The sequence below is a fragment of the Vipera ursinii genome (genome assembly GCF_947247035.1).
Source record: "Vipera ursinii genome assembly, chromosome: 3".
NCBI lineage: Eukaryota > Metazoa > Chordata > Lepidosauria > Squamata > Viperidae > Vipera > Vipera ursinii.
Window position 1 is genome coordinate 175,784,007 of NC_139516.1, and position 72,089 is coordinate 175,856,095.

The 72,089-nt window shown below is 38.6% G+C and overlaps 1 protein-coding gene across 1 annotated transcript; it reads right to left on the reverse strand.

The window, feature by feature from the left end:
- Positions 1-8,027: 8,027 nt before the first annotated feature.
- On the reverse strand, positions 8,028-49,499 carry CA8 (carbonic anhydrase 8). Its single transcript, XM_083361232.1, has 9 exons — positions 49,267-49,499; positions 46,881-47,072; positions 43,801-43,925; positions 26,561-26,656; positions 18,528-18,590; positions 16,925-16,973; positions 13,809-13,921; positions 10,532-10,714; positions 8,028-8,579 (listed from the first exon to the last, which is right to left on the reverse strand). The coding sequence occupies exons 1-8, from the start codon at positions 49,325-49,327 to the stop codon at positions 10,580-10,582; spliced, it is 834 nt and encodes a 277-aa protein (XP_083217358.1). The 5' UTR covers positions 49,328-49,499; the 3' UTR covers positions 8,028-8,579; positions 10,532-10,579.
- Positions 49,500-72,089: the final 22,590 nt, after the last annotated feature.

Genomic DNA, 72,089 nt, shown 5'->3' on the forward strand with positions numbered 1-72,089 from the left:
TTCCTGACTTTTGTAGCAGAACCTTTTCATTTGGGAATTTTTGCAGAATTTCTTCTTTGGCTAGTGATTTTTATTCCAGACCATCTTTCCAAATGCAATCTCAAGCCTCCATTTTGAAAAGAAACAGAAAAATGAAACAACTACATTTTGAATGGAATACAGAGCTGTTATAGATATGTCCATATCACTGAAATAGTTTATATAAAATTGAAAAATTAGTTCTGTTGTGCAAGATTTCCACTGGGGATTATTAATTTAGTTTGTGTCATCAGGTCCCCATATTACTCAGACATTCATCTTTAATATATCATCACCCAGATTCCTTCTGCCACTTTCCAGCTCAACTTTATGATTCATAGATTACATCAATCTGTTAACAACAATTATTTTTCCTTGTACTGTCTTTGCTCAAGGGGACTGTATATGGAATAAGAAATTCTGTATACATACAACATGAAAACATCCAGACTACTTTATATACATATTCATATTTAAGTAAACATTCATAGGAATGCAGTGCAGGGGTTGTTCTGTAGATTGGCCGTCATAATTTTAATATCATTAAGCCACTTGTGGAAATGAAAGTTGAATGTGATTCTAATATTCTATTTTCTTGTATTTAATTTTGCCCAATGATTCTCACTTTTTCCTTTGAATACCTGATTTTTAATCATAACACAAACTACTGATCAATTTAATTTCAGCCCTCAAAATATTCTGCAGCCTGTTATTACTGGGGAGAATCAGTTGGGCTTAATTCTAAATTGCCAGTTGCCATCAATGGTAGCCCCATGAAGTCACAGCCCAGGAGCACAATGTGGTTCAAAGAATGGTTGTCCCTCACTTCCAATTCTGTGACTGACTCTGAACAACAAACTGATTTCTATGGCTGAGGACAGAGAGGAAAGTTAAGTGCAGAGAACATGGGATAAGGATGAAGAAGAATGAAACAACACATGCAGAAAGAAGTAGAGGATGAGGAAAAGGTGAGGATGGAGAACAATAATGAAGGAAAATTAAATGAAGAGAAACACTAGCAGCAAGATGACAGAGAAGCAGAGAAACTCTACACATATCTAAGAAGAGTTACTCAGATAAAGAAGATTCATATGAACTGGATGAGAAGATCAACAGAGGTGATAGCAAGATGGTAAATAGGATGAGCGTGATAAGAAAATCTACAAAAAGCACCAACTTACTTTCCTCTCTGACACATACTCACATGGAGTCAGGTTGCCATTAGGCTAAAGAGCAAAATTTTCAGACTCTTCCAAAATGGACACACATACACCCTTTGGTAGTAACTCTTCAGGACAGCGATTTTCAAAAAAAGTTTTTAAATTAAAGCTTGGACTCTTAGGAAGTGGGGTAAACAATTTCTGCAAAAGACTAAAGTCTTACAGATGCCTTTCTCTCTACCATGAAAGATTTTGTTTCTTGATCAAATTACTAGTTTTTCAGTCTCATCAGTTTTCCATTTGGTGAAATGTAGTCCAGTGAAGCAAAACACTACACACATTTTATTAAGACTTTATAAAGACTTCATTGTCGTTAGACAACACACTTTTTTTCATTTTCTGTTTGACCATGCCTGTAATTGGATGGAATGATATTTGTCCTTTGTATCTTCTACACATGACTTTCTATAATAATTCCTATTCTGGAAATTCCTGATCACTTAAATTATTGTGCTTTTTAAATCATCATTTTTTGGGATTCTTTGACACATTATTTGACTATTGGCACATTATTTGACCTTTAATGCCAGAGAGCATTGAACAAACGTCTGAGAAAATATTAAGTAAGTACTAAGTACTTACAAAAAAACAGAAATATATCACTTAATTTGGAACATGGCTTAGGATGCAAGTTCAGTGTCAAGAAATAAAAAGTTAAGCTGCAACACTGCAATTATAATAGCTTTTGCTGAAATCTCTTAGGACAAGCATATACTTTCTCGGCCTCAATTAGCACTAAACTAATTAACACAGCTCTCTTATATACTTGTGTACAATAGCTCCATTATTTCTTGCTAGTCTCTAGTGTGTGATGTAAGAGTGATTGAGTAGTTAATTAGTCCATAATTGTATTTAAACATTATATACTTGTTCAAACTGAGCACTCCTTCTAAAATAAAACTAAATGAAACTGAGCTGGAATGATATAAGAGATATACTCCCAGTATTAAAGAAATGAAACATATCTGTTGTAAACTATTGATAAAAATGAATTTTATTAAAAGCAGTATATATATATATATAGAATATGAAGTAACACAAATTACTTGGCCTGATTTAAAATTTGTATCAATGTATGTTCCTTTAAGGTAAAGGTAAAGGTTCCCCTGCACACGCGTGCTAGTCGTTTCCAACTCTAGGGGCCTGTGCTCATCTCCGTTTCAAAGCCGAAGAGCCAGCGCTTGTCCGAGGACGTCTCCGTGGTCATGTGGCCTGCATGACTAGACGCCAAAGGTGCACGGAATGCTGTTACCTTCCCACCGCAGTGGTCCCTATTTTTCTACTTGCATTTTTACGTGCTTTCGAACTGCTAGGTTGGCAGAAGCTGGGACGAGTAACAGGCGCTCACTCTGTTACGCGGCACTCGGGATTCAACCCACCAAACTGCCGACCTTCTGATCAACAAGCTCAGCATCCTAACCCACTGAGCCACTGCGTCCCTCTTATGTTCCTTTAGTCTTCCTTAAAATTTATTCTTTTTAAGAGTTATATAATTGAATTTTCCTAACAATATATTGCTTTTACATTTGAAATCATATTGTTTTTTTCCTATGTTCTTATTATTCTAGTAAACCTGATTTAATTCATATCTGGCAATTTTTATATTATACACTTTTGCATTTGATGAGGTTTAGAATGATATATGATTAATGCGCTACATTAGAATTGGACGATATATTCTTGATACTCACCATATTCAAGAAAAATACCAGGAATCATTTGGAATTCCTGAACCTCATCAACAGGGAACTAGAACAGGGCTTTTCAACCAGTGGTATGGGTACCACCTGTGGTACATTGGCACCTAGCAGGTGGTATGCAACCATCCTAGAAAAGTAGTGGGGGAGGGGAATGAGCTCCAGCTGGAGCTCGGCACTTACCCTGGCACTTCTGCTGAGCCCAGAAGAAGCACCAATCAGCTGGAATGTTGCAGCATTTCCAGGGTCTTGTGATTTACATTCAGATGCCTGGCAACTGATTCATATTTATGACGGTCACATGTCCCAGGGTCATGTGAAGTGACCAAAACCTGCTGCAACCACCCAGCAGAGGGGCAGGGAATAAAAACCAAACACCCACCCTACCCCACTCCCACTGCCAATCCTCAACAGAAATGCTCACAACAATGAAAACCTCAGACAGGAGGAAGAGCGCTGCCGGGTGGACAGGCAGGTGTATTGCTCGGCTGTGGCTTGGGGGGCACTTTTTTCAGTGCTATTGTAACTTTGAACAGTCACTAAGCAAACTACCTGTACTTCATCACTTTTTTCCTTTTGTTTGTCATCAAGTTTTTGACACCTTGCTAGGTGACTGGTGGTACTCAGCTGTTGCCATATCCTAAAAGTGGTACAATGGGTGAAAAAGTTGAAAAGCCCTGAACTAGAAGAAAACCAGAAAGAAATCAAAGAAGTTGTTAATAATGAATATGAAAAGAGACTGCCAAAGACCAAGAATAAATGATGGAAATTGCCAGGAAGAGAAATCCAAGGCCAAGAAAGACAAAGGTTTAGGGAAGGAATTTAACAAAGAATTTCAGAGAGCTGTTAAAAATTACAATGACATCTGCAAAGGCATCAAAAATTAAAACAGACAGGAAAAAAACAAGAAAAGCCTTCCAAAGATCTCTGAACTCAGAAAGAGTCTCCAATCTTGAACTGGTATGTAAAGAACAACAGTAGGTAGATAATAATTTATTCAAACAGTATCTAAGAAAGATAGTAGGTGTATGGTAAAATTCTACATGACAGAAGTATTAATATCTAAGATACCTTAAAAGATGTTCTCTTTTTACAAGAATATCTGGTACTAAAATATAAAGCTAGATCAGCACTCCAGTTAGTACTAAGTCAGAAAGCTACAGGAATAGATAGAATTTCTGCAGAAATGTGATAAGCAACAGAAGAATAATCTGTAAAGGGTTCAACTAAAATATATCAGCAAATCTGAGGAATAATATAATTGTCAGCTGGTTGGAAAAAGTCAATTACACACCAGTACCAAATAAAGGAGATTTGACAAAGCAAACTAATGTATAAGTTCACCTAAAGTGCTTTTTCCAAAAGGCAACTGGATTTTTTTTTATTGAAAAGTTTTACAATACATTTTAGGCATAAACTCCTTCCCTCCCCCTGCCCCCAACTTCCCCTCCCCCCTCCCCCCCCCGACTTCCCAGAGCTGAATACAGGGTATTGTCTCTAACAAACTTAAGCTAAAATATGCTAACCAACTATAAATACACTTTAAATCCTATCACACTTTAACTCCACTTAAACATAACTAAATAGTAATACATCTTATAATTCTAATACTCATTCATATATTAAATGAAATTTTTTAGTCCCTTATAAATTCTGAATATAATCGGTCCATCTTCTCCATTCCAAAATATATCTCTCAAGCCTCATCCGGAGAGCAGGAAAATCAAGCAGCCAAGACGAGTGCTGAGTTCTCAGGAACAGTTTATTGAGCAGAAGCAAACAAACTCCAAAAGGAATAAAGCCAGCGTTGGCTGCTACCCGCACCCAACGCTGTTAAATACATGTTGCACGTACATGCCCACGGCCCATCCGACCGCAACCACATCTGCCCATCCCTTACTTAATACCTATTCCTCCCAAGCACCTCCCTTTGTGACATGTCCCGACACCCGGCACCCTCCACCCCCCAGGTGAGTTCCCTCGCGGACGTCCACCCCGTCGCCACCAGACGCCACCCCCACACCCGTCCCCAGAACTGGCACCTCCCTCCCCAACGCTCCTAGTGCTGCTCCGCCCTACCGCTCGCCCCCCCTTCGCAGAACTGGTGAGCCCCTGGCCGTACTGCCCCGGACACGGGCTCCGCTCCCCTGTTCCAGCAGCTCCCGGGGCCCAGTCCGGTGCGGCAAGTCTGCCAGTGCGGCAAGAGTCGAGTCCACAGCTGTTTCGGGCCCAAGGCCCCGCGAGGCCACCGTAGCCGGCAGGACGAGGTCGGGCTGCAGAGCACACGCGCGCACCGCCGAGGCTCCAGCCGGCCCGGCGCGCACGTGTGCAGGCGCACAGCTTCCAGCAGGCCGCCGTCGCTGCCACTGCCGTCGCTGCCGGTGAGATGCAGACGCGGCTCGGGCCCCGCTGAAGGACGTCGGAGCAGGAGGTGAGTGTCGGGCCAGGTGCCGGTGAGTGTCAAGCCCGCGGTGCCGGCGAGCGTCGAGCCCGCGGGGCACGACAATATCTCTGTTGCGATTGTTCTTTCAAATATGCTAAAATTGTTACCATTTCTGCCAAGTTTGAAACTTTTAAAGTCCAGTATTGCAAAACCAAAAGTCTTGCTGCCATTATTAAATTCAACATCAATTTAGATTCGATAACAGTACAATCTGTAATAATACCCAACAAGCCCACCATATATGATAGTACGTTGCATCCTCGCAACCACATCTCCAACATTTAGACTGATAATTTAAATACATACATACTAATTTTTAAGATCTAAATACCATCTATAAAACATTTTATAAAAATTCTCTCGTAAATTTTATGCCTAAATAAATTTAACATTTCTGACCCAAATTTTTTCCAGATATCCATCGTTATTAACTCCTGAGTATTCTGGGCCCATTTTATCATACAGTCATTAACAAATTCCGTTTCTACATCTATTTCTATCTAAAACCTTGAAATAATATGAAAGTTGATTTTGTAGAGGTAATTCAGTTGAAACTCCTTCAAATTAAATCAACCTGCAATTCTAATAGGCTGATATAATATAGCATTCAAATATGTCATTAACTTTACCTTTACCTTTAAACTTTACCTTTAAAGATTAAAGTCTAAAGCAGTGTTTTTCAAACTTCACAACTTTAAGAGATCTGGATTTCAATTCCATACTGTCTAGGAAATTCTGGGAGTTGAAGTCCACAACTATGCATGATGAAAATCCTGGCAAAATTGAGCTCCCCAATCCTCTTTTGTACATATGATATTGATATCTATCAAGAAAACAGTATAGTTCTAACTTGCTAATCTGTCCCATTATTCTGTCCCATAGAATCAATAAAAATGTTACTTGCAAGAGAAGACCAGAAATTTTTCAGAAATTGCCTCAAAAATCCTCCCCAAATGGCAAATAAAATATAATAGGGGTATATCCATCCAGTTACACCAACTTCACTGCAGAAGTTTCAATTTCTTTCCATTTAATGATTCTGATCTCAATGCACTGTTCTCTACAGTGACTTTTTTGATGCTTCAATTATCAACCACTCATTAAGCAACCACTCAAAGTTATGATGGTTCTAAACAAGTGGTACTTATGACTGGTCTTCAAAGTTCTCCATTATGCGATCACAATTTAGGCTGCTGGCAACTGGTTCACACAACAGTTGCAGTGTCCTGTGGTCATCTGATCTTCATTTGTAACCTTCCTTGTTGGCTTTCTACAAGCAAAGTCAATGGCCATAAGTCACCCCTGTAAGTCACTACCACTCTCACTGCTTTTTCTCCTGAGAAGCCTGGCTATAAAGTATTAGCCAGATGTGCACACTTCTGTGTCAGGCAACAGCCCTCCCCACCCCTTCTGTTGTGCCATGGCAATCACCTGGGTGCCTTTCCACACTTGGCAGCAGCCACCCCCCACATGACCATGCTCACATTGCACCGCACCAGCCACTTAGCCAACTTCTGGCCAGCTTGTGAGTTACTCAGTCTTGTCACTTCACCACCCATGATCTTCATTTAACGACAGCAATAGGGACTATCAGAATTGTCATCACTAAGCAATGCAGTCATATGATTATGAATGCATTGCTTAGCAATGGAAATTCTAAACCCTATTACTTCTGTTAAATCAGAACTAACTGCAAGTTTATTTCTAGGTTCTGGAAAATTTTCTCCCCATCCTGCTTTCTTGTATCTTTAGTACTATTTTCCAGTTTTGTTTCTTTATTGCACAAAATTTTCAGTTCCTCTAACAATCTTTGGATTAATCCAAAACCCTAGATTAATCTCTATTCTTCTTTATTGAAGAAGTGTCTAAGTTCAACTTTTTATCTTTTCCTTAAGAGTAAATCCCTCGGCTAAATTACTGTTCTTTCTTTTCAGGGCAGTCCTTAAAGAAGAAGGAACTATTTTAAATCCAGAAAAACTCAAAATAATTGAATAGCTCATTCTTTCTCATAAATTCTTCATGGGTATGCTTTCTTTCATAAGTTATATCAAATACACCTGTGTAACTGCATGTTCAGTAACTGCAATCTGCAAAATCCTCTCTGTGTTATTGTGTTATTACTGTGAATAATTTATATGGGATCAGAATGATATAAGCAAGAAATACATACATATTTAAAAGAAGGTACTCTGTAAATTTAAGTCCTTTGAAGTATCCCTTTTCATCTTTTTTCCATATCACAGCATAAATATGAACGTCCCACATATCTTATTTTGTTTTGGGTGGAAGGTAGAAAAGGAATTAAGCATTAAAACATTTTGAAGTGTTTTAAGAATGAGTAATTTAACACAACAGATTCTACAATCATCAATTACTAACAAACTAACAAAATAAGTTTCTCACATCACACCTTTATGTGACAATTTATGACAATATGACAAACACGAGCTTCCTGGCACTTCCAGGACGAAGTCATTACTCTGCTGTTTCTCACTGAACACATCAAATTATCTTGAATTCTACAGCTATGTGCTTTGCTTCTAAGATAGAACATAAAAGGACTCATAACAGAAATAGGTTCAATCATTTCTCCTTTATAGAAAACCATTAAATTCAGTTTTCATATAACAACATTAATGTGCACATATACTACACTCAGTCACAAGCAGTTCTACACCAAGTGAATATACATTCAATTAATGCAGAGTATTGGAAATGACTTGAAACATTTGGAAAACTATAGATGCCAACAAGCAAGTAGTAGAATGAGAATCAAGGTTAAAAAAAAAGTGAGATCCTTAGAGGTCCTTAGGCAATATCACAGATCTTTATTCCAATAAAAACCCAAAATTATGTAAGCTCTTAAATTATAATGCAGTCTCAAAATTATTGTTGGCCTTCAGATAAAGCTGAAAGGCTTCAAGATTATATCCTTGTGCTGTGTAATTGATGAATGGTTCCACATTACATCTTCAGCCTTCTCTACTGAAGCTAATCACATCAACTCAATATTTCAGTTCAAAGGGGAGTTCATACTCCTTGCTAGGAAAATTCAGTTCAGTATCTTCAGTAAAGTATCCAGCAATGTGATCCATTATTCAGAAAGATTTCTAGGGTGACTCTTTTTAATCCCTTTTAGGCAGGTCCAAAGACTATAAAATCTTCAGACAAGATCAACTGGCTCAAATCAGAATCAAAGGTCTGGGAGATGAAAAAGAACATAGTATATCATGGTTAATATATTTTTCACTGTATTCTCTGTGTAATTAAAATTCCTATTTGAGCAAGCCAAAGTTGAAAGTTAAAGTTCATGGTTTGTTCAATGCAGTTCCATTCATGAAAGTAAGCAAAGAGCCTGATTTTAATGTCATGCACCAGATTTACTGCCTTGTTATGGCTTAGTGTGATGTCCAAATGAATTCTTAGACTAATTAGCAACCAGAGATTTGCAACCAAATACTGCAGAAACCCCATTACCCTGTAATTTTGTCTAGCATTTTTATGATGTGCATCTAAAATACAAAATAATGCAAAATCACTAAATATAATTTGGTATGAGGTTAAATGTTTGAATCAGCTTGGGATAAAATAATATGAAAACCTGACATTCACATTCTACAATTCTAATTTAATATCCCCTTCCATGAATATTAATATATTCCATGTTCAATTCTATTTTTAGCTTCCAAAATTGCAAGTTACTTTAAAAATTGCAGCCTTCATTTCTTCTGAGAAAAAAACAAGCTAAATGATATGTTGGAGATCCAAAATCAGCTTCATCATTTATTTCAAAATCAACTGTTGAACAGCCTATATTGAACTGACTCTTTGGCCAAAATAAAAAATTTAAAATTTTTCCTTCAAACTTTCCTATGTGGCAGTTTTCCCAATTTTCAGCACTATTTCCCTCATTAGGGGAAAAACTGAGAAACATTTGTTCCCTAATAAAACAATCAGCAACAACTGAGAGGATTTATTTTAAAAATGGTGCAGTGGGCAAAACATTATTTCCCATCTTTCTCAGTATTATGCTCCCGATCCATTTCAGGAATCTGAAGCTGCTCTCCACACAATTAAAAAAAAAGATCCAACAATGGAGCTCCACCATCTCATCTTGTTGCACCCAGAATTACTGAAGAAACAAGATTAAGGAAAGGGATTTTGTAGAATTTAATAGTTCAGCTACCCCTGTTATTTTGTCCATTATAAGAGTAAAAACTGTATGAATTATGATACCATTTATAAGACCAGCATTTTGTAATTACTGTCATTCCAATTTGAGATCTCTGCTGCTTGGCCCATCATAAAATTAGGCACAGGGAAATCATTTAGCTGAAGGCCCTGCCCCTATAAAATAATTGTCTTAACCTCTTAGGTTTCAACTAAGCATGTTATAAGGGCTGTTTTATTTCTCCCAACCTTAAAACTCTGAGATAGTTAAAATGTTATGTGATCTTGTTAAACAATAAAATTCATTACTTTTAGATTTAGTCCTCAATTTATGACCACAATTGGGAGTAAATTTCTTGTCGTAAGTCATTACGGTCATAAGTCAAGGCACCAATGTGACCAGAGTTGATTTTACTTTTTTTGTGATCATTGTTAGCATATGTCGCCATGGCTGTTAAGTGAATTGTGGAACATTCCTCAAATGTCTAAAAGAGCATCCAACAAAGGTTAAGTTTTATTTTCTGCCATTCCAGAACAAAGAATAATGGATTTAAATTAAAGGAAAATATTAAGAAATATTTTCCTAATATTGGGAAAAATATTAGTAAATATGAATATTAGGAAAAAATATAATAATAAAAACAATTTGACAAAATGGAAACAATTAGTCAAAGAGGAGGTGAGCTACTTTTCAGCGGTAGTATTAAAACAAAGGGACTGAATTGCTATTTGCCAGGGAATCCTATATTAAGACTTTTGCACAGTGCAAGATTGGATTTAAAAACATAAATGTCCTCTTTCAACCCTGTGATTCTTTGAGTCTAAAAATGACTTCATATATTAAAAATACGGTCAAAACACAATGTACAGATATTATACATTTCTGCTTCTCCAAAAGAAATGAATAGGTACTTAATGCATTATGCTGAAATTAGCACAGAAATCATATTTTACATAAGTCAGTATTTTGATTTTTCACTTACCTATATTTTGACTATATTTCTTTTTCTTTTTTGAATCATTTGTCTCTGCTACTGGAAAGCAGCCCTTATGACTCTGTCATTAAGTGGCTGTGTTGGTCTAAAATTATCTCCTAAGTTTCCATCGCAACCTTCTAGGAGCTCTGCTCCTTTAATATGAGTCCTCAGTCCTCGAAACTCTTCTATCTAATAAAACAAGGAAATGGACATTTGACTCCCTCAATTAGTATTTACACTGTAAAAGGTGTGTGTGTGTATGTGTGTGTGTGTGTGTGTATACATACATATATACATACATACATACATACATATGTGTGTGTGTTATTTTTTCTCTCTTTATTTAATATAAATCCCACCACTCAACTGTTATGGCATACAAAGCTTTTAAAAAAATATCTAACCAAGAATACATTTAAACTGAATTAAAATTAACTTAAATAAATTTAAGGAAGTGTATTGGATACTCCCATGCATTAATTCATTTCCCCTCTTCTCACATTAAAATTTACAATTTCTTATCATCTTTTGGAACATTCTGAAGAAGGCTTTTTAGGTATTATAGACTTTACTATATCAAAGTAATGATCATTACAAACAGAAATTGGATTAAAATAGAAGTGAAAAATTCCAGTATGTTCTTGGGAATGTGCCAACATTTCAACACATTTCCATTCCTGTTTTATTATGACATGATTACAAGGCTGAAATGAACCAACAACATCAAAGCCACCTGGCTATTCTAACTGTTGTTGATTCATTTCTTTACTATAAAGCTTTGATAACCTATTCTTTCTTAATTGTAACATAAGCCTTGTATTTCACAAGGAGACAACCCAATTGTTGGAAAACCAGGACAAAATTGACCTTTTAAAAACAGAAAAATAATGAAAGGGTTTATGAGAGAGTAGGCAAAACTAACAATTCCAGAGAATACGCTTTTAAAATGAATCACTGGGACAATGTAAGCAAATGATTACAGGGATCATAGAAAGTGTCATAAACATAGGAGAGAGAAACAATATTTAGCCAAGCAGGAATTGTCCCACTTCTCACCAAGAAGAAATTATAATCAACTGATCTATAAGCAAAAAAACCAAGAAGGAAAGATCTGCTCTTATTGTTAATATCGGTAAACAGTCTATGTACTATTGTTAGAAATGATCTTATGTAAAACAGAGAGATTTCTTTCTGAAAAAAGCAGAATACTGTAAAGTTAATAGTATTGGTGGTGATAGTTGTAGTAGTGGTAGCAGCAGCAGAATGAATGAGTGAAGACGAGAAACACGAATGAATAAATATATATTGAACATTCTCTTCTGGTGACTGCATGGACAAATGCTTGTTATCACAACTATCTTCAGCAATATTTTGTAGGTCTTCCAAGACAGACCTGTAATATCTTTGATCCCATCTATTCATCTTACCTGTTCCCTTTACTATCCTCAATCCTGTCCCATCCTTGTAATTTTTTTTTCTAGTGTATTACCTATGTACATCACATGTTCCAAATATTGTGCAAAATGAACAAGATCTTCTTGCATCTATGGTACACTTAATAGTTACCTATATATTCATAATTCTCAGCAATATTATTCTTTCATCTTCTTTTTTAATGTCCATACATCACTACTGTGAAATCTATTGCTTTAACTATTCTGGTCTTTCTGATCACAGCAATATTTTTATCTTTTAGGATATTTTCCCTAGGATTAATCCCACTTTTACCTATTCTTTAGGCCAAGAAAACTGAATCATCTTTGCCAAGCTTGTTGAGATCACTTTTGTCTTCCTAATCTGTAACATTAGTCTAGATTTTTCACTTTTATTTTATGTTCCTAATGAGATCTTCTAAATCTTCTTTATTTTAAGTGACGAAAGTGGCTGTGCATATCCTAATTGTTTTAGCATGTATAAAGCTCTATAGTATAAAATATATATTCATCAGCATTTTCTGTTTTGTTGCAAGTCTGGAATGTCTGAACACATAATTTAATGCTTTAAAACTTGGCTTCTTTAAATAGGACATATTTTATGAAAAAGCATTGAGGTTAGTGATTGAGTATGCATGGTAATGAATTATTTTCCTACAATCTATTGGATATTTATTTTGCATAGAAACTATTAGTGTCTCTAGTGTGGAGTATGATGGGGCATTTATGATAAATAATACTAAAGCCAAACAAGTACATAAACGTTGATACTGGGGAACTCTTTGCTTTAAAATATGCTTATCAGATGCATCAGTTCACTTTGGCATGTACATGTAGTAGGCACACTGTAGTAGAATTTCAACTGCAGCCACTTAGAAATAATGTCCTGTAGTTCACATTTCATGAAAAGTATAGTATCTGTCTTTATCTGAGTGGGAATATCTGTGAAGCTGATGGATTTCCATTCCATATAGCTAGAGTCTACCACTGTAGCAATTTTGAGAGATTAGTCAACACAAGAATCCTCTGAGAGTTAAAAAAACTAATAAAATAAAAATGCGAATTAGTTTGACACACAGTTGCTTGCCACCAATAAAAATGAAATAAGTCAGGGGTTTTGAGGGGGAAAAATACTATTAACCCAATCTGCTTCAGTAGCCTGTACACTTCTATTTAAAAGAAAAAGAGCAGATGATCTGCATGTGCCCTTAACTCTCTGTTACCTGCTGGCCTTACTTCCGATACTGTAATCATGTCCTTTTGTCAAACATGGATAGTAGCAAGAAGGAAGCATATATCATTCGAAAAAAGTCCTTTGAGAGAGGCAGAAAGCAAAGTTTCCCATGAAGAGAGAATTGCACATTATCTATAATTGTCCCCTATACTCATGTGAGTTCTGTGTCAGCTATGGAACATGCTGCCACTGGTTGAAATGGCTCTGGAAAGTAAAACTAGCTAGCAACTGCTGGATAGCTTTGCATTAGGTCCTCGAGCACACAAACAAGGCTATTTCGCACATCTGTTCAAACATCTGCTATTGCTCGTTTTAAGCTTTTTTAAAGAAAACTGCTGGGCATTTATTTATTTCTCTTTTCCCCTCTACTTTTCTTTCTTTTTTTCACGGTAAGTTTTTATTTTTATAATATACGAGAAAAATAGTAACAACTGTTCTTCATTTCTGACCTTTCCATTTTAATAACACAAATGATTTAACCTTTATTTTAAAAGCCATAAACGGGTCAATTTAATGAGATTTCCAGGAAAGAACAAGTATAAAGCCTTGCAATATGTTTGCATGTTGTGAACTTTCACTGAGAATTTCAGGCTGTGGTCATAAGCACAACCATTACCTGAACTTGGGATACAGTTAGAGGATATCTAAATAAGATCCACGTAACACCTTCACTGCAGGGTGGGACCGTGAGAGAGCCTTCATACACCCAATAGTCTCTTAGCAGTGGATCTGAAATTGAACAGATACCTTGGTTTGAAAGCAATAATGTAAACATAGTTGAAGAAGTGAAATCATCAAACTTTTTCTGTATGCAACCTAAAGCTGTCAAACAGAGTCCCTAGAAAGTATCTCATAAAAGGCAACTTGCAGAATTTTATCCCTAGATCGTTTTACAGCAGAGAGGTTTGTGTAGACTAATTTTCTAGCAGAATGCAATAGAAAACATGATGATATGCTTCCCAGGATAGTCTTATAAAAGCAATCCTTTCCATTAGAAACAATTCAAATTGAAAGCATGGCAACCACAATGGTGGTTGCTACTGTAGAAATTAGAAAATTTAAAAAAGTGTAAAGTCGATGAAAACTGGGGTTGGAATTTGTCAGCCAATTTTACCATCTATCCTGTAGCTTTAAGTAATAAATATGTTATTTAAGTCCAAAGAAACATCTAATAGTCAGACATTAGGTATTGTTCAATATTATTATTATTTAAGATTTAATCTTAAATTCGATTTCAGTCTGGGACTGGTAAAAACTTAACAGTTCAAAACAGTGGTAGAATTCAAATACGTGAACAACCAGCTCTCTGTGTGGATGCCACTTCTGAAAGTCCATTCTGGGCCTGGGCAACAAAAAATTAGCTACCGGTTCTGCCGAAGTGGTGCGAACCGACTGAATACCACCACTGGTTCAAATCCTAAGCAAGGACCTAAGAGATGTTAAGGTAACTTTTGAGTACCGGTATATAGGCATTTTTTGCAGTCAGAATATTCAGGTCTAATAAGTTTAAAATTTCCATGTATCTTGGTAGCCCTTTGGGTATTGCTCCAAGGGCTCCTATTATATCAGTACAACCAATGATTTCTTCTTCCACAATCGCTCAATTTCAATTTGCAAATCAGAATAGTTCATTATTTTTTCTAGCTGTTTATCTTCAATTCATGCATCACCTGGTATTGCAAAAGAAATAAGTTTTATTTCTTTTCCACAATAGTGATGCCAGGAGTGTTGTGGGCCAGAGGTTTGTTTGGATCCAAACGTTCCACAGGATCTTGACCTATTCATTTTCAAGAACTTTGTCAACTTGGTATTCCCAGTGATTTTTACTGCATTCAAACCAAACTTCTGGCAAAGTTTCCAATGTATGTTTTTGGCAACTCAATCATGATGTTGTAGATAATCAGTCTATGAAATTTTGTTGCAGGCACTGATAAGATGATCCACTATTTCATCTTTCTCATTGCATAAGCAACATTTGCTCTTGTTACTTACGTGTTGGATTTTTGCTTTCATGGAATTAGTCTGCAAGTCTTGTTCTTTAGCACCCAAAATGAACCCTTCAATTTCTTTCTTCAGTACTTCTAATCTCAACCAGCTCCACTTTCTATCTGCCTTTCCTTCAATGTCCTTCAGGTATTGACTGTGCATGGGCTTCTTTTTCCAGTTAGAAACTCAATGCTTAATTGTTTCCTTTCAATATTCTATTTTCAATCTCATTATTTTCAAGAAGCTTCCCTTGTTCGCCTCTCTTAGTGCTATTACTGTTGTTATTGCTGAAAACTTGTAAAACAGCCGAAGTTCATGAAATGTTTGCATTCTTTTCTAAAATGCTATGAAATGCCTAGAAATAATATCAAAATCTAACAGTATTTTATTATCTCTCAATATTTCATCACACATGCACGTATATCAGTTAGTTAAAAGTCCAAAACAACCAAATTGGATCCAGAGTTATCTAGAGGTTGATGGAATATATTGACTTTATCAAATTTAATTCCTTTGTGACCTTTATTTTATCCCAGTTGAATTTGCTTGGAATTCTATCCATTCTATACATAATTGCATCCATTATAGTCACAAATTTCTCAAACCAAGTAAATAGACATTTAATGAATGGCAACTGGCAAAATATCAAAAATGTATTTTGTCCTTGGAAATGAAGAAAGGAATCACTTAAGAATACTACCTGTCTATGTATTAGATGACTAAAAAGGAACTTTTTGTTTCAATTATGTGCCTCTTTTATGTCCTTTTCTCTTAATTTTAATAATGGTAAACAATGTTTATGGGTATTATGATGTTTTATAATTTTTCCAAACAGCAAACCTTTCTATCACAACATATTTACCTATATTATTTGAGATGTTTTTTTAAATTAATGAAACCTTGTATTCTCAACTATTTATTGTGTTAAGAAATATATATTTATTTAAATATCAACAATAATTAAGCAAGAAGACTCCCAAGATCTCACAATGTTCTGCGAGTCAGGTTAGTTCTCTGTAAGCATGTATTTCTCACTTACAATGCATGGAAAATATAAGTGTAAAACTGAGAACCTGTATTACATTCTAATAGCTCAGAAGTCCTAGGCAAAAGGAGAAAAAACTCATAGATTCCATTCATAATAACTTCCTATATCTATAGAAATAGTAACTTACTGTATTTCCAATCTAAAAAATAAGTTACAGAATATGAAATATTCTTCAGAATAAAAGAACTGTGTAAATATTATCTATTAAGATATAATTGCCAATTGAGATATTACCTGTCTGAATTCTATTGGTATTATATTTTAATGTAATACAAGGGCAAATATTTTGAAAACTATGATTCAGTACTGTAAAAAATAGAAATGCTACCTGGTGAGTATTCCACACATAGTATTTTGCTCAAGACTTTTGTTATAATGGGCTATACCAGTATTCTCATCCTGATGATCTCTTAATGAAAATGAATTTACAATTCTGAGAATGTCTAGCTGAAGCTGTAGCCTCAATGGAGCTAGAGTATAACTAGGTTACAGAACACTGGAACCTACTGTGTTCAGAGCTATGTTTGTTAGCAATTCAATTAAATTAAAACTGTTAGTTGAAGTTGATAACTTGACAGCAATGATTTTTTAAAATTTAATTCATATCCCTTTTGTATGCATAGACTCTGTTAACAACTAAAAAGCAAATGTTTAGTGTGCACAAAAATTTGTGGCACAAAAATAAGTACCGTACTCACCTGGTAATAATGTGTTAGGATTGAAGCAAGGTATTATCTTGGAGTTGCCCTGAAAAGTTAACAAAATCCAGATTGTTTTTAGTTCTTAAGCAAAAAATATATATGTGGATTTAGGAAAAAGTGGACTGCAATTTGTGCAGTACTTCAAAAGGAAAGTAAGGAAAATGATGTAATTATAATGGTCTCCCAGAAATCAATCTTAGTTTACCTCTCATAATCTATTGTGTAGGCTTGTAGCAGATAAGTTTGACTTACATTGGCATTGATAAATGATGATGCAAGCACCCATGCCAAGTCAACTCTATACAAAAGTGATCTATACATGGGATGAATGGGTGAATGACACCCAGATATATGAATATTTTTAAAAAAGAAATGTTCAAAATGTCACATCATTTTTCAGGACAGACTTGGTTGCCCTTAAGAGTTGTATCAATCTCTGAAAATATCAAAGTGATTGGAATTTGTCATACTCTTAATTGAAAATAATGACTTAATCTAGAGAGGACTATTTGAATATTAGAAATGTGGAACCTTCAACATATACAATTAAATGTTTCACATAATCCCAATTCCAGCAACATGGAAACCAATATAGGTTACAAAGCACCTGGAAAAGCTGCCCCACTGTAAATGTTTAGTGCAGGTTCAGTAACTGAAAGTCCTACACAAGGCTATAGTGAATGGTATCCTTCTGGACTGTCTGGAGGGATTGGTCTTTAGAGTCACTATTTTGCAAGAGTTCTCTTCCTTTCTCTCAAGCCAAGCTCCAAAGGTATGTTGATACTGAGATATGGTGAGCCATATGATTTCATTTTGCCTTCCTTCTGTTCAATATTTTTTGGGGGGAGATGGAGGGTCATTCAGGTTTTTGGACTGGGTGTCATCAGTAAGCCTATAGAATATTAGAATCCAAATCCAATAATGCTAGTACCATTTATAATTGCCTAAATTCAATAATAACTAGAGGACACAGAACAAATTAAAGTTAAATCCAGATAAGATAGAAGTGTTCTTAGTAAACTGGACTAGAGAATTGTGGGCCATCTTATTTTTGGACGAGGTTTTCCTGCACCTGTAAAAGCAGATCTCTAATTTGGAGTGCTTATAAATTTTTAGCTGTTTTATTTGTTTGTTTGATTTCTATAGCTGCCCGCCTCAGCAAGCAACTCTGGGCAGCTCACAGTTCAGAAACATATATTACAATTAAAATCTTAAAAACAGTTTAAAATATTAAAAACTGTGAAAACCATTAAAACACTAAAAAACATCAAAACATCTAAAGCTGTTCATGGCTTCTGAACTAGAAGCATATTTGCGAATCAAGCATAGGTTCACATTAGCTGTCAAATTAAAGTTTACCTTTTGGCTACATTTTGTTTCGATTATAAAGATGGTTCTCTTTTTTGCTAATGAATGTCAATGTCAAATGTGATTTGTAATATAGAATTGCAATTGATATTTCAATATTTTGGATATTTAGTTGAGAAGAAAAGAGGAGTGTAAGTACCGTATATTAAATAAATTCTGTATATTCCATTTCTCCAGAAATTCAGATCATATTAAGTACCTGATCCCCAATTATATAGTAAAGATATTTTACCTTATACTGAATGTCTTGCAGAATCTCAGTCACAGCCTTTAAGCCTGAATGTTCCTTTCCTATCTGAAATAAAACCAACAATAAATAAATATTGAAATACAATGCAGGTTACTCTTTTTCTGAAATAGGTTTAACAACATTTTATTCTCTGACACTTTGTTATATCAAACTAAAAAAAAGTAATGTTACTCGTTATGTATATATGTTATTCCTATGTGAAATTCATGACATTTATGTTGTTTTTTCTTACATTAAAAACCATCCTCCTTCTAAAGCAGACATGTCAAACACAAGGCCCGGGGGCCGGATCCGGCCCGCAAAGTGGTTTCATGTGGCCCGAGAAGCCATCCTGGAAACAGTGAGGGAACGGCCCCCACTGCCTTGGCCCTGGCCTAGAGACCCTCCTTCTGCCAGAGACCCTCAGATCTGTCCCACTCCTGCCCAGGACCCCATAGGCACCCTTCAGGCGAACGATGTAGAGCTGGCCATGCCCACCCAGTAGGCCACACCCACTCTAGCCATGCCCACCCAGTAGGCCACGCCCACCCAGGCCATACCCACCCGGCCCCCTGAGGCCAACCGCAATGCTGATGCGGCCCTCAATGAAATTGAGTTTGACACCCCTGTTCTAAAGAGTTCAAGAGAACCTACCTTTGTTATAATCTCACAAGAATGCTATGTGACTGGTTGCAAGAAAGTAACTAGCTAGACTTATCCAGAGTACTTTACAGTGCACTTGGATTTAAACTTGGATCTTCAAGGTCCTAGTCTGCACTATTCTTGCTACACTGAGTCTCATTTCCTTTCTTCTCTGTTTTGTTCTTTCCTAACTTAACTTACATATGTTATGAAAGGACAAAACAGAGAAAAAAGGAAATAAAACTCAGTGGGTCTAGAAGGCTAAGAAAGAGTAATTTAATTATCCAAGAACACCTTGCATAATTCTATACTGAGTAATGAATGAACTGCCATGGGCTTCTTATCTATAATGCAATACAGGCTATAAAGTAATTGCATAATTAGCAGTTGAAGGCCAGATTCCAAACAGAATCCCACCTTTTTACATAAATGTATATAAAATGTATGTCATGTGTATATTTATGTTATTCTACAATATATTAATTGCAAGAATGTACATGTGTGTGAATTAAGAAAAAACTATTCCACACCGAGTTTGAACAGATAAAAAAATCAGCTGGTTTAATTAATCCTTCTATTACTCAAGACCTATGGTCCTTTGTTAGTGTGCCAGACTTGACAAACTTTGAATGAATTGAATGAAATTGAATGAACAAATAAATGTTGGCAGGGACATGAAGAATATAAGGTTCCAAGAATCAAGAATGAGTTAAAGGGCATGCTAATAAGTCACATTCAACTTCGCTAATGTGAGACACCAAGAAGGGAAAAAGAACAAATAAAAGCTTTAACATGAATATTTAAAGAAGCAAAAATGAAGATTAATAAATAAATATATGCTATTAAGACCCACAATGCTTGTGGCATGCTTGTCTTCCTGCCTGAAAATAATATTTGCAGCAAAAGCAAGTTCATAGCAGTCCTTGAAGAAAAAGCAATGGTTTAGGATAGCAAATGGCCATACTTTGAATGATAGAGATAGATAGATAGATAGATAGATAGATAGATAGATAGATAGATAGATAGATAGATAGATAGACAGACAGACAGACAGACAGACAGACAGACAGACAGACAGACAGACAGACAGACAGACAGACAACCTTTATTGTCATTTTTTACTGTGGGCAAAATGGCACACATTAAAAATGAAATTTAATTGCTTGCTCTCTAAGTGTACACATACACAACACACATTTAAACGTACTATATACAACATATGTATAGACCTACACTCTTACATATAAGTAATATATAAATATTAATCACTGTCCATCTTGAATACATAACGGAAGGAGGAAGCTTTAGAGTTCACAAGGTTAGTACTCTATGGAACAAAATTGTGACTGAATCTGGATGTTCTGCTTTGGATACCACGATGCCTCCTTCCAGAAGGTAACAAAGAAAACAGGTCATGAAGAGGATGTGTAGTGTCCTAGACAATCTTGTGAACCCTGCTCAAGCAACACTTATATTCTATGTCCTGGATGGAAGGGAAGGAACTGCCAATAATCTTTTCAGCCATCCTCATCACTCTCTGCACTGCCTTCCTGTCTGAAGCAGTGATGATTCCAGACTGTGATGCTGTATGACAGGATGCTCTCGATCGTCCCTCTGTAGAAAGTGGTCAGGACAGGGGAAGGAAGATGTGCTTTTGTCATGCGACACAGAAAATGCAAGCACTGCTGGGCCCGCTTCACCAGCGTCTCGCCGTTGAGTGACCAAGCCAGCCTACTTGTTAACTGCACACCCAGGAATTTGATGCTGGTAACCATGTCCACAGGTGAATTATTAATGCACAGAGGAGTGTGGCTGTGCCTGCCTTTTCTGAATGAAAAGATGTATCAATTCAAGAAAATGAATCCCTCCACAGAAACATATATTAGGAGAAACTCTCAATAAAGGGGAGAAGAAAAAAAGGGACAGTGGATTAGAGTAACAATCAATAGCAAGACAGAAAAGGCATTCTATACTGCCGTAACAAAAAAAAAAACAGGTTTTAGATCCTTGAAGATCAAGCAGACTATTCAAAGAAAAAAACACCAGATACTGCAGAATCAGAGACAGCATCAGATACAACTTTGCTCTATAAAAGACAAAGAGAAACTGATAATTCACTGTTGTAAAGAACTTAAATGCTGATGAATTGTGGTGTATGCCAGGAATAAGGATCAGGTACATAACAAAACAGCTTCTAAGAGTTATCAGAAAAATGTGAAGATAAAGGGGACTGAAAGTATACTTCTTCTGGATTTGTGCAGATATATGATGCTCTATAGAAATGTATAATAGTAATAAAGCACACATGAGAATAACTGGAATGCTTGGTGAATAGTGGAATCCTTAGTGTTGAGCTTGGATTTATATATATTATACTTAATTAATAAAAATATTTTTTTAAAAAAAACAGGTGGTGCATGTAGAGTAGCAGATTGCAATGACAGAAGAGCACAATCCAACTGAAAATAAAACCTCTATAATACAAAAGACAGTTTGCCTATGGAACCAATTACACACAATAGTGATTGCTTCCCTTTGGTTGGATGTGTTCAGAAATTAAGTTTCTATTTTTTTCAGGTTAAAGGGTGAAGTCTCTGGGAAGGGAAATGAGAGAACATTCAAAACTCCATTAGATTATTGCACAAAATTAAGATTATTCTAAAAATGTAATTTTGGATTTCAAAAAAATGAAAATATGGCATATGAGAGTTGTGTTGGGAGTCTCCCGATACTCCCATGTTACACCTCTGCTCCGTGAGCTGCATTGGTTACCAGTTGTCTTCCGGGTGAGATTCAAGGTACTGGTAATGGTGTTTAAGGCCCTACATGGCATGGATCCAGAGTACCTTAGGGAGCACCTGCTGCCGGCATCAACTTCCCTCCGCCCTGTGCGCTCCCAAAGAGAGGGCCTCCTCAGGGTGCCACCGATCAGAGAATGTCGATTGGTGGCCCCCAGGGGGAGGTCCTTCTCTGTGGGCGCCCCGGAGCTATGGAATCGGTTGCTGGTTGAGCTCTGGATGGCGCCCGACCTTCGCTCTTTCCGTCGCGATCTGAAGACATTCTTATTTGAACAAGCCGGCCTGGCCTGAAGGGGGATGGGTTGGGTTTTATGTCATTTTTAATATCTGTATTTACTGTTTTTAGCTGGGCATATGTTTAATTTTTTTTAACTTTTGTATTTTTGTATTTTTATATATCTGCCCTGTTCACCGCCCTGAGTCCTTCGGGAGAAGGGCGGTATATAAATAAAATTATTATTATTATTATTATTATTATTATTATTATTATTATTATTATTATTATTATTATTATTATTATTATTATACTTTGAAAGTTGATTTAAAGTGTAATAACTGGGTAGGAAACATTTCCATGTTAAACAACCTTCATCAACATCTTACATATTTGCTACACTGTTTAATTGGATTTTGTTTGTTTTGGCCATAAGAATAAAATACTAGAAGCAGGTAATTAATTGAGCTACATAATCACTCAAGTGATTATGGAGCAGAAGCAACTCTAAAATGTGGACAGCAATTCATTCATAAGAAAGAAACTTGCATTCTGAGTCTAAGTCACAATATGAAAATGATAGATACTGGAGAGGCCAATAAATAGAAACCATTGATCAATATTGTTTTTATTAATCAGCATAAAATCTAATTGGGCTGCTTTGACTCAAACCTTGGAAAAAGGCTATTCTAATATCTACAACTCTTAAATATCCCACCGACATTGACAACTCCAAATGCTCATGCAGAACTCTGGCAGCTATGACTGTGAATTATTTGCTTGAAGGGCTATGAAGGTCCTGATTAAAATATACAGCACCATAAGAGGAGAAAGGAGGGGTCTTGAAGTTGCTTGTTAATAATTGGCACCTGGGCAGCAGACTGCATAGGCATATCATTTAGTTGATTGAAGATTTCTTTAAAAGTCCACTTATTGAAGAGTACTTAAAATTTCCTCAACTCCATTAAAAAACTGTTCCATCTGAATAAATTTTAATAATGTGGAGGAGGCCATGGGAAAATGGGAATTAATCGTTTTGTTCTACCAACAGAGAGCATCCCTGCTGATGCAAACACAGTTCTGCTGCATCAATTCATATAAATAAAATGAGATACAAAATCACTGTGCTCTTTTATCTGTTGTTGCTGTCGATGGAGGTGATAGTACATTTCCTCTATTTTGGAGTTGTGCAAGTGGTCTTTATGGGAACTACTGACTTAACATATTGACAGAAGTGGAAATATGTACCTCATCCTAGATAGTCAGTTGTTATTTGTACTTAGTTGCTTGTAATTATATAACATGTACTTTATAAGTGCGTGTGTTTCCCATGAAATGAATTTGGCACCCACCCAAATGGTTCTTAATCATAGGACATACAGCACTTAAGGATCCGGTAAAGAGATAATTTCAAAATACCTACTTTCCTGCCAAAAAAAGAGTACATTGAACCGAGAATGAGATGGACTAATAAGTTAAAGAGATTTATTTAACAATTTAACTTTCTGATTAATTCCAGGATTAGATCTGAAGAAACTGGATAACAGCTTCCAAAGCAGTTATAAAGTCCTTTAGGAGACCAAGTTTTCATTATTTTTAGCAGACCTCTCTGCACTAGAGCCATACATCTTTCCAATCAAACACCAAAGTCTGCAAGGAATTTAAGAGGAGAGATAGAAGTCTGCAAAAAAGCATTCAAATATGGTTCATAAATACTTCTATTTGCCATTCACTATTCTACTGTAGGTAGTCCTTGACTTACAACCACTTATAACCAGCAAGGGATGGAAACCAACCAAAGAGAGAAGCAACCTAGAACTAAGGAGAAATTTCCTGACAGAACAATGAATCAGTGGAACAACCTGCCTCCAGAAGCTGTGAATGCTCCAACACTGGAAGTTTTTAAAAAGAGACTGGAGGTTGGACTAGATGACTTCCAAGGTCCCTTCCAACATTTTATTATTATTATTATTATTATTATTATTATTATTATTATTATTATTATTATTATTATTATTATTGACTGGAATTTTCCTCATAAGTAAGTTGTAAGTTGAGTCAGACCCATTTTTAAAACAATTTTTCAGTGGGCATTAAGCAAATTACCAGGTCATTAAGCAAATCCAACTTCCCCATGGGTTTCTTTGCCAGAAATTGGAAAAAAAAATGTTGCAAATCATGACCACATGACCACAGAGCTCTACAAACCATCATAAATATAAGCCATTTGCCAAGCACCTGAATTATGTTCACATGACCTTGGGGGCGATGCAATGGTTGAAAGTGCAAATATAGATCATGAGTTACTTTTTCCAAGGCCATCATAGCTTTGAACCATAATTAAATGAATGTCCTGAAGTCAAGGACTACCTGTATCCTATTACTTGGCAGATCACAGCAGTTCCAGACATGACATGGTCCTTGATCCTTTCAGTCTTCTAAACTTCTTTTACTATATTTCTCTTCTAAGTTGGGGAGCAACACAGAACCCAAAAAACTACTTTAAGAAACCCTTTTGGGGTCCCAGAGAGCCTCCATAATGAAACTGCTGCTGAAAAATGTTAGTTTAATTTTTTTGGCAGAAGAAGAAACAAAACAGATAATTTGAAAACATAATAAACCTTTCTTGAATAAAGATCCCAAACTATCCTAACCTCAGAACTCCATCCTGGTTCATCTGCATTACATCAAAAGTTATTTATTATCCCACCTTTATTATTTTTTATAAATAACTCAAAATGGCAAACATATCTAATACTCTTTTTTCCTCCTATTTTCCCTACAACATCCTTGTGAGGCTGAGAGAGAATGAATAGCTCAAATTCACCCAAAGCAGGCTTACATGCCTAAGATGGGACTACATGTCATGGTCGTCCAGTTTTTAGCCTGGTGCCTTAACTAGTCTATCCTCAATCATCAAAGCTCAAACCTGTTAGTCTCTCTCAGCCCAACTTACCTCACAAGGTTGTTGAGGAAAAATGGGAGTAAGTTATACTATTTCTTAATTTTATTTATGCATGTAAACAACTCTGCACTTTTGGACAAAACACAGGATATAAATCTAACACAGAAATGAATGCAATATAGACTATCTAGAGCAGAGGTCCCCAACCTTTTGGGTACCAGGAACCGGTTACATGACAAGAGGTTTTTCCGCAGACCAGAGAGGGTGTGGGGTTTTTTTGTGCTGCCTGCATCCCGCGGATGGGGCTTTGCTTGTTTGTGTGACCTGGTTGCTGGCATGCTGTGGCCCGGTCCATGGACTGGAGGTTGGGGATCCCTGATCTAGAGTGGGGAAGGGGTGCATTATGGCAACTGTGCACGGGCTACACAAATCAAGATTACCACAAGATGGCACCAAAGAGATACAGAAAAGTCTAACTTTTTGCTTCCACCTAATGTTTGTGTGAGGGAAAATAAACATTATGATTATTTCCAAAGGCCACAGTACAAGTTCCAAAATCTACTACAAAAGTAAAATCATAATCTTTTAAAAAAAGAATATAGTCCTTTCTACTCTACCGGGAAGACTGTGAAAACTGCCACCTTGCTCACTTCTTAGACCACTGCCAGGATTGGCTATATCTTGATTGATGCATGGTAAAAATAAAATTGAAGGTAAAAGTAAAGTTTCCCCCGCACATGCGTGCTAGTCGTTTCCAACTCTAGGGGCTGGTGCTCATCTCCGTTTCAAAGCCGAAGAGCCAGCACTTGTCCGAGGACATCTCCATGGTCCCTATTTTTACAATAGTGGTCCCTATTTTTCTACTTGCATTTTTATGTGCTTTCGAACTGCTAGGTTGGCAGAAGCTGGGACGAGTAACAGGCGCTCACTCTGTTACGCGGCACTCGGGATTCAACCCGCCAAACTGCCGACCTTCTGATCGACAAGCTCAGCATCCTAACCCACTGAGCCACCACGTACCTTATAAAAATTGAAGACCAGGCTTAAAACACAACTGTAGGCATGCAGGCTCCCTCCACAGAGATATTGACCAAGAATCTAGACCTCATGTGGTATTCAATATTTTTGAAACAAAAGTATTATTAGTGAGACTCAGAAGCCCTTCATATATTTGTTCCAGAAGCTTGAAGAGGAATTATGAGTTCAATTCAACACAATTCAACTTTTATAAGTTCAGTTTATTCACTTGGTAAACACAAACTTAAATGGCATCTCCAGCTTGAATGAAAGGGGCTTGTATTGCCAAAAGATATAAAATATGACTTTCTTCTGAACAGACACGACAGTCTGCTTCTGTTTCTGTAATAGTTGTGGAACAGAGGCACTGCCGTCCATAGTTTCACCCATCATGGCAGTATTGCAATGAAACTGCAATTAAGAGACAATAAATGATCATGGCAAAGAGAAGAAAAATTACCTGCACAAATAAGGCAATGATGGCTATACCATTCTTCTTTCCGACTGCCTCATCAATACTGTGATACATGGTAGTGTTCCAGTGGATCAGATGGAGCTGGAGAGAGAGAGAGAGAGAGAAAGAGAGAGAGAGAGAGACAGACAGAAAGGAGGGGGGGAAGAGAGACAGAGATCACTTGTAGCAAAAAGACATTCATGGATAAGAAATTTCTTAGCAGTCATAGATTAGAAATCCTTGCAAAGACTGTTTTTACATAGTCACATCATAGGGGACATGGGCGGCATAAAAATGTAAAGAATAAATAAAAAATAAACTGTTTTTTGAAATGTTTCTATTCTGTCTTTCCACACAATGACCTAAGATCATTTAACATTTTAATGAAAACAATTAAACAAAAATTGTAAAGCATTGCCAAACATCCTAAAAACAAGTGTACTACAATTAAAACAACAACCTAGTAGCTGTAGCACACTTAGCATAGTAAAGGCATTTATTAATGTCTTCACAGAGCAGTTGAGGGAAACCTGTGGAATACCAGGTAGATTTCCCAGAGGAACACATTCCAGTTTGATGGGACATCAACAGAAATGGTCTTTTCCAGGAGCTACTACCTGATTCTTCCAATAAAATCAATATTTAGATAGGTTCATATAGATATATGCTGTTCTTCGGAGTTTAAAATGACTACTTAAAATTAGACATTAAGACATTTATTCAATGTTGATGCAGCGTGACCCCAACTGACTATGGGAAGCTCATAAAAATGAAAAGCAACAAAAAACAATTAAGTGGAAATTACAAAATAAATTACAAAATAAGAAATTACAAAAATAAGCAAACCTACACAATTATTACAAAAGCATCACACTCAGGAAAGTCCCATCTGTCCTACTCCAGGGCCTGAGAGAACATCATTCTGCTAGTCATTGCTAACTATAGAGAGTGGTGCATATCTCCATTTCAAGGCCATTGAGCCAGCATTGTGAGAAGATGTTTATGCAGATTTGTGGCCAGCATGACATCACAGAGCACTGTTACCTTCCCACCGAAGTAGTGCCTATTTATCTACTTGCATTTGCATGCTTTCAAACTGCTAGGTTGGTCAGATCTGGGACAAGAACGGGAGCTCACCCCATCACGTGGTGGTTGGGTCTCAAACCTGGGCTATCAGGTTTCCAACTGACAAGCCTATCCTCTTAACCGCTAAGCCAACACACTGCCCCATCTGCTAACAGATGCATATAAAAACCTCCTTCGATAATTTACAAGTTAAGTTAGCATAGATAATAAAGTAATAATAAAAGAATTTTAATCAAACTCATATTATAAAAGCAAAAATGAACTGCAAAATTCAGCCTTTCACAATGGGATGTTTATTTCAAAAACCTTCACTATATCTAGCTGGATATTTGACAATGAACATTATTAGGTCATATTCGTTGTACCCCCTTCATGGATTACTGCCTTGACGTGGTGAAGGGGCTTGCGTAATTCAATGAAGCTATGAGTTATGCCGTGCAGGGCCACCCAAGATGGAAAGGTCATAGCAGAGAGTTCTGACAAAATGTGATCCACTGGAGAAGGAAATGGCAACCCACTCCAGTATCTTTGCCATGAAAACCCCATGGACAGTACCCAAAGGCAAAACGATATGATGCTGGAAGATGAGCCCCTTAAGTCGGAAGGTGTCCAATATGCTACTAGGGAAGAGCAGAGGGCTAGTACTAGTAGCGCCAGAAAGAACGAAGCAACTGGGACAAAGCCGAAAGGACGCTCAGCTGTGGATGCATTTGGTGGTGAAAGGAAAGTCCGATGCTGGAAAGATTTTTTATCCATAAGAACCTGGAACGTAAGATCCATGAATCAAGGCAAGCTGGACGTGGTCAAACAAGAGATGACAAGACTGAACATTGACATCTTAGGAATCAGTGAACTAAAATGGCCCATGAGCTATACTACTGTGGGCAAGAATCCCTCAGAAGAAATGGAGTAGCCTTCATAGTCAATAAAAGAGTAGGAAAAACAATACTGGGATACAATCCTCAAAATGACAAAATGATCTCAGTGTGAATCCAAGGCAAACCATTCAATATCACAGTAGTCCAAGTCTATGCCCCAACCATTAGTGCTGAAGAGGATGAAATTGACCGGTTCTATGAAGCCCTACAGCACCTTATAGAATTAACACCAAAAAATGATGTCCTTATCATCATGGGGGATTGGAATGCTAAAGTAGGAAGCCAAAAGATAACCAGAATAACAGGCAAGTTTGGCCTCGGACTACAAAATGAAGCAGGGCAAAAGCTGATATAATTTTGTCAAGAGAATATGATGGTCATAGCAAACATTCTGTTCCAACAACCCAAGAGACGGCTCTACACATGGACATCACCAGATGGCCAACACAGAAATGAGATTGACTATGTGCTCTGTAGCCAAAGATGGAGAAGCTCTATACCATCTGTAAAAACAAGACCAGGAGCTGACTGTGGCTCAGATCATGAGCTTCTTGTTGCAAAGTTTAGGCTTAAACTGAAGAAAGTAGGGAAAAGCACTAGGCCACTCAGGTATGAATTAAATCATATCCCTGTTGAATATACAGTAGAGGTGACAAATAGATTTAAGGAATTAGATTTGATAGACAGAGTGCCTGATGAATTATGGATGGAGGTTCACAACATTGTACAAGAGGTAGCAACTAAAACCATCCCAAAGAAAAAGAAATGCAAGAAAGCAAAATGGCTGTCTGAGGAAGCTTTGCCAATAGCTGAGGAAAGGAGGGAAGCGAAAGGCAAGTGAGAAAGAGAAAGATACACCCAACTGAATGCAGAATTCCAGAGAATAGTTAGAAGAGATAAGAATGCCTTCTTAAATGAACAATGCAAAGAAACAGAAGAAAACAATAGAATAAGGGAGGACCAGAGATCTCTTCAAGAAAATTGGAGAGATGAAGGGAACGTTTCATGCAAAGATGGGCATGATAAAGGACCAAAATGGCAGGGACATAACAGAGGCAGAAGAGATTAAGAAAAGGTGGCAAAACTACAAAGAACTACACAACAACGAGATTAATGTCCCAGATAACCACAATTGGGTGGTCACTGACCCCGAGCCAGACATCCTAGAATGTGAAGTGAAATGGGCCTTAGGAAATCTGAGCAACAACAAAGCTAGTGGAGGTGACAATATTTCAGCTGAGCTATTCAAAATCTTAAAAGACGATGCAGTAAAAGTGCTACACTCAATTTGCCAGCAAATTTGGAAAACTCAACAGTGGCCACAGGATTGGAAAAGATCAGTTTACATTTAAATTCCAAAGGCAATGCCAAAGAAAGTTCAAACTATCACACCATTGCTCTCATTTCACATGCTAGTAAAGTCATGCTTAAAATCTTACAAGCTAGACTCCAGCAGTATGTGGATCGAGAACTACCAGAAATACAGGCAGGATTTCAAAGAGGCAGAGGAACTAGAGATCAAATTGCCAACATACGCTGGATCATAGAGAAATAGATGGGGAAGAAATGGAGGTAGTGACAGATTTTATTTTCCTGGGCTCCAAGATCACCGCAGATGGGGACTGCAGCCAATAAATTAAAAGACGCTTGCTCCTGGGGAGGAAAGGTATGGCAAATCTAGACAGCATACTAAAAAGCAGACATCACCCTGCCAACAAAAGTGCGTATAGTCAAGGTCATAGTTTTTCCAGTTGCAATGTATGGCTGTGAAAGTTGGACCATAAGAAAGGCTGAGCGTCAAAGAATTGAGGCCTTTGAACTATGGTGCTGGAGAAGACTCCTGAGAGTCCCTTGGACTGCAAGGCGATCAAACCGGTCAGTCCTAGAGGAGATCAACCCTGACTGCTCTTTAGAAGGCCAGATCCTGAATTTGAAACTCAAATACTTTGGCCACTTAATGAGAAGTAAGGACTCACTGGAGAAGAGCCTAATGCTGGGAAAGATTGAGGGCAAGAGAAGAAGGGGACGACAGAGAATGAGCTGGCTGGATGGAGTCACTGAAGCAGTAGGCGTGAGCTTAAATGGACTCCAGAAGATGGTAGAGGACAGGAAGGCCGGGAGGAACATTCTCCATGGGTTCATGATGGGTCGGACACGACTTCGCAACTAACAACAACAACAACAACATTCATTGTACAGTTTCTTATAGCATCAATATATTTTTAGAAATAAAAGAGAAATATTTATCTTACACGATATAAAATGTGACAGAAGGTGCTCATCACTCAGCTTGGCATTCAGAATGTGTTAATGTGTTTGGTGAATTTAAAGAATCAAAATATATTGTTTGACTTTGTTCTTAATAATTTGTCCATTTTAAAACTATGAATATTTTTCCTTCTCTGAATCCTAAATGATTCATTTAAAAACCAAATCATGTGTTGACATTTCAGTCTCCATTTCTTTTTAGTATTATGCTATTTTAAAAAACCCATAATAATCATGTCTTAAGCATACTTTTTTATTAGATTAGCATTTCTCATTATCCTCACTAGAGGGCACTCGTGCTCTCTGATGACTATCACATTAAATAAAAAAGGAAAACAAAAAAAGAAAAAGTGATTTCTTTCTTTCGATTACAGACTGATTTACAGAAAGAAAATCCTTGCATTAAAGAGTTAAGTGTCTATATACAAATACTATGAAAACAATGCTCTCTATGTGACTCCAACTGTTATCTTTTAAATGTCAACATATACTTTACTGCAAAGAAAGTTGTAACAATGCTATGAAAGACAATAGTCAAGTTTACACGGGCGATTTTATACATGTCAGTGGATAAAGCCATGGAGAGAGTTATTATCAAATTCACAGAGGTAAATTGCTGCAAAGGAACTTTTTCTCTCTCAAATAGAAAAATACTGCTTGTAAAGAATTTTAAAGGATTTAAAGGAAAAGTAAAGTAAAAACCTCATTTTTAATAGGGAAGTGTCATGTATTTATTTTAAAAAGAGCTATTTATGTCAAATTGAGACAAGAATTACAATGTATTTTTAAAACAAAATGCATAATAATGTTTTCAGATTCAGTTTGTGACTGATGGTACCCGATCACCCCAAATATATTTACTAGATTCATTGTCTTAAAAAAACATGATGAATGTATGTTTTTCCAGTAAATTTTTGGAAACTTACTCCTCAAAACATGAAACTTCCAGGGGAAAAAATAAGTACCTTCTGACTGCAGCCCATGTTCTGAGTCATGGACTACAGTAGATTTATACTGATCAGGAGAAAAGAAAAAAAAAGGCCACTCTGATTACTTCTTAAAGAAAAAAACACAACCTGGTGAGCTTACCTGCTGAACTTATAAAAACATTTCCACCCTTACTCTATTCAACCTTTTGACTTTTCTATTTTAAATCAGAAACATTTTGAGGCAATGGCTTGGTTCACATATCACAGAAAGCCATAATGGGGCCTGTTTTGATTGGTTATCTATGAACTCAGCCGCTTTCACTTAATGTAGTATGAACCCAGGCATAAGAAAAGTCATTTGGTGTTTTTAAAATGTTCTATTTCTATAGAAGTCAAAGATTCCATACTCACATAATGAAAAGTGCTGTATGATGACTAGATCAGTAGCCCAAGGGCTGCAGAACTGAACCTTTCAGACATTTATATAGTTTTTAATCCCAATCAGGAATGAAGCTGTGCTTTCTTCTCGATCAAGAATTACCTCTGGATATGTGATGAGTCCAGGAATCAACATAGTCTTGTATATTTTCAACAGCTGTTGGTGCCAAGTTACATCCTGGGAAGGATTTGCAATACCTGGCCAAGATTCAAGAAGTTGCTTCCCTAATTCTGGCAAATGCTTCCTGCTGCGTGTGGCATTTGAGCACTTGATATAGTTCTGGATAGGTGAGCCAGCATCCTCTTTTCTCCTCCATCACAGCAGTCTACTTATTTTTTATTTATTTACTTATTTTGTTGTCCCTCCATGTTTTACTGCCACTTAAAGGAGCATTATGCAATGCCACATTCTTTAGGGATAGAGCTCACTGTCAAAAGATTCATGGCTTTCTCATGTTATTCTTTCCTCTAAGTATTCTTGTAAACCACAGAACATAACGAGGACCATTACTAAACTAGCAATGGTTGCATTGTCAATTGTGATGATTGTCAGATGGTTTGTAAGTTAGACTTTGACCTGGGACATCTAAGTTCAAATACCCACTTATATATAAAACCCATTAGGTCAGGGGTCCCCAACCCCCGGTCCGTGGACCAGTACCGGGCCACCGCATGCCAGCAACCGGTCTGCACAAACAAGCAAAGCGTCATCTGCAGCATGCAGGCAGCACACAAAACTATGCACATTCCGGGCCACGGAAAAACCTCTCTCCACAGAACTGGTCCCTGCCCAAAAGGTTGGTGACCTCTGCAGTAGGTAACCTTGGATTAGAATTCAGTCAAGCCTAACTATAGGGTTTCTATGAAGTTATAAAGTATCTTGAGCAACTCTGGAAAAATGGTTTAATATGTTCAAGATGTCCTTGAGTATGTCTCCCCTAAACCCCACACTGTGCTAAAATACTGTGGCTTTGCTTCCAGAAAAAGTTCCCAATTGCCCAAGTGATTCTTGTATCCTATAGGACTATTCCAGTTCACATCTCTGTTTTAAATCCAACTTAGTTCCGTTTGAACTCTTACATAAGGAATCAACAGATGAACATCTATCTGAATTGCATGACCAGTGGGCCCTGGATGAAATGGATTATTGAAACCCCTTTCAGTCGGAACTGAGACCTGGGCACGGGATGGAAACAGAATTGGTCACTTTGAGATGATTTCTGGTTGGTAGCTTATCTATCTTTGCTCTCCTTCAGCCTTCAGCGACCTCTGATAGCATCAAGCATGATATCCTTCTGGATCAGTTCAGTGGGATGGGAGTCAGTAGCACAGTATTGGGCTGGTTAGGTCCCACCTGCAATTCCTATTATGTGGGATGCTGCAAGGTTCAGTAGTCTCTCTGCTCCTATTTTATCATCTACATGAAGTTAATGAGTAACGTCATTTCTTGCCAGAGGATGAGTTATCACACTGATAATACCCAGTTATACATTTCCATCCCTGGTGAACTAAGCAATGATATTAATGTCTTGTTCAAGTGCCTGAAGGTTGCAGGGGTCTGAATGGGAAACAGAAGGCTTTAACTGAACCTTGACAACACTGAGTGGCTTTGGCTTTGGGAGCTTTTTTACCTGAGATTTTACCACCTTTGGCATGGATGGGGTTGCATTACTTCAGACAGACCCCACGTGCAATCTAGGGGCCTTTCTAAATTCAGCTTTTGCAAGAGGAGCAAGTGACAGTCGTGGTTAGGAGGGCCTTTGCACAGCTTTGTGTTGCATGCCAGTTGCACCCCTTCCTGGACTGCAATGCTCTGCTCATAGTCATTCATGCCCTGCTCACCTTCCGACTGGATTACTATAATGTGCTCTACATGGAGCTGCCCTTGAAAAGCATCTGGAAGCATCAACTGGTACAGTGTGTGGCTGCATGGACAATTACGTGCACACTAGGATGACATACTAATACCTTTGTTCCACAAGCTGCACTGGCTGCTGGTTTGTTTCTGAATACAATTCAAGGTGCTGTTTTTGATCTTTAAGTCCACGTTATCTAAGGGGCCACTTCTTCCCAATGACATCTTCCCATTGCATCAGGTTGAGCAGGAGAGGTATGCTGTGGGTCTCATCTACCAAGGAGTTCTACATGGCAGGACCCAGATGGCATGCCTTTTCTGCTGTGGCTCCTACTCTTTGTAACATCATACACCCCAAGGTGAGATTAGCCTTTCAGAAAGTTTTTAGAACATGGTTTATCCAGAAACTTTGGGGATCCTGTGAGCAGCCTATGAGTAGGTTGTATTGTGCCCAAATAGTTTTTCTCCTGTAATCATGCTTTTTATTTATTTTTATGTTTATTGTTGTAAGTGTTTTAATGGTTGTGACCTTGTTTAAAGTGTCAGTTGTACACTGCTCAAAATCACATCTAGTGAAATGGGAGGCCATATAAATTTGCTAAATATTTACATATCCAATTTACAGATATTTCAAGTAATTATTTTGAGATAAACCAACATTATCTTCTTAATGCTTCTTATTAGAGATTAATACTGTTTCATAATTTATGTAACATAACTCATGAATTATTTACAGTCATATTTAACTTTGTTCTGTATTTTTAGTATTCCTTAATAGAGAAAAAGATGGAATTATCAGTCATTTAGTCATTTCATACTGTATGAAGATAATTTTGTTTGAAATCTATACTTTTATAAAACTCTGATTCAATACAAGCATAGATGGGTAGTAAGTGAAACCAAGTGAATATGTATTTCTCACTGATCTGAGAATTACATATTCTTTCAAAGAACAAACTCATATTCCGAGAATGAAACACATATTGCCATTATGTTTCACTTAGTCATGCATTATTCACACGGTTAAAACAAACCAAAGGTACCAGGAAACCAACTAAAGGCTTTGTACAAATTATTATTATTATAATGAGCCCTGTAGTTATTATACTCATTGATGATTACATTTTGATGAATACAGAACCTTTATATCACATCGTAATCATATTTGACAGAAACAGATATGTAGGTACTTGTGCTTGGATTCATCTTGAGGAACATTAATTTGGAAGAAAATAAATGCTTCATCTCCCCACAAAAATTAGTTTTTCACAGAGCCCCTCCGTGAATCAACACATAATAAATTAGCATGGAATGAGACGTCAAATCTTATTTGAGCAAAATTTGTATATGCAACTTGCCCAAATTAGTGCTGTACAATTTGATGGCTCATATTTTTTTAGAAAATAAATGCCACTGTTTTTAAAACTACACCGAAATAGGTGAACATGCATTTGCAAAACATTTTGCTCTGCTGTTTCCTTCTACTGCTGATTTCTATTTTTCCAAATAGAAATACATAGATACTCAAAAATACAGATAGATTTATTTGTATTTGGAAGTTAGTTTTCTCATTCAAACTAAAGAACAAAATTAGAAATCTCTTTGTTTACAAGAACATTTTTATAATTTACTGTTTTTGGCCATGTTTCCAAAGGGAAAGAATTCATCCAACAAAAGCATTATATTAAATCCTGGGGCCAGACTTTCTAGCCTGTTACTAGCAGACACAGGGGGAAATTTAAGCAGGAAATGCTATATTGGGTCACATGCTTGAACCTAGACATCCAGTTATACAAAATCAAGATTGTCATGTAACCTCTTCTTCCTCTAAAGGTGCCTTACTGACCACACCTTCTAAAGAACAGGGACAGACACAATGTCTTTCTCATTTCCTTCTGCCACTCAGAAAACAGCCTGGGCTGTGACAAATCTACATGCAGCAAGGCTCCAGTGACAAAATCACAGCTTGTTTCATCTTGTAACACTTCTGAAAAGCGGCTTAAAATTGGGCAGGGGGAAAACCGTCTATACAAGTGAGACAAAAAGAACACTCAGGGACATGAAATTTCTGCAGGTCTTTCAAACCTATGGATTTCCTGTGGTTGGGAGGACTTTTATGACTAGAACTAATGGTGAAATCTTCTTTGCAACTTTTCAAAAGTTTTTATCCCCTAAAATGATTTTTCTTCAAATTCAATTCAAAATGCTTAAGTATTTCTTACATATTTCTCTTCAGGTATTGTGATTTTATTTACTTGATTGCAAGAATATGGCATGAGCTGAACTGAGGACATCCAAGTGCAAAGAAGAGACAAATCTAACCGTTCCCTCCAGGCCCATTGTTTATTAGAAACAAAGGCAAACACTAAATAATTATTCTTACTGCATGACTAAAGAAAGAAAAAAATATGGAAGGTAAAATAGAAATTACATATAATATAATGAGCATAATGTTTAATTTCCTCCTGAAAGTATAAAACTATACTAAAGCAAAATGATTTGAAGAGTCTTCCCGTTTCTAAATAGACATTGCTATTTCATTTAATAAATATTTGAATTGGCTTCCATTATAACCAATTTAACAATTTATCCAAGTTTAAGTTGGAAGTAGATGTAATTTGCCCAAATATGGAAGAGATTTGCCATTTCTTACTTCCCAAGCTAGCCTTCAGCCCTAATATTTCCTGATGGTCACTAATACTGCTTGGTGGTTTTTTTTTTGTTTTTTTATTTTTTGAGATAAGCCAATATTAGCTAATACCACCATGCAGGTGGGCAATAATCTTTTTGCAACTATCAAACATTAACAGAAATATGTGCAAACTTTAAAATTCTCCTGAACTCCTCACTAGCATGGGTTTAATAGAAGATTATTGGAAATAAATGAGAGCCAATAGGAGATAAGGCATCAGGTGAGAATATGAGAGACTATGACTCTTTACTTAGGCACAAAGCCAGTTGGGTGAATTTGGGCCAGCCACTTTCATTCAGCCTAGGAAGGAGACAATTGCACACCACTTCTGCAACACCTTGTGAAGAAAATTGCAGGGACTTCTCTGGGAAGATTCTGAGAATCGAGAGTTGTGTCTGTGGAGAAGTCCTTCCAAAACCTCTCCATGAAATGGACACCGCGGTATAAGACAGCTTCTGGATATGGTAGCTAGTGGTACGAGACTGTATAATTCAAGCTGTCTTGTCTTAATGCAGCCTTCCAAACGTGTGAAACTTGCAACTCTTGGAATTCTTAGCATAACCCATTCTATCCTGACTGTAAAGGGTCAACATCAAAAATAGGACACAATGTATAGTTCAGCTATAGAATTCACCGCCACCAGATGTAGTGATGATCATTTTGAAAAGTTTTTCAGAGCACATGGGAGCACAAAGGAAGCACTTCTCTGCAACATCTTAAAGCAGCTGCATCTTTTCCTGGGATCATGCAAGTAGGGCATGGCTGCTTTGAAATGAGCAGACAGTGCTATATGTCTGTTTCCCACACCTCCCCACAAGTACTTTTTGAGGATTAAAATGGCCGATCACTTCTATAACTAAGCAAAGATAATTAGCCTTCTATGGGTGCCTAATTTATTCTTGTAGGTGTGATACATAATTGTTGCATGGCAACTTTTGTGCATCTTACAAATTCAAGGACATAATAGCACTGCATTTTTAAGACAAAAGTGAAAAAAAACCTGCACGGCTATCTGCCCAACACATTAGATAGAATGCTAAACTGGCTGCCATGGGACAAAGCACTTCTTGTACTGTTGCAGCTGACATGGCAGCATTAAATCAGACTGCCAGGCTGTGAAATCAATGAAACTTCCTTCCACGTTAAATGGATTTAGATCTCAGTATTAAGGGTCGATACTAAGAGTTTATCTGTGATTTTATCACTCAGGGGAAAAAGGTATAAAAAAAGATTCATCCTAACAACATGAATAACCTTATTATCGAATAGAATATATTACAAAGGAAGATGTTTCATGAGATCAGATATTTACATGTAACCAATATCCTTGGTTAGGTAATTTATCCATTAAGTTCTTATTGTCTGATCTAGCTGGCAACACTTTTTCATGATATTTGTTACTAAGTTCCTTTTAACCGGAGAATGAGTTTGGAAACTTTTGTATGCAGTGTACAGGTAGTCCTCGAGTTACGACCACAACCTAGAACTAAGGGGAAACTTCCTGACAGTTAGAACAACTAACCAGTGAAACAACCTGCCTCCAGAAGTGGTGAATGTTCCAACACTGGAAGTTTTTAAGAAGAGACTGGCCAGCCATTTGTCTGAAATGGTATAGGGTTTCCTGCCTTAGCAGGGGGTTGGACTAGATGACCTCCAAGGTCCCTTCCAACTTCTTCTTCTTATTATTATTATTATTATTATTATTATTATTATTATTAATTATTATTATTATTATGTCCACCTACTCATGTGCTAGTTGAACCTTATTTGAACAATGGGAAGGGGCAGCATTTTTTGCCACACCAGAGGGCAGCAAAATGGTTCCAGCACACATAGCTCTCGCCACAGCCAAACACAACTAGGATTTCTAAGAGCACATCATATAAAGCAGTCAAGGTCCTATGAATAGAACATTTGTGTAAAACAAACCAGACAAATTAAAACCTAATTCTCTCAACAATTTATCAGTGGAAAATAATGCCACAATTGTGAAGCTTTAATGTACCAGTTTTGTACTTAAAGATGGTATCGGCTGACTTTTTTCTTTCTATTCTGTGGCTTACGGGTGAACGGAAAATTTCAATTTTATAAAGCAAACAATCTTACTAATCTGTACAGACTGCAAATATTATATTAGCAACAGCTAATTCAAACTGAAAAAAATATCTGCTATAGGGCACTTTCTCATTTAGAAACCACTATTGTTCTAGAGACATTATGTTACTAAATATGCGGGTCTGTGTTTTTGAATACATGAGGTGTTATATATTGGAGAGAGAATATGGTCCCCTTGCCCTTGTCGTATTCCTCATCTAAACTGGAAGACCAGCTTCTGCTGTTTCCTGGAGGACATGCAGTATGCAGAATTTCCCTACCTGCAGTCAGCCTCTTACACATTTCAGTTAATAGGTATCACACTATTCAGGGCAGAGATATGCTTATTTGTTGGTATTTTTTTTCTATCATAATTCAGAATACATAAGATGTTTTCCCTCCAACAGTGATGCTTGGTGGGAAGGGAAAATAAAGCAATCACTTTCTTTACGTTTTGAGGCTCAAAAGGACAGCATCTACCTTTGGATTTGTTCCTGAAATACAATTAAGGGCATGGCTGAAGGGGTTGTGCAATTTATAGTCAATGGGGAACCAGTCAGCTTGCAAGCAGGTTGGCAGGTAAGTAAGGAGCTGCTGCTGGGTGGGGGAGGTGCCACGGCATGCCAGGCACCTCAGGGTATGCAGGTAGCTGCCATGGGCACATAGGTAGCCAGAGTCCTCAGGAGAAAAAGCCACTGGAATGTAAACAACTTACCAGAGTGACTTGTAATTTTCCCTGCCAGCTTCCCCTTTAACTTCAGTTGTCGGGAGCTGGCAGGGAAGGTTGCAATTGGTGACTGTGTGACCATGGGACTCGCCAACCATTGTAAATGCAAGCCAGTTGCCAAGCCAGAGATACTGTGATGACTGGAACGCAAGGACCGATCATAAGTACCACTGGTTCAGCACCATCATAACTTTGAATGGTAACTGAACTGATTAACTGAGGACTATCTGTAATTCTACTGTGTGTTCATTTCAGATCCTAATCCTAAAATACTAAAATCACACACTTCAAGTAAAGATTTTCAAGATTTCCCAGGACTGCACATTAATCATTGTCTTGTTTTAAAAATATAGGAGGCTGTTTCTTCCTGTAACAAAAGCTCTATAAAACTAAACCTTTAAAAACAAAACTTTAAAAAGTGTTTTTTAAAAAAGTATCAAAAATCTGTTTGTAAAGATTTCTGTACAGATATACTTTAGTTTGAAAACATCTGAAAAATATAATAAATGAAAAAAGCAAGCTAAATGTGCCAACCAGATTGTCACAGATTCATTCTTGGTTCACTGCTTCCAAAAAAATGTAAATACTGTATCTATTAACATTGTTCACCAACTAAATCTGTAAATTCTCATTTTATGGCCATTCACAGATTACTTTAACCTCTTTTTTTACCACATAATTAATCTTCTCCATGAAATTTTCTCACATTATTATTAAGCCTTTAAAACATATTCCAGGTTCTAAACAGAAAATATGTATTCTAGAAATATATTATAACAATAGGCTATGCTGTTGATTCTACACCTAGCTAGAGGTTTTAATAGTTTAACTGTAGACTCTTTGTTACACTAAATAAGACAAAGAGATTTATAGGAAGGCTGATTCACCCATTATAAAAGCAGTGACTGTACAGCAGCATGTACATTACTGATGCTCATAGAGCAGCTTCTTTAATATTAATGTTACAGTGTATATTTTTGTTATAGGGTTGACTAATGATGAAGAAGGTCCTTAAAATTTAAAGGAATCTAATTGGCAGTTTCCTGTTTCAGTTTTTCTTACCTGTCTATTCTTTGTTTTTAAGGATAAAGTGGAACTAATTCTGCAAGCCTGAATTTGATCCCAAATTATTTTGGCACAGAGCCAACCAAGAAGGCTCCCCAAAGGTCAATATAGTCATGTAATTGAAGACCTGCCCCCTTTTTAATGTATATTGTTACACCTTTCAAAACAAACAGATCTTTGACCATTCAGTCACAGCCACCATCTTGGTGTTTTGATTATTTTTTTGCTGCGCCCTGCAGAAAGCTAAGAGAACCCAAAGAGAAAAGTGTGAAGACAAAGAGAGTTGAATGACAGGAAACAGAAGAAAGGAAAAGGATATGTATCCAGGAATACGGGAACTTTTAAGATAAGAAATTCTGTAGATAAGCAAAGAGTTTTGCACCTTTAAACAAAAAACTCATACTCCATTTTGTTTATTCATGTATTGATATAGTTAATAGTTTAATTGTTGATAACAAACTGACCCACCCAGTCAGCATACTATACACCACTAAGTAATGCCAAGAAAAAAGCTATTATGAAACAAAATAACATCAGATTAAGAAATCTATATTTCTCGTCTTAGGTGAGGGAAGGAAGATTTTAAACTATTTAGCCCCACCCCCAACTTACAAATCATGCCATTTCTAAGTAGAATTTTTTTAGCAAAATAATATATTCCACAAAATATAGGTAAAAAAAAAGAAAAAATGTGCTGTTTTTAAACTTATAAATGGATGAAAATAAAATAGCACAATATTTAAAGCCAAACAAAAATGTACACAAAGAGTTTTGAATATATAAAAATACAACTTAAATGCATGAGGAAACACTTAAATATTGCAACCAGACAGAGACACACAGGTTTGAGATATTCTAACTACTCAGATCAAGCACTATGAATATGCAATGCATGTTCTAGACTTCTTAATATATGGTCATAAAACCCCTGGGGATCTCCCAAGACCATATCAGAGGTCTCTGTAATCAAAATTATTTGCCACACATTGAAGATACTTGCAAACTTTAAAATAATATCATGTATGATTCAAAAAATACATATTCTACGAATGCATCATTTTTAATTTTTAATATGATGAATATCAATAAATATAATTTTTATTTTTTAAAAAAGCTCTTTTGGGGTCTTCTGTGGTTTAAAAAAGTGGGAAGCAGTCCTGAGAGCAAAACTTTTAAGAAACACTGTTCTAGATCAGGGCTTTTCAACCAGTGGTATGGGTACCACCTGTGGTAGTTTGGCACCTGGCAGGTGGTATGTGACCATCCCAGGAAAGTGGTAGCGGGGGAGGGGAATGAGCTGAACCGGTGGCAGCACCGCACAAGCCTGAGCAAGAGATGGCTGGAGCTGCAGGGCTGTCAGGGCTCAGCGGAAGCGCCAGGATCAGCGCCAGGCTCCAGCTGGAGCTCGGCGCTGATCCTGGCGCTTCTGAGCCCAGAAGAAGCGCCGATCAGCTGGAATGTTGCAACATCTCCAGGGTCTTGTGATTTACATTCAGATGCTTGGCAATTGATTCATATTTATGACGGTCACAGCATCCCAGGGTCATGTGAAGTGACCAAAACCTGCTGCAATCCCCCAGCAGAGGGGGGGGAATAAAAACCAAATACCTCCCACCCCACCCCTGCTGCCAATCCTCAACAGAAATGCTCACAACAATGAAAACCTCGGACAGGAGGAAGAGCACTGCCGGGCAGGCAGGCAGGTGTCACTAAGCAAACTGTGTCAAAGACTACCTGTACTTCATCACTTTTTTCCTTTTTTTGGGGGGGTCATCAACTTTTTGACACCTTGCTAGGCAACTGGTGGTACTCAGGTGTTAACATATCCTAAAAGTGGTACAATGGGTGAAAAGGTTGAAAAGCCCTGTTCTAGATGTTGCATTTCATTAAAAACTGCAAATCATCTAAGAATAAATGCATGCATTATTTTCTTTTTTAAAAAATGTTACAGATCCCTCCCAGTGGCTGCCCTCTCACAATGCCTGGAAACTGTGGGGGCATAGATGAGGGAAAACAGGTTTCAGCTGACCCTTGGTAACACAAAGTGGCTGTAGATATGCAGAGCTTCAGGATCCATTATCATCATTAATTCCAGATACTACCCCAGGCACACCTGGAATGCAATTGGGGATTCCCCTAGACTCATGACTCCTACTCAGATGGCATCATGATTAGGAGGGCCTTTGTGTTGTGTGCCAACTTTGCCCTTTTCTGGATCGTGTGGTCTGGCACTCAGTCATCCATGCCCTGGTCATCTTGCGTAGGATTATTGCAATGCACTCTACATGGGGATACACTTGACGAGTATTCAGAAACCACAACTGGTCCAGAATGTAGCAGTGCAGACAGGGTGGCACAAATAACACCACTGTTATGCAAGCTGCATTGGTTACTGAATTGTGTCTGGGTCCAATTCAAGATATTGGTTATCACTTTTAAAACCCTCTATGGCATGGGTCTAGGATATCTGTGGAACCATCTTTCTGCAATTCAACTGACACCCCCCCCCACTTGTGCTGGCAGAAGGCTTTGTGTGAACCCCATCAGCCAAGGAATTTCAGCTAATGGGATCCAGGGTAAAAGTCTTTTCTGCCAAAGCTCCCACCCTTTGAGACACCTTGCCACAGAAGGTGAAATCCACCCCCACCTTTTTTAAGGCTTCAGTAAAGCTTGCTAGCTGGCTGCCATGAAGCCCAAAAGGAGCTGTTGGCAGGAGGTGGTTGGTGCAGTAACAGAGAAGGCATCACCACTTCTCTACTCCAAACCTGTGATTGTTTTGTTTTAATGCTTTGTAGTTTTAATGTTTTATATTCATAATTATTTTGATATCTGCATGTTTTATCACATTAAAAACTGGGCAGAGTCACCTCAAAGATGGGTAACAATGCAGTTTAAGAAAAGGAAGCAAAACAACTTGTTACTCAAGGTGACCCAGAAATTGCTATTGTGGCAGGTATTTTTTTAGAATATTATTAACGCCAAAGTTAGTATTGTGTATTAATTTTATGACCAATTAATCACACAGAATTTTCACCAGAGGCACAATCCTATGCGTGTAAATTTAAATTCTCAGTGCCCACCTCAAATGACAGCCTATAATTGTTGCTATAAATCAATAAGATGCTGGGTTAAAATGAAACCAACTGGTACTGAGGTAATGATTTCACATTAAGAGAATAAATTCTAAGGCTATGTAAGGTGAGACCACTCTTACCTCCATGGGAAACGCTTTAAAATTAACTGTGTGTTCTGAGCCACGCTGATTTTCTCTGCCCCAGTGAAATCGAACATTGTGAAGTTCAAATTGATGGCCCCGAGGTAATGGGCCTCCCATTAACACTGGAAAAGAGCACAATACAAATTATAGCAAGTGATATTCATGGCTAGCAATGTTCTAAAATCCCTCTGAACAAACAGTTGGAAAATTGTTTCTCTTTGGGCAAAGGTCAAATGTGAAAGCTACAATGGAGTTCACAATTAACACCGTTGGTAGAGCAATACTGTATACTTCATGGTTATACTATGCAAATAGTATTTGGTTGCATTCTTTTATTTATGCAATGTCACAGTTTCTTAGTGAAAAATATATGCTGAGCCATGTTTATGAAAATAAAACTATACTGTATAGGAGGCCCATGTTTTACTATATGACAGCTGCCTTGAGACTATACTTGGCCATTTGAATACAAGAAAGAAATGAGCAGGAACAAGCAATGGCTGGACACACACAATGCTGTAACCCACAATGTGATTTGTTTGGCTGTAGCTTCACATATTGTCTGATTTCAGCTACTGAGGCTCATTCAACTAACTGTAGATAAAACTTGAGTTCCATGTGTGAGCCCTGCTAATACATAATAATGAAGAATGATCAGCTAGTCAAAACAATTTGACAGCAGCAACAGGAGGCAAGTAAACCTCAGTTGCACAGATTCTACAAAATTGTGTGAGTTTGTTAGATGTTAGAAGACACCAGCAAATGAGAAACCATTTTGCATGGTGTCTTTCTCCCTAGACAATTCATACAAATATATTTGGGAGATATATTGAAATATTTTAAGTTGTGTTTCTCCTGTGTTAAAACTATATATTAATAATGCATGCCAATGTTACAAAACATAAATTATAGTCTTCAATTACTTCCTTCCAGCCAAGCTCAGAAAGTTATTACATTGCTCAAGTTCTCATTGAAAGTTTGGAAAGTGATTTTTTTAAAACCATTTTTTCAGAAATATTGTGGATGAAAAATGATACTAACATTATAACTGTATATTCTGAAGTTTTCTGGGAAGATTACACATACACACACATTATTTGTAAGCAGTTTTTTTATTTTAAGCTTATGGAGTTTTGCTTATTACATTCTGCATAACTAAAAACAAAATAATTGTCTTAGAAAGAAAGCTTATTTGATAGATTTAGATAGAAAGTGTTGAACTTTGTGATCTTATTGCAGCCTGCAAAAGAGAAGTGTCATGGCAAAAGCCAAACATCAGTCAGCCTTGGATCTGGTACATAAAAACAGATAGGGCATATAGTTATGGCTCTTTTTCCCTGGATAATTTAACAACAACAAGAAAAACCAGACTGGTAAATTAAAAGGGAAACTGTGAATTTTGAGATCAACAACTTTACAGTATAATAAGGCCATGTTTTTTAAAAAAACAGGGAGGTGGATGAAATCCTAAATTCCAAATGTTCCTTTCCTGCCAAAAAGCCACCCCAAAGTATGTGTCTGCTCTGGAAGAAACTAAAGGAAATGCCTTCATCTCTATGCTGCAGTAGGCTAGCTAGACATACCCACTTTTGACACAAATCCTGTATCAGTACATATGCAACATATGCCCCCCCTCCAATTTGCAATTGGGTGAGATATAGTGGGCATAATTTTTCCCTGATTTCTGTTTGTAATTTTGGAGAATATCTAAAGTGGACTTAAAAACTTTCCTGACTCAAAGCTACAAGTTACCAGGGCACCATTTCTTCTAATCATAATGAGATTACTTTGTGTCTAACCCTAGCTGCCTCATATCATTTAGAACATTGCCAGGAATACTATAAATAATCAACTCTGAATGCTGGCAAAGGAAATGTTTGTTTAAAATGTATACTAGAGAGGGTAATTTCTGAGCTCTTTTCTATTTGAAAGAGATATAAGACTTGTATATTCATATCTCCTATTTGTACACACATTACATGTATGTTTCCTGGTGGAGTGAGGTCTCATTCCTTTCACTCCCAGCAATCAGCCATCTGCTTTTCCAAGTGACCTTTGAGTTACAACAATATCTAGCTAATGTCTTCATGAGGTTTACAGGATGCCTTTTCCATACTGATCAAACAAAGGTTATGTACATGAAAGCAGAGAAGTAGGAATTCAACATTCTCTAAGCAGGAATTCTACTGATACATTGAACTGTTGTTCATGATGCTGAAAAGTATGTCCAAATGCTGAACTGTTAAAAAAAAATCAAAGGACTTAAGTTCAACATATTTAAAGGCCATCAATTTGTTCGAGGGTAACTGAAGTACTGCACTTCCTGTGCCCCAGTTTGACAGTGAGAATTAAAATGAAATAAATTAAGAGTCCTGATAATCAGGAAAGCCCTGAGTCAATCAGTTATTTAATACATGGAACATCATTTTCCTTCACTCTTATACTTTGTACTGCACAACCATAAAATTTCAGTTCCAATTCAGTTCAGTTCAGAGTTCAGATCACAGACCTTGGATCAGTCTCCTCATAAATGTACTATTGAATTTAATTGATTGAATTAAAGTAAATGAAAGAGGATTCAGATAAACTGGAGCAAGTTCAGAGGACAATAAAGCTGAAGAGCACAAAGAAAAATTGAGAAAAACGCATACCTTACAGCAATAAGAAAACAGAGGGAGAATTTTATGGCACTGTTCATGTACATAAAGGCATTTTATATAGACAAAGTTTCCAATCTCTCAAAATGCAGATGATGAAATTCATTTGAGTTAAAGAAAAACAGATACTGGGTGAATGTTAGGATAAATTTCCTCCCAGTTGAGAACAATTTAACAGTGGAACCAATTATCATTTAAGGAAAACCCAGATAGTTCTCTGACAGGAATTCGTTATTTTAAATTACTACCATGAGCAGCAGATTGGTCCCATTCAGTTCTCCGATTCAAATAGAATATTTCTGAATATGTTGCTACTATTGATACTAATCATAAGTAACATAATTTTAAAATGAAACAATGGGTACTGGTATTAGCTTATCCTAAAGCAAACAAAGGGAGTAAGTAGTGAAGAAAGCATACTTGATTTAGTCTTTAAGAGGATCTGAACTAAGTGTCCGTCATTGATGATCTCACAATCACGGCATACAACATAATTTGGTGATAAGCGTACTTCTAGTAACAATGGGTCATATTTGGCCTCTCTTGAATTCAGGTTAATGGGAGATTGATATTCCCCATTTGCATCAGGAAAGATTAGCCCCCACTCAACACCTGAAAAAAGAGAATAACACATTTCATTGAAATGAAAGTTAACAGTTTTTTTATATGCTCTTAGAAAAATGGACTGTAACAAGATTTACCCTGTCCTGCTATACATTTTTCCAAGTCTATTGAAGATAGATCAGAAGTAAAAAGTCTGACATCAGATTAGTCCAAAAAAGAGGCAGGTGGAAACTCCCATCCGAATGAGAGTAATTAAATTAGTTAGACCACAGAAGCAAAAGGGAGCAACACAAGAATTTAACCTTGATTTCATTAACAGTGCTTTCATTTGAAGCATAGCAGTCACTGGATTTCTTTTATAATAGCATCACTAGCTTCTACTTTTTCTAGATCACATTATGAAGAGACATGGGACAAAAATCCCTAGGAAAATGAACCAAAGTTATTTATACATATCATATTTCAAGACCAAACAGGGTCAAAGTATTAACTATAAACTATTCAATGGACGTTTATCCAGAGGACTGCTTCTTTGTATGCAAATAGCAGCTTGAAAGTTATGGTTTGTGTAAGAGCTACAACATTTAGAAAGATTGTGTTTTCCACTTGCTTAATGCAAGGAATGAACAATGTATACCCACATATTTGAGAGGGTGCTTTTTCAAAAATTCTTGTCAAGTGCAAAGATGCATTTAATCTCTTATCCGCTTTGGGCCAGTAGGTCATGCCAAAGATTTCTTCTTAAGAACATTTAAAGTACCATAATATAAAATACAAATGCCAATGATTTCTTTAGAGAAAATAAAAGTATGTGACAAAACAGCCCCTGTTCTCATTTTCAATTCCTATTATCACAATCATTGATCAGAAATAAAAAATATATATATTCAGGTTGATGTAAGGACAAGTCAAAGATTACTTTAGATTGCCAAGATCATCATTTGATGAACACAGAATTGATGTGATCATCATTTGATGAACACAGAATAAACTAACTACAGAACAGTGTCATTTCTGACATGCAATAACCTGACAGGGGTCTACAAGCAAAATTCCAGCAGGTATGTTAAACAGGAGACAGCCAAAGATTCCCTAAATTAACATTTTAATAACACATGAGCTACTAATTCCTACTATCTTTAAGCCATAAAAATGTCCTTCAGGTATAAAAACTGGAAATCAGGATTTTAAGAGAAAGTTTGCTTAGCCTGAGTAAAGGGCATGAACCATCACAAAGCAGGGAATACATTTAAGTTGATTAAAACTCTTTTTAGGTCAAAATAAAGAATTAAATTCCTGTTTAACATCTTCTCAAAGGTGTTTTTCAAAAAGGCAACTAGATATTCTTGGAGGGTTTTTCCCCATGAAAACATTTTGCTTCTCATCCAAGAAGCTTCTTCAGTTTTTCAAGGAAAAAACCAAGAAAGTCCAGTTGCCTTTTGAAAAGAACCTCTGGAACATCCGTGATCTGGATGATTGAGAATTTTGATAGATGTTTAATATCTTGATTTTACCAAATAAAATCTAACTTTTCTAGTTTTGTATAATGCTTCCTTCCCGTCATCTCAGAAAATGTACATTTTTTTATCCCAAACACAGGAACAGCATCCATTCCTGCATGCACATACAATTTTTCGTTTAATATCACTTAATTTTCACTTAATAGCCTGAAGAAGAATCTGAGTCCCTAACAAATCCACACTACCTGCAATTTTGTTTTCTTAGTCTTCTTATATTACATGATCACCGTGTACACAACATCCCATCTACAACTCTGGCTCCGTGCTGCCTTTAAAGGAATGCTCTCACCTTTCAAAACACACAGGTGATTAAAAAAGAACAAAACCCAAGAGATTAAAAATCCCTTCCAGGGGCCACAGCAGTTGCAAGTAGGGACGCGGTCACTCCAATTCCTCAGCATTTGAGTTTTGAATGCCCCACGGCAGTGTGTTGTTAAAGCGATTTCTGAAGCTTTTTGTTTTACCTCCAAACAAATCCCTCACTTTCGGATGCAGCTGGCTTCACCTGGCAACCTTTCATTTTCGTTGGAAGAAAACTGCTTTACTGAACACCCCAGACAGCATCTGATAACCAAGGCAAGTATTACCTGCACATATTGATGGGGACAAGAGCCAGCGTGGGCTTTACTTTACTTTCCGTCTTCTCCCACTCCCTGCCATTCCTCCGACTGGTCGCAGCTCACAAATTCTACCCAGCCCTCACCCCGCCGCCGCCTGCTTACCTTCTTCGTAGCCCCAATCCACACTCTCCTCTCTCTCGGCGACTTGCCCCGATTCTTCCATGAAGCTGCCAGGTTTTTTTCCGCGCTTCGCGGACGCTCTAGGCAAAAACCCCGCGCGGAAGTTTGCTCTCCGCCTGGTTGTGTGCCTGCACTGAAAATAGGAGCCGGCGCTGTCTTTTGCGACCTGCTAGGTTGGGACTGTGTGAAGACAGGCGACTTGGCTGCAAAGAGACACGTGTTCAGAAGGCGGTGCCTCTCGTGAGACGGGGCGGTTTGTGTTTGTGCGCAACTAGCTGCGTCCGCACCGTTGCTTAGGTTAACGGTGTTAAGGAAAGAAACGTCCATGTCAGAAGGTCGAAAGGGTAAAGCGATGCAGTCTAGAAAATGTGGTGAAAGAGAGGTTGGGAAGCGTGGCCTGAATCAATAGTGAATTAACTAGAGTTTATAACCCTCCTTGCTTTCCCCTTGGGCTACCCTATTTCAGGAACGTTTATAGCTGACACTTAAATTGTAATAAAGGAAAGCTGTTTTTTTTCCAAACGCTGTATTACTAAATGTGCATCTATTTCTAAGTCAACAGTCTCTTATAGATTTATCTTCAATCCTAATTTCAGTTGTCAGGAATACTCATGCCAAGGGCCTGTAATTATCTAATATTGTGCTATATTATTTCAGACAACCAGCTTCTTTGTTTACAGAGTTTGGGCTTCGCAATCCCTGTAGCTCATTTGCTTAGCCATGATTTAACACTATTTTCTCAAACCACATTTATGTGCTTGCATGATATCAGAAACCATAACGTGCTAGATTTATACGATATTCTATCTAGACTAAAATATGGTTAACCTAATCCCTCATCTTCCTCTCCTTCCGGATCAAGTTTATAATGGCAGGAAAAACATAGATACAACTGCCTTATTAGAGGGGGTTTCCTTTTTATATTGCTTTGTGGAACTGACAAGTGTTTCTGAGAAGCTTAAATGAATACACTTAAACACTGACAGTAAATTAAGAATTATAAAGGTGATTTGAAATGTCACTGGCAAATCAGTCTTCCAGATTATCTATCCATCTCTGAAAAGCAAGATTTGTTATCAATGTTTATTCTCACTTTCCCTCCCTAGGAAGATTCATTTTTTGTTTCTAAAAGTTTCAGAATGAAAGAATTTTTATCAGGTTTGTCTGACAAGCTACAAGGAAGGATGAATCAGTTCTGGGGTTTGATGAAATGTAAAATACAAAGTAATATTTAACTGCTGCAAATAATTTGTTTTCAAAGTGGCTTATTCACTCTTAATAAAGCATATTAAGCATAACACTACTCTGTCAAAAACTACATTAAGGCTTAGCAAATTCAAGCACATTCAGTCTTTGTAGACTGAGATACAGGTAACTTGCAACCTTTTGTTTAGTGACTGTTCAAAGCTACAATGGCACTGGAAAAAGTGATTTATGACTGTTTTTCACACTTATGACCGTTATAGCTTCCCCATGGTCACATGATCAAAATTCCAACACTTGGAAACTGGTTCATATTTATGACAGTTGCAGTGTCCCAGGGTCATATGATCACCTTTTGCAAACTTCTGACAGGCAAAGTCAGAATGGGGATGCCAGCTTCATGTAACAACTGTGTTATTAAAATAACAACTGCAGTGTTTCACTTAACAACTGTGGCAAGAAAGGTTTCATGGGGCAAAACTCACTTAACAACTATCTTGCTTAGCAATAGAAATGTTGGGTCAATTGTGGTCATAAATCTAGGACTACCTATACTTGTAGTTCAGTGAATAATGGAGATGCAGCCAATACCTATTCTCATCACAAATCGACAGTCAGCTTTTATCAGTCTCCCCAGAACCTCTTCTTCATGCAGGAGAATTATATGTTTTTTGTCACGTCTTCATCTGAGCCCTTCCCCTGCTAACAAAATAATGTTTAGGATTACCTAATCCACATTGGATGGTGTTGGAGAAGACTACTGTGAATACCAGGACAGCCAACAAATGGATCATTGGACAACTTAACCCAAAATTCCCACTTGGGGCACAAATGACTGGGCTCAAATTATCCTACTTTGGACTCATTGTGTGGAGACCTAGTTATCAAGAAAAGGCTACAGCACTGGAAAAAGTGAAAGGAAAAAAAGATAAGGATGATGTTAAGGCAAACAAATTCAGTTATAGTGGCAATAGGTGCACCATTGGAAGTCTTGAGAGACTAAGTTAGGGACATATCATCTATGAGGTTGCTAAAAGCCGACACCAACTTGATAGTACATAATCATCTGAGACCTGCAAAGACTTTTCTATGCAGTTTATTACCTATATACTTTTTTTATTATTATTATTATTATTATTATTATTATTATTATTATTATTATTATTATTATTATTATTATTATTATTATTATTATTTAGATTTATATACCGCCCTTTCCCGAAGGACTCAGGGCGGTTTACAGGGCATTTAAAAAACAGTCAATACAAACGTTAAAACAAATTAAAAGAGATTAAATAGAACCCTGAGAAAATTAAAACCCAGTTAAAATTAAAATTAAAAATATTCTCAGCCTGGGCCAGAGAGCTCGAAGAGCCAGGTCTTCAGGTCCCGGCAGAATGAACGGAGGTTGGGGGCAGTCCTAAGCTCCGCAGGCAGCTGGTTCCACAGGGCAGGCGCACCCACTGAGAAGGCCCTACCCCTGGGTGTTACCCACCGGCAGTCTTTAACCGACGGCACCCTGAGGAGACCCTCCCTGTGGGAGCACACCGGACGAAGGGAACTTGATGCTGGCAGCAGGTGTTCCCTCAAATATCCCGGACCCTCGCCATTTAGGGCTTTATAGGTCATCACCATTATAAAGATCCTAAAGGTTGTATTCACAACATAAACTACTACTAGCCAGTCAACCTTATTTTAATCATTTTATGCTAATCCAGCACAGGGCAGTGTGTCATCTAAACCAGAACAATACGCTAATTGAATAAGATTAAGCATGGTTTACTGAATGTAGCTGATATCTTTTCAAGTTAAGAAACATACTGTTGCTCTCACAAACAGTCCAGGAACTGAATTTGAAGAGGTTTTTAAAATATGTCATCCCCAAACATTCCACTCTTGTGTAAAAGTTAACTAAAGAATGTGCCTATGAGAAGCAAAAAATGCAAGAAAAAATGTGAAGAAAAATAGAAAACAAAAAAGATACAAAGAGATTGTAAAACAGCAGTTGTAAGTACAATTATATTTTAACTATCTCTCTCTCTAAAGTTACATCGTAATTTCTGTCTATAATCTATTCTACTAATCAAAGCCATAAATCCTGTCTAATAACAAAAGCTATGAATCACAAATTTTGTTTTTCATATTTATGTGAAAAGTCCATAAGAGATTTCCTATCACCACATATTCCTGTTCCTGACCTGATTTTTTTTTCTTCTGCCCCCCCATACCCCTCTGAGTGGAAAGATTGCCTAAACAACCTTTCTCATCCTGAATTGCCTTCCTCCCTAGCATGCTACTCCAAGTTAACAAACTCAGTTCTATGACTTAATGACTTGATTAGAATCCTCCAGTCAACTGGCACATCTGCCTGACACTGACGAGACCCTAATCAATTTCAATCAATTTCATAATAAAGGTTTTTGTTTGTCTCCCAAACCACTTGCTAGGTAAACATCTGGCGCTAATACATTCCTTTCCATGTGTGTTCCCCCATTGTGTGCCTGCTTGCTCTCTTATAATGCCTTCCTTTCCAATGAATATAAAACAACAATTCTCTTCTTACAGGTAATCGTTGACCTGTAAGATCTGTTTAGTGACTGTTCAAAGGTACAATGGCACTGAAAAAGTGCCTTATGACCATTTTTCACACTTAAGACCATTGCAGCATCCCCATGGTTACATGATCAAAATTCAGATGCTTGGCAATTGGTTCATATTTATGACGGTTGCAGTGTCCCAAAGTCATGTGATCACCTTTTGTATAACCTTCTGACAAGCAAAGTCAATGGGGAAGCCAGATTCACTTAACTGTGTTACTAATTTGTTTCTCTTAACAACTATGGCAAGAAAGGTTATAAAATGGGGCAAAACTATCTCACTTAACAACAGAAATGTTGGGCTCAATTATGGTCACAAGTCAAAGACTATCTGTACTAATTATCACCAAAACCAGGATGAGCATTCCCAAGGGTGGGAAGGGGGGGGTGGGAAGGGGTACTAGAATTGTCCTTTTACCTGGCTTCCTCAGGAGTAAAATTCCAGAGACCTTTCACATTGGGCTCACCAGACTGTTTGGGGTCCTAGCCTTCGGAAGCTATAAAGCACAGGGGTCAAAGTCGATCACATCATGTGACGTATCGTGATGTATCGTGACATTTTTTGCCTTTGCGGACCTGGGGTGGGCGTGACCTATGCATGACACATCTGGCCCTCGGGCCACCAGTTTGACACCCCTGCTATAAAGCAAAGGAAAGCTAAAATAAAATTGTAAGCAGTCACAGTCATGTGATTTTTCCCTTAGTGAATGCTTTGCTAATGACCAGGTTGCCAGTTCTAATTGTCACTAAACAAGGACTACCAAATACTTCATAGAAGTGCTATCTGTTCATCCCTGATTTGTCATAAAAAAATATCAGCATGAAATAGCCTGCCTCCATTCTCTGTCCTTTTTTTCTATTGCATCTTTTCTCAGTCGCTGCAAAGAAGAAAAACAATTGGTTTAATTGTCTGGCTTTGGAACTTTCTCTCTTTCTAGCATGACCCCATCCAGCTAATGATAGTTGTGGTGCCCCTGTCCTATCCATTCTGTCAAGACACAAATTTGGTAAAAGGTTGTTTGTTTGTTATTTATTTATTTATTTATTTATTTATTTATTTATTTATTTTAAAAAGCGGATTCATACAAGGATCTGAATCACAGTCAATAACTTTTGGGAGAAAATATTTTTATTTAGGACTTTTTCCCAGTCATATTTTTATTTAGGATTTTTTCCCCCAATCATTTCACTATAGGCATGTTTTCAAACTTGCACAAGACCAAGAAAGTCATAAAGTGAGCTAACACAATCTAGTGCAATTACAATGTGCTAATCTGGTTGACCCCTACATAGTAGCAACATCAACTCCTATCCATTGCAAGCAGGAGCAGTGCTTTCATGTAAAAAATCAAAATCAATCAATTATTCATAACATTTCTATACCACCCTCTCATCTAAGTGATTTTGGGCAGTTTACAATTAAGAAAATATCATAATGTAAAAGCATAAATAATAACAAAGTTAAAAACCAAATTAAAAAGGTTAAAAGACTTTAAAAAGTGGAAAGAGAACATCTGCATATCACCAACTATCCCCTAGATTGTATATCACTTTTCAATCCCCATGCAGATTGGCAGGTCCAGGTCTTAACATTAACCCAGATACTTTTTTAATACTTTTCATTAATACATTTGTAAATAGTGATGAAGTCTTATTTGGTGCCATTTGAAACTGAAAGACACACACACACACACACACACACACACACACACACACGGGAGTATGGGGGGAAAAAAACCAAAGGCATCACTATGGTAAATTTATTTTGGCAAGAGATATATAGTCAGATAGGACTGTTTTTTTTAAAAAAAAAGAAAGAAAGGAAAAGACCAAAAGTGATGAGATCCTCATAATGCTGAATGATGTAAAGGACAATAATGAAAGATATGAAGTGACAGAATGTCTACAAAATAATATCTTTATGGGGTAGGAGAAATTATAGAGGAAGGTAAAATGGAAAAACGTAAATAAATCAAGATTTAACAAAATGAAACTGTCATCATGAGACATTGGAAGATCATCAACCTAATTGAATTAATTCAATGACCAGATGGGATTCCTGAAAAATTAGGGAAATTCATTCACTCATTTGACTTTAATTGTTGTTACCTTTGAAAAATTGTACATATATGAGAGAAACTGCAGAATCAAGAAAAACGTGGAAATGCTGGAATAAAATTTATTACAGCTCAGTATATTTAGAAAGGAGTGAAATGGAAAGTATAAGTCTCGTACTTAAGATGTGTGATTGGGGCATGTGTTGTGTACATGTATATGATTGCATGCACACATATCTCTGTGCATTCACATTTGAGATATATAGATATAGATTGGCACATCTGAGATCTGTCTGTCTGTCAGTCTTTCTGTCTTCCCCACATGTAAACTCTCAGGTACAATTCCTATTCAGGAATATTGTTCAATAAAATGTCATGGCAACTCAGTTTATAATTCTTATTTAAATATTTGTGCTTAGAATTGTTTGAGTACAAACATCTTGCACACAGTTGACATTGAGACTTTTTTTTTTTGTAGCAATGTTACAAAAGAATCACTCATCCTTCACCTCACAAGACTGTAATGAGGTAGGGAAAGGAACTTGGCTGGAGCATAGCAAGTGCTATAGGCAAACAAATACAGGTCATGAATAGAAGGCATAGTCTCCTTATAAATGATGTCGCTATAACCTGTAACATGTTGAGGAATGTGCAAAGGACCAATTAAAGGAGATGTGATTGAACAGGGCTACATGGCCTTTAAAGGATAATGAACAAATAAAAATATCTGATCCTTCAGAAGAAAGATGAAAGGCTAATATCCAAGGATTGTGATTTCCTATCTCCATTTGACAGAAATGACACAATAACCCCAAAGCTGTATTACAGTTAGATCCTTATCTGAGGCATATCTTTAGCATATTTAGCTTTAGATTATCTTTGAAAGAGTTTTTATAAGTCTATTCCTTGCACAGTCAATAGAACAATTGGAGGAACAGTTTACATGCAGTGCCATTCTCCATCCCATAAAAACTTTCATATATGAATATAAAGAGGATTTCCTTGGATAGATATACAAAACACAAAATGTAATGTAATTCTCATATTGTGCACCTTATCAATTGACTTGTTTTTGAATACACATACAAACACAATTGCAATAGAAGAACATTTTAGGCAAAATGAGTCCAAGAAAACAACACTACTATTTTCATCTAAACAAGTGTTTGATGAATTAAAAGAGCAAAAATCTTTGCACAGCATTAGTTGAAAGATAAGGAAGAAATTATCATGAACAACATCCAACTCAACATGACCATTAGGTAGCTGATATCATGTTCATCTTTGGAATGCTTTTGGTTTATGTCCTAAATTTCAAGTCTACCAGACTGGAACAGGACAATAACAATGAATGAATGAATAAATGATTGATTGATTGATTGATTGATTGATTGATTGATTGATTGAATGAATGAATAAAAAGAAACAAATGCTCAAAAGCATTTAGCTCACTATAATACAAGGATGGAAGTCTGCATGCTGTTTTCATGATAAATATGGCTTGCATTTTACACTCAGTAATTACTGGATTTCTTTGCAGCTTTCCTTGTTTTTCAGTAAACTTAGCTTACCTAGTTATGTCTTTGAATCACTGCCTGCAGGGCTTCTAATCCTAGTACCAACTGAGAGAAGAATGAAAATTTAATTACAAACAAAAGGATTGAAAAGTGTTCCAGCAACTGGACTAGTTTCAGTTCAAAACTATTATATTTCCTTATACACTACAGCAAAGATTTTCTGGTTCTTTTTAACTATTTTTTCATGAATTTCTGAGGGGTTTATCTCTTCATTGTAGATGGTGAAGTTTGCAAATGGTTGTTTATGTAACAGTTCTTTAAATCTTGTAAAGCTGGAAATTCATTCTTCAGTTGTGCCTCAGTGAACAGTGATAATGGAATACCATAAATTAGTTGTGGGGAAAATTGTGTGTGAATTCTAAATGAATATGTTTCAGGGGAAAAATTATCTTAAATAACATGAATGGATTGGCAGGAATGAGACAAGAGAGTATAGAAAAAACAATTTGGCCATTTGGAGATGTAAAAATGAATAAGAATGTGATTGGTGAATATCTCTTTATAAAACTATTATATTTTAGGTTTAAATATAAGGGTATTCACATGAACATCATGTTGACTTTGTATCATTATCCTGAGACACATACATTTGTCTTCATTTGTAATTTGATTTCTTTTTATTTTTTCCTTGTCCCTGTTCACAAAAGCTTTCAGAATTTTAAGAAGTTTCTTTTGGTAAATCCAATATAGAAAAGTTATCCAAGTCACTCTTTTGATTTATTATTTGTATTATTGCTTTTACTGTAATTGTTAAAACATCAGTCAGTTTCATTTGTACAGAGTGTAGAATCTTTTTTTCAAATCATTCTTATAACCTGTTATTTTTAAATCCACATTTAATTCTCAGTCTTATCTGTTAAAACTTATTCCTTTTAAAACAACAAAAACCCTACTAAAGTTTAAAAAATCTTGTCAATTTTCTTCTCCTATTTTTCCAATTGATTTCAGAATACAGTTAAGAAAGCTTTCACCCAAGACCAGTGCTGAAGATACATAATTTATCCATGACAGAGATTCTTATTAGCATAAATGGCATTCAAAGGGGCTTTTATCAAAAGCTCTAAAATCTTTCTTGTTTCATTTTGCTTTATTGTGTTTGACATTTACAGCTTTAGGTCTTTAGGACATAATTCTGATATTCTTTGGGTTGCATGCTCATATCATTGTGGGAAAAACCTGGGTGAGACTATCTCACTTCAGAGAAAGCCTATGGTGTTGTCTTCTATTACTAATTGGTCTAAGGACATGGGCCAAACTAGGTACCCTCAGAATGATTTTTTAGATGATTCAGATTCTGCAACAGCCAACAGGATAAAATGGAAACAAGTGTATGCTAATTGATATAGTCCAAAGATTCTACCACATGAAAAATGTTATATGGAAGATCATAAAACTATTTGCTAACTCTTAAAAATATTTGGTACTAAATCTGAATATTAAAATAGAGCAGACTAGAAGAATACTTCATAATTAGAATTCTGCTAATTGATCACCTACAAACAACTGATGTGATCTAGTCAAAGCAAAGCATTTTAAGTCCACTTATTACAATGTGAATGTTAAATATAGGTTTAAAAGTTTCATTTAAATCAATAATATTTAAAAAGTTTTATATTAACTGGATATTGCTTACTTTCCATTAAATAGAGGTTATTTTTAATAAATAATATACTGTTCAGTAATTAAGTTTATCAAGTACCAGAATCTCACTACAAATCTGTGATACATAGATAAAAAAATTCTGATAAAATTAATTTGTTATGTAAACTACTTAATATCATTATATTACATGTGTTGGATGTAACTTAATGCAAGTTCTCCACCTAGTGGGCAAATTGCTACCTCTAAAAACAGACATTTCTATTTTAATGTGTATTGTTAAAAAAAATGTAGCTGTCATGTAAATGACACACTATAATTTACTTCTACATAAGAGTAATATTAGGAAACATAACTCCAAATAGAATTTTAACTGTTACACAAATAGTGGTAAGATCCAATTCAGTATATTTACAGGTTTTACAGGAAAATCAGATTATTAAAATGGTTGTGATAAAATTAAATCTTCAACATTTACAACATTTTTAAAAATATAACCATTCAAATTGAAGTGAGATTTTGTTCCTTTTAAAAAGGGTACATTATGTCAACCCGTGAACATTAATGTAACATATAATCTATTTAAAAATAAGCTTTCCAAAAACCATTAGATGCAATGACAATATTAGGTCAATTTAAATGCCTCAAATATGTGAAGGCTTTTTCAATATTTAATATACTGTATTTAATATTCATGTTCGTTTGTTTTGGTGTACAGGCAGCTAATGACCTTTAAAAATCACTTTTTCACATGTTGCTTGCTGCAGCAAATGTTCCCAGGTAATCATAGAATCAAAATTTTTGATTCAATATAGCTGCTGGGACTACCTCTTTCCTCCGTTGGAGATGGTTTGGACTGGCGGACGGGCATTGACTGACGGCGCTGATTGGCGGTGTGAGGATCAATAAGAGGCTTGGCCTCCTTGTCCTTTACTTTTTTGTTGCCAGGCAGGTGTTATGACTGGCTCCGTACCTGATGGGAATTAAGATCTCCCTAGGGATGCGGTGGCTCAGTGGGTTAGGACGCTGAGCTTGTCGATCAGAAGGTCGGCAGTTTGGCGGGTCGAATCCCGAGTGCTGCATAACAGAGTGAGCGCCTGTTACTCGTCCCAGCTTCTGCCCACCTAGCAGTTCGAAAGCACGTAAAAATGCAAGTAGAAAAATAGGGACCACTACGGTGGGAAGGTAACAGCGTTCCGTGCGCCTTTGGCGTCTAGTCATGCCGGCCACATGACCACGGAGACGTCCTTGGACAAGCGCTGGCTCTTCGGCTTTGAAACGGAGATGAGCACCGGCCCCTAGAGTCGGAAACGACTAGCACGCATGTGCGGGGGAACCTTTACCTTTACCTTATTGATAGTCTAATGTGGACGGGATCGAACCGTGGTGGGAGGACGGTTTTGGACTTGTCAGCGTCCACCTCACTGGTGTGAGAGACCAGTTGGGGTGGGCCTGGCTCAGGATCCCCTTTTTCTCTCTCTGCTCCAGTCAGATGCCTCAGCCGGAGTGAGAGGACGGCTGAGGTTGTCTTCTGGATTTCCATCTCAGGTGAGAGCTGAGATGGCTCTGCAGATTGAGAGATACGTCCACTGGACTTTTTCTTTTTCCATCTATGTACCATCAACGAGCAATCCTCTTGATATATTTGCAACATCGGCCCTGAGAGACTATTCGAGCGCAATATGATTTATCGTTATTCCGAAGCGGACTTGTATGCCCTTAGGGCGGTTCCTGCCTCACGGGCGCGACCTGTCGCCTGTTTCCATACTCCCCTTAATGACGGGTCCAAGCTTTGGGACTCCGAGAGGTGGTTGGGCTTGGACAGGGGCCTCGAGTTAAGACGCGCTAAGAGGCCCCTGATAAGATTCTTAGCCGGTTATTTTAAGAGGTTAGGGAGGGGGAGGGTGGGGAAGGAATCTATAACCGGCACTCAGTCTGGACCTGTTAGAGGTCCCGACGGGACGGGGTCGGGGGAGGTGGCTGCTGGCGCTGGGAATGTGGGGGTGGGGCATCGAATCCCCACGGCGATAGGGTATGGCAGCAGGTGTTTGCGCGGAGGGCCATATCAACATCTGGGATCGCGCCCCCGCTATCTCCGAGCGGTGGCGCGCTCCGACCCTCCGGTTAGCACCCTCCTACCCGGGGATGAGGGTGATCAGGCCCCTGAGCTCAGGTTGGTCTATTTTAACGCTAGATCCGTAGTTAACAAAGCTCCCCTCATCCGTGACCTGATCGAGGAGGAATGTGCGGATCTAGCGTGCATCACGGAAACTTGGTTGGGTTCGGAGGGAGGGGTGCCTCTCACCGAGTTATGCCCGCCAGGTTTCCAGGTGCTGCACCAGCCACGGGCTCAGGGCAGGGGTGGTGGGGTGGCAGTGGTTATTCGGGAGACTTTGTGTCCTCGGGAGGCCACCATTGTCCAGATGGCCGGGAGTGAATCCCTCCTCTTGAGATGTGGTCCTCGGGTTCAGCTGGGCTTGTTGCTCACATACCTGGCGCCCAGCTGTGTGGCAACAGCCCTGCCTGAGCTGCTCGACACCCTCTCAGGGTTGGCGGTGGAGTTCCCCAGGCTTATAGTCCTGGGTGACTTCAACCTGCCATCACTGGGGGGGTCGTCGGAGTTAGCTCGGGAGTTCATGGCTTCCATGACAGCCATGGGCCTGACCCAGGTTATTGAGGGCCCTACTCACGAGGGGGATCATACTCTCGACCTGGTGTTCCTGTCTGGACAATGGTTGGATGATCTGGGAGGGGGTTCTCCGTCCATCACCCCTCTGTCATGGTCAGATCATTACCTCCTGAGGCTGGTTTTCCGTCATGCCATCCCCCGCCGCTGGGCGGCGGAACCGACCAGGTGGTTCCGCCCCAGGCGCCTAATGGACCCGGACCGGTTCCAGAGGGCGCTTGGGCCGATACCTATCACCCTTACCCACAGCCCAGTCGATGCTCTGGTGGAGGCCTGGGAAACGGCTGCCACCAGGGCACTCGACTGTGTTGTACCCATGCGACCTCTGACTCGGCGCAGATCCCGTTGGGCTCCATGGTTCTCTGTGGAGCTCCGGGAGATGAAGCGTCGGAGACGAGGTCTAGAGAGCGGTTGGAGATCCAGCCGATCCGAACCCGACCGATTGCAGTTAAGAACCTTCATAAGGTCTTATCTTGCGGCGATAAGGACGGCGAAGTCTAACTACTTTGCCGCCCTTATCGCGTCCGCAGATAATCGCCCGGCCGCCCTGTTTAGGGTGACTCGCTCCCTCCTTAACCAGGAGGTGAGGGAGGATCCCTTGCAGGGACGAGCCGAGGAGTTTAGTCATCATCTGACGGACAAAATCGCTCGGATCCGGACCGGCTTGGACTCTGACTGGGCAGAGTCTGATGTGGAGGAATCAGGCGGTCTTGAGCACGTTATCTGGACTGAGTTCGACCCTGTTTCCCCTGATGATGTGGACAGGATCATGGGGAGACTGAGCTCCACCACCTGTTTGTTGGATCCGTGCCCCTCCTGGCTAGCTTATGCGGCTCGGGAGGGAACACGAGGCTGGTTCCATGCAGTAATAACTGCTTCTTTGAAGGAGGGTGTCTTCCCTGCCGCCTTGAAGGAGGCGGTGGTGAGACCCCTCCTCAAGAAGCCTGCTTTGGACCCGGCTGTTTTAAACAACTATCGTCCAGTCTCCAACCTTCGCTTCCTGGCGAAGGTTGTTGAGAGTGTGGTGGCGCATCAGCTCCCTCTGTTCCTGGAGGAAACTGATTATCTGGACCCGTACCAATCGGGCTTCAGGCCTGGACACAGCACGGAGACGGCATTGGTCGCGCTGGTGAATGATCTCTGGAGGGCTAGGGACAGGGGTTGCTCCTCTGTCCTGGTCCTATTAGACCTCTCAGCGGCTTTCGATACCATCGACCATGGTATCCTGCTGCGGCGTCTCAGGGGGCTGGGAGTGGGAGGCACCGTTTTACGGTGGTTCTCCTCCTACCTCCGGGGCCGCTCGCAGTCGGTGTTGACAGGAGGGCAGAGATCCGCCCCGAGGTCTCTCATTTGTGGAGTCCCTCAGGGGTCGGTTCTCTCGCCCCTCCTGTTCAACATCTACATGAAGCCGCTGGGCGAGATCATTCGTGGTTTTGGGGTGGGGTATCACCAGTACGCTGATGATACCCAACTTTTTCTTTCCACCCCGAACCAACCCAGTGATGCCCTCTCCGTGATGTCCCGGTGCCTGGAGGCGGTTCAGGTCTGGATGGGGAGAAACAGGCTTCGTCTCAATCCCGCCAAGACTGAGTGGCTGTGCATATCGGCGTCTCGGGTTAACCAAGTTATTCCACCTCTAACGATGGGGGGTGAGGTGTTACCCCCCGTTGATAGGGCTCGCAACTTGGGCGTCCTCCTGGATTCACGGCTCAATTTTGAAGATCACATAGGAGCCGTGACCAGGGGGGCTTTTGCACAGGTTCGCCTGGTGCGCCAGTTGCGCCCCTATCTGGACCGAGACGCCCTACGCACAGTCACTCATGCGCTTGTGACCTCCCGTCTGGACTACTGCAACGCTCTCTACATGGGGCTGCCCTTGAAGACCACTCGGAGGCTTCAACTGGTGCAGAATGCGGCCGCGCGAGTTGTAATGGGGGTTTCCCGATACTCCCATGTAACACCTCTACTCCGCGAGCTGCATTGGCTTCCGGTTGCCCTCCGGGTGAAATTCAAGGTGCTGGTTATCACCTATAAAGCCCTACATGGCCTGGGTCCGGGTTATTTGAGGGAACACCTGCTGCCGGCATCAAATGCCCTTCGCCCAGTGCGCTCCCACAGGGAGGGTCTGCTCAGGGTTCCGCCGGTGAGAGATTGCCGGCGGGTGACACCCAGGGATAGGGCCTTCTCGGTGGGAGCGCCTGCCCTCTGGAACCAGCTGCCGGTAGAGCTGAGGACTGCTCCTGACCTCCGATCATTCCGCCGGGGCCTGAAGACCTGGCTCTTTGAGCTCTCGGGCCCAGGCTGAGGAGAAAATTTTAACTGGGGTTTTAATCTACAGGGTGAATTTAATGCTTTTTTAATTGGTTTTAACTTTTGTATGTTTCGATTTTAATTCCCTGTAAACCGCCCTGAGTCCTCAGGGAAAGGGCGGTATACAAATGCAAATATTAAATTAAATATTAAATTAAAATCTTTGCAAGCCCCAAAAACATCAGTTTAGGACTTCAGTGTAAATAGGTTGTACTGAAGCTAGACTGAAAATTTAACTGTATATGCCCAGAAAATACTGGGCTGTAAACATTGTTCATGAGAATGAAAAATATCATCTATGGATTGCCAAGGGAAACAAAACAGGCTGTGTAAGAATGCTAGCAAGTGAAGTCCAAGGAAACATCATGATATTTAAAATGACACACTTGTTGGTTGGCTTGCAAAGATTACTTTCTTCCTTCTTTTTGAATGTATAAAAATTAAAGTTAAAAGGGTATTTCCAGATGGAAAACTCTTACTAACATATATTGTACAGCCAGTCCATGTTAAATCAGAAGTATTAATTGGGAAACAAGGGAGTGTTATAAATAAAGATTTTATTTGGCTCCCTTACGTAATTTTGTATATAAGACAGTGTAATTCTATCATAAAAGCTTCATCTGAGAGAACACTATATTTGAGGGATTTCTTTTCCACAAGAAAGAGATGATTCCAGTCATACGAAAAAGGTAGACCCATCAAAATTAACAAGTCTGAGAAGTTATTTAGAAAAAAGTAGAAGAAAGGGGAGGAGAAGGAGAAAGAGGTGGGATGGGGTTGACAGACAAGGGATGTGGTTTATTTTAACAGGCAATTTCATTTCCCAGATGACAAGTGATCCAGATGTTGCTAAATAACAGGTCTTAGCCTCTGTTATCATTTGGCATACTGATTGATTCTGCTCACATTTCTATTTCAGCAATTCTTTGGGACTATGGTTCATCATGTTTACAATTGAAATGAAGAAGAAGAATGTCATTTCTTAACTCCTTACCCTTCCTGTTTCCTCTGGCCGTCATATATGAGAAACAACTGCAATAAAGTGCCTTAGGTGCATCAATCCCTGTTTATGTATGTATACATACACACAGGTATATAAACACACACACACACACAAGTGGAAAACAGCAAATATTGACCCCTCATAAAAGAAATTCCCAGTAATTATAGCTCAGTCAGCCTGATACAGATATCTGGGATGATATTAGAGCAGGCTATCTTAAAAATAACCTGATCGCTAAGAGTCAACATCTCTTTGTTAAAAATAGAACATGAGGCAAATTTTGTTTCCTTCTGGGACAGGATAACTATTCTAGTGAAGAAAACACATACTGCAGATAATCTACTTTGATATTAACCAAGTTACACATGATGAGCAATTGGGAAGTGTGGTTTGAATAGCATTACAATAAGATGGATCTACAATTGGCTAGCTAGCCACAGAATGTAAGATATGCATACAGGAATAAAACTCCATGACTTGGAGACACACATCTGAGAAGGCCTTGGATGCAATAATTGACAACAAGCTAAACATGTGTCATTAATTTCAGTTAGCTGATGGAAGGGCTAATGCTGTTTTGGGCGGGATTAGAAGACACATGGAGTCATTTTATTTCTTTTTATATGGCACTAGTGAGATCACATCTGAGGTATTGTGTACAATTCTGGGCATTACATTTTCAAAAGGTTATTGACATTTTAGTGAGGGTTCCAAGGAGGGCAGTGCAGATAATCGAGCGACTACAGCAGGGGTCCCCAATCCCTGGTTTGCAGAGTGGTACCGGTCTGCAGCCCATTGGGAATTGGGCCGCGCAAATGGTGATCAAGTGCACGAAGTTCCATCTCTACATGTGCGGGATTGGGTTGCATGTGCAAAACCATCCCCTCCCCTCACCCCGACCACCACCACTGCCAGTCTGTGGAGTCAGAAAGATTAGGGACTGCTTGACTGGAAAGCATAACCTTTGAGGAATTTGGGATGTTCAGTCTGAGGAAATGAAAATGGAAGGGAGGCATTATAGGTTTATGATCCAATGAGGGAAGCTACAAGGAAGATGGTCAAGAACTATGGCCACAGAAATCGGAGTCAGAAATAATATATAGTTTGCAACTACTACATTTCGTTTAAGAAAAATGAAGGAAAATTTTGTGATAATAAAACCTGCACAACAGGAGAATATTATTGTGGGTTTTCCATATCCCTCTCCATTTAAGAGAGGCTGGACAGCCAGCACTCATGGATGATTTAACTGATTCTCCTGCACACTGCAGAAAGTTAGACCAAATTATCTTGGTGGTGTCTTCCAATTCTATAGTTCCATGATTCTGTGATTAACAATATTTTCCAAAGAATCAGTCCTCTTGTGTTGCCTGAACTTGATGGGCTGCAATTTTAGAGTTGTGAAAAGTGGACTTTTTAATTTACAATGACCTTTAGTATCAAGTTTTGAGTTCCATGAACTTCAAATGCTGATCACTAGAATTGGGATATTTTCCATGATTAAAAACCTACCTACATATGACAGACTGTAAAATATTAATACATGCAAACTTGCTAACTAGATTTGTTTTTCATAGAAAAAGAACCTGATATATATATTTCTAAATTAAAAGCAGGTTTTGTTCAAGTAACCCCCATCTTAACATTAGGCAAGACGATGAACTAAAGTGCAAAGGGCAATATGCATATTTTGCCATGATTTTGTTCATATTAAATATTCACTGTTCTAAAATAATATCATTACATCCTAACTCCTCTGTGTTATATCATGAGCATTGCACTCTTTTGATTCTGGAAAATGACTTAATCGCTTTGGTAATTCAATATCTGTTGTGTATGTAAATAGTTATTAACAAGGCAAGTAAGAGATTGCAAACACATTGCAGCTTAGCAAGGTTCAGAGCGGGAAATTAAGGTGCAATCATTGGACGCCACAACCTAGGAGCGGGAAAAGAGACTCCATTGATTGGTTACCATTCAAACGCTTTCTCTATAAAAGGGTTGCAACATTTGACAGTTGACAGTTGACTTTGTGTATTCAATAAACTCGTTCATTGTTAAACCACTCTGAGTCCTCGTCAATTAGAACCAAACAACTGGCGACGAAGGTGGGATTGACAGAAGACCAGAGAATTGGCGGAATTGTCGCGAAAGGCGGCAAATTCAGAGCGAGTCACAGTCAACCGAGCGGCCGCGGCAGAATAAGAAAAAATTCTCCGAATGGCGCAAATCGGGTCATTGAAGGAATTCGACCCAAACTTCCCCGAAGATTGGGAAGAATACATCGGTCAAGTCGAAGGGTTCCTGTTAGTGAACGGAATCACAGACGACCGTAAAAAAGCGGCGGCATTATTGACGATCTGCGGCACACCGGTCTACAGAGTCGCTGTCGGACTGTGTCAACCGCAACCAGTCTCTAGCGTGCCTTATGCCGACCTCCTCGCCAAATTAAAAGTCCACTTTACACCCCGAAGGTCCGAACTCTTTTGGCGGCGCATCTTCGAAAAGAGGAATCAGAGACCGGGAGAGTCCATACAAAAATTTGTCGCTGCCGTCAGGGAAGCCGCAGTACGATGTAAATACGATAATTTAGAAATAAGAATTCGGGACAGAGTAGTACTGGGCTTGCGGGATGAACAACTACAAAACAGAATAATCGCCAAACCCACCGGCGATTTGCAGGAAGTGCTCGACGAACTTCTAACTTACGAGTCAACCGGGTATCGCGACCCCCCCCGCAGTAGCATGGCAGCAGCGCCCGAGATCAACCAAGAGGGCTATGTGGACTGCGGGGAGGTGGACCAGCAGTGGGAGGAAGAGATCGCCGAAGTCTCCAGGCGATTTGGAAAGATGGCACCAAGACAACCCAGAAACGAGGGGCCCGAACCTGGCCGCCGTCAACAACCCGCAACTCCGCAAAGACAACCGACCGGGGCACAACGACCGTGGCGGGACACCGCAACCAGACCGCGCGACAACGATAGCCAGAACCGATGCGGCAGCTGCGGCGGCAACCATCCCCGCGCCTCCTGCCGATTCCGTACCGCCAAATGCAGGGCATGCGGCAAGACCGGCCACATCCAGGCCATCTGCAGAAACCGCGCTCGCGACAACCGTCTGAACGAAGTCGATGTGTGGCCTGAGGGTAAGGTAACCCCTAATGCTAGTGGCAAGGAGACCCCTAAAAACCGGGTTAAAATTCCAAATCTAGGGGAGGTGGCGCGAATCAATCGGAGAAGGCTGGGAAATGGTCACAATTTTCCGGATGGAAAATTAAAAATCACAGTCCTTCTGCAAGGGGTCCCTTGCAGAATGGAAATTGACTCAGGGGCTTCAGTGTCGATAATTTCCACTGAAACCCTTGAGAGAATTGAACAAAGAAGTGGAAAAAGAATTCCACTTAGTCCAACAAATATTCAATTAACGGACTTTCAAAAAAGTCCAATAAAAGTAAAAGGAAAGACCAGCCTTAGTGTAAAATTTAAGGGGTTTAAGGGGGTCTTAGAACTAATAGTTACAGAGGGGAATAGGACTAGCTTAATCGGACTTAATTGGTTCCCTGCCCTGGGAATTTGGATCGGGGGAATAAATTCAGTGATTAAAAATAAGACCCTCGAATCCGTCTGCAATGAATTTGCAGACGTATTCGATGGATCTCTGGGCATGTACAAAGGGCCCCCCATTAACTTCAACCTAGACCCCTCAGTAAAACCAATCAGGCTTAAGGCCCGAAGGGTACCTTTTGCCTTAAAGGGAAAAATCGAGGCCGAGCTCGACCGGCTTGTAGGCCAAGGAGTATTAGAATCTGTTGAGGGCGGTTTGTGGGAAACGCCGATTGTCACACCCCTCAAACCCAATGGGGATGTGAGAATCTGCGCTGACTACAAAGCCACCCTCAACATTGGAATGAAAAAGCACACTTACCCGGTCCCGACGGTGAAGCAGGTCCTCGCCACGATCCAGGACGCCGCCATCTTCGCCAAGCTAGACTTGGCGCATGCGTACTTACAGTTGACTGTTTCTAAAGAGGCTGCAGAGGCACAGACGATCGTTACCCACAAGGGGGCGTTCCGAGTCCACAGACTGCAATTTGGAATTGCAGCAGCTCCAGGCATCTTCCAAGAAGTGATGGAGAGGACCTTAAAGGGCATACCTGGAGTATGCCCTTACTTCGATGATGTCCTAATAGCTGGAAAGGATGAAGGAATGTTAGTAGAGCGGCTGGAACAGGTACTGGGTAGATTTAGGAAGGCTGGATTGAAACTAAAGAAGGAAAAATGTAGCACAGGGGTTAAATCCACTGATTTTTGGGGGTTCAGGATTGACAAAAGTGGAATCCACCCTACCCCTGAGAAAATTAAAGCAATCAAAGGGGCCCCAGAACCAAGGAACAAGGCGGAACTACAGGCCTTCCTTGGCTTGGTAAATTTTTACCACACGTTTGTGCCACACAAGGCTGCCATTGCAGAACCCTTACACAGACTCTTAGATAAGAAGACCCCTTGGCAGTGGCAGAACAAGCACAAAGTGAGTTTCCAAACTTTAAAAGACATCCTTTCCAGTAATTCAACTGTAACCCACTTTATAGAAAACAAACCAATCTACCTGGCGTGCGATGCTTCGCCATATGGCGTAGGGGCTGTGATCAGCCACTTAGACAACCAAGGAATACAAAGACCCATTGCATACTACTCCCGCACACTAACCAAGGCAGAGCGGAACTATGCGCAAATAGACAGGGAGGCATTAGCCATAGTGGCAGGAGTTAAAAAGTTCCACGACTACCTGTATGGTAGGAACTTTACTATACTGACGGACCACAAACCCTTGCTGGGACTGTTTACCACAGATAAACAGACTCCCCAAATTATGTCACCCAGGATGCTGAGGTGGTCCATTTTCCTCTCAGCATACTCATTTTCCCTCCAATACAGACCAGGTAAGGACATGGGTCATGCAGACGCTCTTAGCAGATTGCCCCTAAGCACAACAGAGGAGGACCCTGCCCCAGTGGGACAAATAATGTCCCTACAGGACATTCCTGATTTGCCTTTAACTGCAAAAGACATTGCTGAGGCAACCAATAAGGACCTCACCTTAAGGAGAGTAATGGCCTGGGTCATGAGCGGTTGGCCTAACGCCACACCGGACGAAATATACAGTCCATATTTCAGAAGGAAAGATGAACTGTCAGTTCATTTGGGATGCTTACTCTGGGGAACTCGTGTAGTTATTCCAGGAATCCACAAATCAGCTATTCTACTAGAATTGCATGAGGGACATCCTGGAATAGTAAGGATGAAGGCGTTGGCTAGGAGTCACTTGTGGTGGCCAGGACTGGACAACGACATTGAGGAATGTGTTGCCAATTGCCATCTGTGCCAACGTTCCAGGCCTGAACAACAACATATCCGCACACATAAATGGGAACAAGCTAGGAATCCTTGGTCCAGGATCCATATTGACTTTGCTGGACCCTTCCAAGGGTTAACGTTCCTAGTAGTGGTTGACAGCTACTCTAGATGGCTAGAGGTAGTACCGGTCAGTTCAGTAACTTCAGGCAGAACAATACAGGCATTAAGGGGCCTCTTTGCCACTCACGGGTTGCCGGATTTAATTGTGTCTGATAATGGGCCACAATTCACATCTATTGAATTTCAGGATTTCCTCAAGGCCAACTCGATTAAGCACAAGACTTCAGCACCCTTCCACCCCTCCACCAACGGATTGGCTGAAAGAAATGTGAGGACCACGAAGGACGCTTTAAAAAGAATTATTCGAGGTGACTGGCATCAGAGACTGGCAGAGTTCTTGTTGGCTCAGCACACGACCCCATGTTCTGCTACAGGGAAAAGTCCAGCTGAAATGAGGTGGGGCAGGAGACTATCCACCAAATTGGACAGATTGCACCCTGACAGACTGCAAACAAACATTGAATTTGACATTCCTAACAGAACATTTAAAGTGGGGGATTTGATCTGGGCCAGAAACTATGCCCAAGGGGACAAATGGATTCCAGGGGTGGTGACTGAAATCTTAGGTCCCCTGTCGTACACTATTGAGGGGGAAGGGAACAGGATCTGTAAAAGACACATAGACCAGCTGAGGAAAAGATCTAGTGGTTGTGTGCCAGTTGAGGGGGACCAAAACATAGTAGGGGGAAACAGTACAGATAACAACAGGCCAGAGAGTGGCGTAGAGGATGGGCAAAATGACTCATCCCCTCGTACCCAACAACAACAATTCAGTCAAATTGAATGGGAAATACCCCTGCGAAGTAGGCCAGTGACCACTGAATTACAAACACAAACTAATACACAAGACAGCACATCTGAAGCCAGTAACCCAGAGCCCAGGCCCAGCAGTGACAAGCAGCCAAGCAGTCAACCAGGAAGAGGGGTCCCTAGCAGCCAAAGTAACAGATACCCTTCTAGAATACATAGGCCACCAAAATACCTAAAGGATTTTGTAAAGAAATAACATCAACTGGGGGGTAAGGGGTGTTGTGTATGTAAATAGTTATTAACAAGGCAAGTAAGAGATTGCAAACACATTGCAGCTTAGCAAGGTTCAGAGCGGGAAATTAAGGTGCAATCATTGGACGCCACAACCTAGGAGCGGGAAAAGAGACTCCATTGATTGGTTACCGTTCAAACGCTTTCTCTATAAAAGGGTTGCAACATTTGACAGTTGACAGTTGACTTTGTGTATTCAATAAACTCGTTCATTGTTAAACCACTCTGAGTCCTCGTCAATTAGAACCAAACAATATCTGTAGAAGCTAATCCTGTTAAAGAACAATACGTAGTTTATTATATTTGATTATGTATTAATTACTATGTAGTTATTACAGAGGTTCCTTCTACACATCCCAATTATCCAGCTAAAAAGTAAAGAATTCTTTTTTTTAAGCAGCTTTATAATTGGGGCATAGTATTTGTCAAAAGGCCTTCTCTGTTCCTAGTTGCATCAGCTTCAGAAATACCATATAAATACATTTAGCTCTTTTAATGACAGTGAAAAAACTTGTAAATGTCACTGAAGCTCTCAAAGTTCTATTCTATAATTTAGTGAGATTTAGGTATTTGTAACTAAATGTATAGAAAGACCCATTCAGTTCTAATTGCTAAATGTCACATTCTTACCTTGTACATAGTATTATGCTAAAAAGAAAATTGCAAATAGCATTCAGAATTAATCACTGTAATAAAAATACAGTTTATCTCAACTAAAGTTGCCTACATGAGTTATTGGCAAACAAACTTCATAATTAATCAATATTTAATTACCTAAACAGAAAAACAGAATGATGAGGGATGGGCAACCTGTGGAAGGGGGAGCAACTTCCAACTTCCTGTTAGTTTTCCCATTGACTTGGCTTGTGGAAAGCTAGCAGAGAGCATAGGAAATTACGATTACATGACTGCAGGGATGCTGCAGCAGCCACAACTATACAAAAAATACAAAAAACCAAAAACTGGTGTGAACATCATGGAAATATCAATTTCACAGGAGTAATGGGTCCCAGATTTTTTATGCATTCTTTAATTTAGTGTTGAATGGGCCATTTGAGCTAATTTGAGGAAACAAACAAACACAATGAGAGATTTAGTAGTATATAGGTATCAGATAAAACAGTGAGACAGTCTTATGACTTTATAAAATAAAATACAATTTTACAAAAAATATAAGAAGCAAAACCTAAATTAATTTTAAAAACATGTTTTTAATAAAAAGGATGATCTTGTTTTTGTAAATATTCTGAAGTTTGCA

Coding starts and splice junctions, on each gene's coding strand:
- CA8 (XM_083361232.1), bottom strand. CDS start 49,327: ATGGAAGAATCGGGGCAAGTCGCCGAGAGAGAGGAGAGTGTGGATTGG. Junction 47,073..49,266: donor GGATTGGGGCTACGAAGAAG/GTAAGCAGGCGG, acceptor CTCTTTTTTCAG/GTGTTGAGTGGGGGCTAATC. Junction 16,974..18,527: donor TGCAAGACATTCAGTATAAG/GTAAAATATCTT, acceptor TTAACTTTTCAG/GGCAACTCCAAGATAATACC.